This window comes from Oncorhynchus clarkii, chromosome 18 (genome assembly GCF_045791955.1).
Source record: "Oncorhynchus clarkii lewisi isolate Uvic-CL-2024 chromosome 18, UVic_Ocla_1.0, whole genome shotgun sequence".
Lineage (NCBI taxonomy): Eukaryota > Metazoa > Chordata > Actinopteri > Salmoniformes > Salmonidae > Oncorhynchus > Oncorhynchus clarkii.
Window position 1 is genome coordinate 20,160,624 of NC_092164.1, and position 72,089 is coordinate 20,232,712.

Genomic DNA, 72,089 nt, shown 5'->3' on the forward strand with positions numbered 1-72,089 from the left:
TGTGTCTCCTCCCACCTTGCTTCCCTTCATTGTTTTCTTGCATTTGTTTTCAACCTTCCGGTCGTGAGCTAGGTGCCCCTTTCAAAGCCCACGGTGAAGTCGGCTCAAAACAAGTCCCATAATTAGCACATAGAGTAATGAGAAGGATTCTGTGTTTTCACATGCAAAAGTGATTGCTTTTGATAAAACCGCTTTATCTGCCTTCCCAATGAAAACGAGTTTGAAAAGTCAAACATATATTTTATGGAAAATATATGTTTTCTGGACGAATCACCATACTGCCTTGTTGACAACAAGACCAAGGGGACAGATTACTGTTCCATTTGAGAAGAGCGTTCCTCCCTCACTGCTTTTTCTCATTCATGTCACGGGCCATAGACCACTGTCCCGTGGCTCAGCATAATTGAATCCGCCCATTGAGTAGGGTTCCGGTGTGCAATGACCAGTGATGGTAAGTATAACCAGAGATACTGGAATATAATGATCTCTCTGGTATAACTTCGCTAGCAACGATAGATACAATTATTTCTGGTTACATACATCTTTAGATAAAGCAAGGCAGGCTAGCTAACTTTTTAGCTAACGTTAGTGTAGCTAGACAAGTAGCTATCTAGCTACCTCATTAAAACTTAGTTAGGTCGTAGCTCATACAAGTTCATTGTGTGTTGTCTAGGTGCTGCTGGTTATGTAACGTTATAATACCAGAGAGGCAGGTTAGCTAGCTAGCTACAGGCTAACATTGCCTACAAATCGGATTTGCAAGGTAGTTCGTAGCTTATATAAGTGTAATGCAAGGACCGACACCGGAGTTGAGAAGCAGGTATGGGGAGTCAACATTTAATCAGGAATAGACAGGTAACAGAACAGGAACAGCGTCAGCCCACGGGTAAACAAAGACAAACTACATTAATTCTGAAGCAGGTAACAGAGCGAGGAACCAGACATATATAGGGAAGGTAATAACAGAGGCGATAGAGTCCACGTGAGTTGCGCTAATGCGCGTGACGGGGGAAAGGCAGATGTGCGCAATGATGGTGCCAGGAGTGCGCAATGCTGGGGAGCCTGGCGCCCTAGAGCACCGGGGGGGGGGGGGGGCCATAGACCACTGTCCCGTGGCTCAGCATAATTTAATCCGCCCATTGAGTAGGGTTCCGGTGTGCAATGACCAGTGGGGGGGGGGGGGGGGGGGGGGGTTGCAGGAGCAGGCATGACAGTACCCCCCCCTCTAGGGGCACCACTCGGCGTCCCAAATGGGCAAGCCTCACAGTCTGGCCGTGGCCGAGTAAACTCCAGACGAACTGGCAGAGGCATGAGAGCCTGACGATCTGGCTCAGGCGTGAATGCCTGTCGATTCCGCTGCTGGGAGCCAGATGAGCCGTTGGAGACGTTGCAGCCTGTCGAGCCGGCTGGGTGTAAAAACCTGACGATCCGGCGTGGAATGGGCGCATTCCGAGCCAACCGGGGAAAGAACCTCTTGAGTCAGCTAGGGCATGACAACCCGACAAGCTGGCTTAGGCACCCCCGGGTTCCATCGGCCTCCGGACTCAACGTCACCACCAACCAGAACGTCAGCACTCCCCGATGCTTCGTATGGTGGCTTCAGCAATCTGTAATAGTTCGTAGCTTATATAAGTGTAATGCAAGGACCGACACCGGAGATGAGAATCAGGTACAGGGAGTCAACATTTAATCAGAAACAGACAGGTAACAGAACAGGAACAGCGTCAGCCCACGGGTAAACAAAGACAAACAACAATAATACTGAAGCAGAGAACAGAGCGGGAAACCAGACAGATATAGGGAAGGTAATGACAGAGGCAATAGATTCCAGGTGAGTCCAATAATCACTGACGCACATGACGGGGGAAAGACACGTGGGCATAATGATGGTGACAGGAGTGCAAAATGCTGGGGAGCCTGGCGAACTCGAGCGCCAGGGGGGAAGAGCGGGAGCAGGCGTGACATGTAATCTGTATTGTCTAGGGAAAAACAAAATAATGGATACTGGTATGGTGGTAGCTAACTCATGTCTGAGTCTAACTAGTACAGTGAACTAGGAGCAACAAACCGTAATGGTTTCACCAGCCTGATTCTAATCAAATCGGGTGTTCCAGTCAGTCTACATCTTCAAAGCATAGAAATAGGGTTTCTACTAGTTACCACAGACACAAAGTCAAAAATTGTCTATATTGTAAAAGTTCATGAAAACAAAAATGTGCTTTTTGGTTTTCATTTTAGGGTTATGCATACGGTTAGCAGTGTGGTTAAAGGTCAAGTTTAGTGTTAAATTATATTCTAAGAAGAGAAATTGTAGAAATGGGCAGCCTGTATAACTTTGTGGATGTGGTAACTAGTGACAACCTAGAATTAGCTTGACCCAAGTTACGGCCCTGATGACACAGACGGCTTGATCAGCAACGGTAATGTATGTTATGTGAAATATTGTATAAAAGAATACCTGGTTTGATAACTAGTAGGTTAATTACAAGCAGAAGGTTAAAAGCCCTGGGGTGGCAGGGTAGCCTAGTGGTTAGAGCGTTGGACTAGTAACCGAAAGGTTGCAAGTTTAAATCCTCGAGCTGACAAGATACAAATCTGTCGTTCTGCCCCTGAACAGGCAGTTAACCCACTGTTCCTAGGCAGTCATTGAAAATAAGAATTTGTTCTTAACTGACATGCCTACTTAAATAAAGGTGTAAAAAGATACATGTGGTAGTCATTTTAGTTGTGAATTGCATTCTCAAAAAGCTTTGTCCTTTCTTTACAACAAAATGCAATTTACCACTTGTCTATAAATGGAACAGGAAGGACACTTGAATCAGACTGTTGACATTTAACCTGGTCAAAGTTGTTTGGTTGTAATTTGAGACACTTGTTACACCAAAAGTGAATGGTGGAGGATTGTGGGATGGTGGGGTCAATTGAAGGTGGACAAGAGCCATGGGACTTGGTTGTACCACCGTGGTTGCGGTCACTGATAAGGGTGGATAGCTGTGGATTACGGAGGAATGTGGGCCGAGGTCTGGTCACATTAAGGGAGAAGGAGCAGTTTATTACCCACATCACTTAACTTCCTGCCTAGCAACAAAGATGTAGTGTTCAGAGAAAAGGAGGACACTCAGCCTAAAGGGGGGTAAAAATACTTGTGCTGGTGGAAACATGTCTTTGACATATGCAGCTGTGAGACCCAGTGGGTGAATAAACTTGGTTTTGACCTTTAATAGTCGTCTATGAGTTTTACTCTGTTTATTTAGAATCTAACAGTTGGTGCTGCGAGCAGGGTTCACCATGATTTACAATCGAACTGGAGTGTCTGAATCAGTGGAGCAGGAGACGGCACAAAAAAAAAACAACACAATGTAGGCACAGTTCCTACACCTGTTACCACTCATTCCAACATCTTGGGGAGACGAGAATCCAAGACTGAACAATAACTGGATACTGACCTAGAAAGCCTAAGTTTATTCAGTATGCCCATCGTGTCACGACCGGTCTTAAATATGTGGTGTTAGCTAGGTTCCTTTAAGGATAGGTCCCGAGTAGAGGTGTTGTCACGTATACTCCCTCTCTGTCCTCTAGGTCATCAGGCTGCTGATTATCCCGCACACCTGTCAACATCATCTCGTGCACCTGCACCTCATGACACTCACCTGGACTCCATCACCTCCTTTATTATCTTCCCTATATCTGTCACTCCCCTTGATTCTTTCCTCAGGTGTTATTGACTCTGTTTTCATGTCAGTGCGTTGTTTGTGTTACGTGGTTTTTGGTTCGTTTATTTATTAAAACACTCACTCCCTGAACTTGCTTCCCGACTTTCAGCGCACTCGTTACAGGTGTTCCTCTGCGAGATCCATAGAAATACATGGTTTAGGGTAGGTTCCATAAGAATAGGTCCCGAGTGGAGCTAGTTATCTGCTAGATCCATGAGTGACACTAGGTTCCATGTAGGATAGGTCCTTAGTGGGGTTATTTCCCTGCCAGATCTGTAAGAGAGACGAAAGTCCCAGCCGCAGTATAGTGAGGCAGTAGTGTGTGTGTGTGGATTGATAAATTGTTATGTTTGTGTACTAGTATGCTAGGTTGTAGAGAATTCGTCCATGGAGAAGGACCAACAAAAGGGAATGTGGATATTTATAAAAGGATGCCTATAAGTTCTGGAGGAGAGCCACATTCTTGGTTAGAAAAGCAAGAAAATATTTGAAGGTTGTTTGAACGTGATTTGTGTGTATCAGCAGTAGCAGCAGTAGGAGCGGCTGGAAGACAACTGTGAATTATTTTGGTTATGTGTGTTGTCAACAGCAGTGATATTTGAAGTGTGTCACTGGTAGAAGACATTAGGTCTCCCGTATTCTCCAGTAATAAATTGGCAGATGATTTCGTTTTGGTTCTAATGCAAGGTATCAGGTCCAGTGACCAAATTATTAGGCACCTATACTGTAACTACTCTCTGGGAAGAGAGTATCACTACCTGAAAAATAGCAACAATTGGCGTGTATTAGAGCCGTGGGTGAAGAGAAACACCCTGGATACCATCGGGAGAGACGTTGGAATAATAACTATTTTTGGCGACCGACGGCCACGATTCTCCCTTTAAAGAGGGGTTAGAGGAAGTTTAATAAAGCCATAGAGGCTCTGAAAGAGGCGCACAAGCAATCTACCAATTCAGCTTGAAAATGTAATTTGTTTTGCAAACTGGATAAAATTGGTCAGCATTTCCCTGCTGACGAAATATTCCAGACAAATAAGAACTCAGAGATGCTGTTGTGGTGTAGCACAATGAAATCGCAAGCTCAAAATTCAAGCGTGTTGATGTCAACGTTTTATCAGCAGAAGGGCATAAACGATAAAGCTCAAATTAAAGATATGCAGGGTCATCTTGTCCAGGCGACTGACAAGTATGAGGCAACTAAGAAAAAATGTGAAATAACAGATTGGCGGGCTCATAAATTAGATCAACAGAACTGTGACCTTACGAGTGCCCTGGAAAATAATCCAAATAAAGTCCAACAACTTACGGCTGCCCTTCAGCAGCATCAGAACACCTGTGGAGGGGGTATATAGTCTCGCCACTTCCCCACCGTTTACCCTGGGATATCAAGTATCCCAGGCTAAACAGGTCATGTCTCCGCTATATCCTCTCTAATAGAGGAAAAATAGCATTATGAGTTGAGAGATGCAGTTGAGGGACGAGTCACCTGTCCAGACATAGTAGTCCCGGGCTGGATCATAGAGCCAAGGGATCCCGGAAACCATAGAGAGGTGTGCCGGGTTTGTATTCATGCAGTTGCGGTGACGTATTATCCTGGCAGAGACTCCCAGAGGGAGGGAACCCCATTCTGCCTGATGGCCAAACTATAACACAACTCCAAATTCCACACCAACACCAGCCGCTCGCTGAGTATTGGTGAAATGCGTAGCATGATGAAAGAAGAGCCTGACCCTGTTGAAGAGGGTTGAGGAGGTGATCCTTTTTCTGAGGAAACAGGGCAGAATTTTTCGATTCCATGCTGGTGTTTATGATAATGTTGTCAATTCCCTATTGCCGACAGCAATGTTGGTACAATTAGTCTGAAACTATCATACTCCTGCCTGGTCGTTCTCTCGTGCGGCATGTGACCCAGTAACTTCTCAGGAACAAATTGAAATATTTGTGACTGCTATTGGAAATGTTTTGTTCCACCCTGATGTTAACAAAATGTGTATATGCACTCAGGGTCAAAATGAGATGGTACGTGAGTAAGTTGATAGGATGGAAGATTCGTTGTGTACTAATTCGGCACTAGCAAATTATTTGAATGAAAATGCAGGAATTTGTACCTCTGTTTTGATGGCAGGGTTGAATCCCACTGTCAAAACTGCTATTGCAGGGGTGGTGCACCAGCACTCCACATGGGTAGTGATAGTTCAACCTCGCTGGAAATGATAGAGACACTGAGTGAGATTTAGGTATAATATGAAGAAGTATATTGCTGTTGTTGGTTTTGGGTTGTTGCAATTGTCTTTATTTCAATACAAATTTGACCAGATTTCGTAAGCTGTATGGTCTAACTCCCTGACCGGATCATTCTGCGTTGAGGTTCCCAGTATGATAAGGGAGTATAGGACAATTTGGAAAATGGTTTCAACAGTGTGTTGGTATACTCTTTGACATCTGTATTAAGAAAATTGTCGTACGGTAAATAGTTGTTTGGATTTTCTGAATCAGAAATTAATTCGAAACCCTCAAACCCTCAACTCAGCACATACCGACATTGTTAGTATGTACATTTACAGACATGGAGAATATAAAGACAGTATGCACTACTTATATTACCAGGATTCATTTTTCTCATCACGGCCCCCATAATATGTCCCTGTTTTACTGTTGCGAGTGGCATGTTAATGACAGATCGGTATCTCAATGTATTTTTTACCTAAATTACCATACATGTCCCAGTGTGTAGACCTCCACAATCAACCTGATACCCCAAATAAACAGTTTAGGGCAACCCTAAATCAATTTACGGGCACAGTTGACAACCCCCCTCCTTCCCGGCACTCATCTTCTGGTGTATCTTCATTTTCTTCTTCAGATAGTGTTACAGTTCATCTTCCCAACGGCACATATGTAACTCATTCCTGTCACAGTTGATAGCCCTTGATAATGTCCCAATTTAAATATCTGGGGAAATAATCAGATTTTCTCAAGCACACAAATCTCTCACCTGAGCTAGTTGCCACACCTATTCTGTACAGACCATTCTGTCCAGTCCATTTTCCCACCAGTGCACCAGCAGCATGAGATGAATTTGAACGTAATGCTTCTCCATGCACGTTCTCAGGACCCATGCAGCAATCCTGTCGCTCATACACAGGTTGCTGGCTCGAACACAGGTTTCCGTAGAAGTGGTGCAGTACAAGGCCATAATAAACACCGTTTATTCAGCCGGTTAAGGGGGTTGAAGCTCACACTGTTCTGGTCGCATTATTCCTTCCATGCATATAGATACCATCGGTAGTGACTTTTGCCATAACTTCGAGAGAGGACAAACCAAAACAACAGTTTAAGGATCCGCCCTTTTTTTTTTCAATTTTCGCCTAAAATGACATACCCAAATCTAACTGCCTGTAGCTCAGGAACTGAAGCAAGGATTTACATATTCTTGATACAATTTGAAAGGAAACACTTTGAAGTTTGGGGAAATGTGAAATGAATGTAGGACAATAACACATAAGATCTGGTAAAAGATAATACAATGAAAAAAACATAGGTTTTTGTTTTGTACAATCGTCTTTGAAATGGAAGAGAAGGGCCATAATGTATTATTCTAGCACAGGCACAATTTAGATTCTGGCCACTAGATGACAGCAGTGTATGTGCAAAGTTTTAGACTGATCCAATGAACCATTGCATTTCTGTTCAAAATGTTGTATCAAGGCTGCCCAAATGTGCCAAATTGGTTTGTTAATAACTTTTAAGTTCATAACTGTGCATGGTGTTCTTTCACTGTAATAGCTACTGAAAATTGGACAGTGCAGTTAGATTAACAAGAATTTAAGCTTTCTGCCATATCAGATATGTCTATGTCCTGGGTAATTTTCTTGTTACTTACAACCTCATGCTAATCGCATTAGCCTACGTTAGCTCAACCGTCCTGCGGGGGACCCACCGATCCTGTAGAGGTTAAAGTGATAGACTCAACGTGAAGAACTCAGGACTGTCATTCTAAATTTGGGTTGGATAATGTATCAAGTCTCTGGGGAATAATACAACTCTTCTGTGTATAGTGATATCAGGGATAGGTCATAGGAGAGGAAAGGACAGCTAACAGTGTACAATATAGAGATGTAGAGATAGAGATTTAACCATGAAGTTAAATTGAACATCACACATACCCAGATCATGGTGAGAGTAGCAGAGATAGTGTTGTCATTTCATACACTATTGTCAACTTTCAGTGAGGGGTTTGTCAAAGAAAATACAACTCTTCAAAGAATAGCCACAGATCCCTGTATACAGGAGGCCACGTCACCGGAAGGGAAGTAGTAGCATTACATCTCCTGCAAAGTGTGATTTAAGAAAAATGTGACTGAGTTTTGTGAGATTGGATACTTTTCCGACGCCACTAATCTCTCCCCCATTCCTAACCGCCAGCAGACACTGGACATACCTCCCAGAGGATTGGGACCAGTGACTGTAAAAGTGTCAGGAGGTGGCTGCTTATCAACCGTTGGGACCCAACGTTTACACTGTAACGAGGGTGTTCACAAAGGGGTGAAGCGATGTGCGATGTGTACCTAACCTGAGCACAGGGAAGTATTATTCACAGGTACCGACTTTAGCAGGACATAGGAGGTCATTGGAGGTGTTGGTGGCTATGGAACCAGGTATGAGTTGGGAGACGGGTAGGGAGTATCTGAGAGGTTCAGTCCTAGATCTATCAGTGAACCACAACGGCAATAGGAGAGCAGGAGATTCAATGCATTTTTCTTTCTCCCGGCAGTCGCTGTAGGGACAGTAACTGAAGGAGCAGTAGCAGTAGTGAAGGATGGTATAGTAACAGCATTGAGCTGGACTATGATGCAAATGAGGGGTATTGTGAAGTATGCGTCATGGGCAGTGTTAGTAGTAGCAGGGGTTACCTTGGTAGCATTGTTGGGATGTCATCTTCTGAGGGCATTGATGTTGAAATGTATATACAGTGCTGTCCTGATATCTGAAGTGAAATAGAAAGCTGAATTCAGCAACCAGGTTGGTTCCACCAGGGTAATCATAACCACCAGTGATAATGGGATCAGTGCTCTGTGTGTGTGTTTGTGTGTGACCGACCAGTATATTTGATGAGGGGCCATGAGCTCATCTACGCTGCCAAGCCCATCAATGGGGCGCTGGCAAAGACCTTACCTCCATCCTCACCTCTTGCCTGCTCACCAACGGTTGTTGATGAAGGAGACCAGAATTTGTTAGGTTTAGTCTGGCCCGTTCAAACTTCAACACAGTACAGTATATGTTTGTTTGTCAGATATCGCCTATCCTAACTGCCATTGGTAATAGACCAGTGACTATTTGTGTATGTGTTCACAGATTAATCTATGGAGCCAGCACTTGGAGACTTGCAAGATGATGTAATGACTGACAGACAGGCTTGATACTCATATCTCTGAATGGAGAGAGACCTGGCACTTAGCATAAACATTTTACTACACACAACTTTCACTTGGGTTGTCTTTTTTCATTATTCAAGTGAATGGTATCAGTCAATATTGGGAGGGAACTCCTGTTGTGTACGGGATACCACACATGACAGTATGACCACTCAGGCATGTTTTCCAAGGTAGTCCCATTACAACCAGACAAAATGAAGATAGGCATCAAATATCTGTATCAACTGGGAATGACAATGAAAGGTGAAAGGTGAACATCGTTATATTAGCAGAACAATGCTTCTATGATATTATGTAAAGGGTTGTTTATTGTACATGGATGGACCTGTTACTACATTTGAACGTTATCAACACTTGGTTTAGAATATCTACATGAATTCAGAAATTGCATTCTTCTCCGATTACTCTGTAGGCTACTGCTTTCTCTGGCATGTCACTATACATATTTAAAATGGCTTCCTAGAAACTGGGTAATCTTCACCCTGTTACAGATTCTTCTAATAAAGCATCCTGCCTCTTCTGAAAAGATGCTGACCTTCCAGTAAGTGCCCAATTTCATAAATTGAGAGTGATTTATATTTGGAAGACTGATTTGTGTTGGAGATGCTTTGCTAGAGATGAGTCATTTGTCTGTTTAGAATTGTACCGAATTACCTTGCAAATGTCTAGACCACTTTCCAACAATGGCAGCCACCTATATTATCTTTTAAACGTTGTCCCTGTACCATGTCGTCTCTCTGAGCATTGTGGCACCCATCCTAACATCGCCCCAAAACTTAATTTCCTGTAGCTCAATACGGCTTACGCTGGAGATCGACCTAACATCAAGGCTTTAGAGCTATGGCGGCCATAATGCCATGGCCCAAAGTGAAAGCTATTAACACAGATGAAGAATACATACATATCAACCCAAGTTAGTATGCCAGGGCTACTTTTTTCCCGTTCATGGCTTTCTATCCAGCAGACCAGTTGGAAGATTGGGATTTGATATGCTGCCACTTAAAAACTCATCTTCGCCAGTTTACGGGAAAATGGGGGGGCGTTTTTTAAGCCATGGGAAGGCTCATGTAAATCATCCAGAAATTGACATTTTAAGGTTTCAAAGCTTTTCCCTCTGAGGGAAAGCCAAAGAGTAGAAATTAGTAGAGAAGAAAATATGGAACAGAGATGGGGGAATTCATTCATCTATGGTTATTTATTTTCATGTAGATTCCAAAAGGAGCAGCTCTCGGTCATCGATTCTTTTGAAGTCCAAAGCTAAAAGTATGACAGTTAAATGGATCCTATTTGAGCTGTTACCTCAGATTCTCGTCAGCTTCACAGTTTTCCCTTTCTCTTTCTCTGCATTTCCATGGCAAGTCTCGCCAACAAATCAAATGGAGTTGGCGTACTCCGGCGGGCCTGTTGTCCAACTCGCGTGCAGCGACGCCAAGTTCCACGACTCGACAGAAAGCAGTTGGCAGCGAACGCCCCGAGCGCACACCAAACCAATTAGCATGGCCACCAGGAGTCATTTGGAAAATTTCAGTCTATGGACATTCTCAAGTCTAATGAGGGGTATTTATGTCAAGGGTCAGCAACTGACACTTCATTTAAAGTTTCTGAATGCAGAGTAGAATATAAAGTACTAAGGAAGACAACAAAGGAATGTAAGTGGAGTCATGTCCAGGCATGTCCAAACACTTAGAGGAAAAAGCTGTCTGCCCTGATTGTCACAGAAGAATAACCTCATCACACACTCCCCATTGTTCAAGCATGGAGGGATGTGTGATGTTTGATACACACGGCAGCCCTTTGAAATGCTCCTGGACAGCTAGTTGACATGAACGGTACATTTTACAGAATAACCGATAACACCTGCTGTTAACTTGGCAGTGGGGGATCTCGGGGTCTTCCATTACTAATTTGCATTAGTCCAGTTTTATGGGCATTATTGATAGACCACATGCCTGTATTCTGGGAACACATGCGAGGTGAAAATCTATATTTATTGAGTGGACCGTTAATGTCCTTACAGGCCCAGTTGACTTTACAATACACTTTACATACTGTATGGGACTCTAAAGCAGTAGTCAAAGGTAAGGAAGTAAAGGAGAATTTAATCTATATATGCATATATATATATATATATATATATATATATATATTATTTTGATCAAAGAACATGTGGCAATTAAAGTTACTCGATTAACAGTGCATTTGGAAAGTATTCAGACCCCTTCCCTTCTCCACATTTGGTTACATTTCAGCCATATTCTAAAATTGATTAAATTACTTTTTTTTCTGAATCAATCTACACAATACCCTATAATGACAAAGTGAATACCTTATTTACATTCTGACATTTTGTTATGAGACTCAAAATTGAGCTCAGTTGCATCCTGTTTCCATTGATCATCCTTGAGATGTTTCTACAACTAGATTGGAGTCTTCCTGTGCTAAATCCAATTGATTGGACATGATTTGGAAAGGCACACACCTGTCTATATAAGGTCCCACAGTTGTCAGTGTGTGTCAGAGCAAAACCCAAGCCATGAGGTCAAAGGAATTGTCCGTAGAGCTGCAAGACAGGATTGTGGCGAGGCACAGATTTGGAGAAGGGTACCAACAAATGTCTGCAGCATTGAAGGTCCCCAAGATAACAGTGGCTTCCATCATTCTTACATGGAAGAAGTTTGGAACCACCAAGACTTGAGGGGAGAAGGGCCTTTATCAGGGAGGTGACCAAGAACCCAATGGTCACTCTGACAGACCTCCACAATTCCTCTGTGGAGATGAGAAAACCTTCTAGAAGGACAACCGTCTCTGCAGCACTATGGATATGGATATGGTGGAGTGGCCAGATGGAAGCCACGCCTCAGTAAAAGGCACATAACAGCCTGCTTGGAGTTTAAACCAAGATTGAACTCTTTGTGTCACGTCTGGAGGAAACCAGGAACCATCCCTACGGTGAAGCATGGTGGTGGCAGCATCATGCTGTGGGGACGTTTTTCAGCGGCAGGGACTGGGAAACTATTTAGGATCAAGGGAATGATGAACGGAGCTAAGTACAGAGACATCCTTGATGAAAACCTTATCTAGAGTGCTCAGGACCTCAGACCGGGGCGAAGGATCCTACACAACAACGACCCTAAGCACACAGCCAAGGCACCGCAAGAGTGGCTTCGGGACAAGACTCTGAATGTCCTTGAGTGGGCCAGCCAGAGCCCGGACTTGAACCCAATCAAAATCTCTGGAGAGACCTGAAAATAGCTGTGCAGCGACGCTCCCCATCCAACCTGACATAGCTTAAAAGAATCTGCAGAGAATAATGGGAGAAACTCCGCAAATACAGGTGTTCCAAGCATGTAGCGTCATACCCAAGAAGACTTGAGTCCGTAATCGCTGCCAAAGGAGCTTCAACAAAGCACCGAGTAAAGGCTCTGAACGTAATATTTCAGATATTTCAAAAATGTCTAAAAACCTGTTTTTGCTTTGTCATTATGGGGTATTGTGTGTATATTGATGAGGGGGAAAAAATAATTTAATCAATTTTAGAATAAGGCTGTAACGTAACAAAATGTGGAAAAAGCCAAGGGGTCTGAATACTTTCTGAATGCAATTTACAGGCTTCTAGAGGACTTCTAGAGGCAATGATATACTTTTGATGTATTATAGGCATGATATTATGAGAAGCTTGAGACCCCCTGTTACCGACGTCAGTCAATACTTGAGGTCTTCCACTTCATTTGAAGCTGCCGTCATAACTTGAGTCCCCGAATGTCAAGGAAAATCGGGTGCATGTATGTTCACTCTATTTACAGGTCTCTGTTGATTTTGTTGATTCGTTTTTTTGTTGTCATTCCCAAGGTGTGGTCGAAATTGATCCACCTCTTATCCAGACAGGTAGAGTGAGGGATAGAGAGGGAGAGAGTGATGGGGAGAGAGTGAGAAAAGGAGAAGGGAGAGAGAGATGGAGAGAGCGATTGAGTTCGAGAGAGAAAACGAAAGAGCGAGAGGCCTGCCTGTCATAAACACACCTGTCAGCCAGCTCTCCTCCGTCAGTCAGACGTGATGACAACCCCTTCCTGTCCCTGACTCAGTCATGTATTGGGCCAGATACTGTCACCCTACGCTGCACATCAACGGGTACCCTGCATGAAGAAACACACATCAGACCAAAGATGGAGCCATCATTTTGTGAAACGTCGTAAATCTATTTTAGACTGAAACACCCAGGGCTTTGACTTGACGCCAGGGCTGAAATAAAAATACATGGATAACCTGGGCTGTAAATTTCTCTCTTTCCAACACAAGTTGAAATACGTTCACTACAGTATTAGCATAATATATAATTATCAAACATGCACCATTAACCCGAGACAAATCAAGCTGTTAGAGGTCAGTGTGTATAATGTAACATATTGTCTTTGGTTGAGCATGTAACCTCAACGTCCACCGACACACACCAACAAACTGCTGGATAAGCATTCCATCTTATTTCCCTCCAACCAAACCAGGCAAATACTACTGACCCATGCAAATCCTGTGCTTGGATAGAACTGCCTTTTTTGTCTTCTGGTTGGAGGCCGGTGCCTTTTATGAAAACAATTGATTTATTCATTAACCTCTGCTGTATCCTCTAAAAGGGGAAACATCAGAGAGGGGGGGGGGGGGGGGGGTGTGAGGACAGGATATGATAGAAATGTTTCTGACCTTTCATTTGACCCAATTTAGGATGATTAATTTGCTGCTGTGTTTTAGCCCGGGGTTAGATGCGAACAGAAGAGAAACTTTTATAATTGCTTTTCCGGGACAGTGGGGAGAAGGGGCATAGAAAACTTGATGTCGTGCGCTCCCATCAAGTTCAAACAAACATAACTTCTTTAAGTCAAATCGCACCGCCGTGTTAGAATACTCCTGCAATTTAGGGAGATACGTTTTGGTGATGGGGACATTTCAAAGGAGCGGGGGGTGGGATGAGTTGGTGTGGGTGGACAACAATAGTCCCAATTAAAGGGCATGTATCCCATTCCCCATCTCAGCATTTTTTTGCGTTCTCCTTCTCCTCTCCTCGCTCTGCAATCCACCCCCCCCCTCCCCTCTTCATTTGCATTTTAATTCCTGTGCTTGGGCTCGTTGCTGGAGCTAATCCTCTGTTACCCTAAATGAGGCCTGTGTTCTGAGCAGCCAGAGTCTTCCAAAGCTTCTCTCAAAGCCGTGTTCCTGTCAGAGACATTCTCACCAGCGCTGTTTTACTTTGATGTTTACTCATCAGCCGCGCCGCTTCTGAGACTCTCTCCCTCATCATATGCCTCTGTGACAACCCAGACCCATTAATTCAAAAGTCCTCACACCTTGTTGGTGTAGGGAAAATGATTATGCTTTTTCGGGGGGGGAAAAAGGTTGACAAATATTCACCGGCAGCCACGCAGACAGTGGTCTCACCTAACGGTAAAGAGTTTTGATGCAAAGAGGATTAGGCCTATCTCATTACTATCTGACAAGAGAGCTTTATTGAATGTGTAATCGCATATTTGTTTGGAAACCTCTCGACACAAGTGCTGACAAGCTATAGCCAAGCGGAGAACAATTCCATTCTTGGCGAGCACACCCTGATTCCACTGTGATAGTGATGAACTGAGAAAGGTGGGGAAGGGAAAGGAGAGAGAGAGTGTGTGTGTATGTGTGTGTGTGTGTGTGTGTGTGTGTGTTGTCGAGGCGTGAGAGGGTGGGCAGATGGAGGGTCGGGGAGAATCTGAAACAAAAATCTGTTTCATTAAAGCCTCACAATCTGGGAAGTGTCCTCCCCAGGTACCAAACTATGCATTTTTGGGATACCAACTTTAAAAAAAACAAGAATAAAAAATGAACACATCTGAACAAACATCCATGATGGGGGGCAACACAACAGCTGAGCAGCTAGCTGCACTGCTTCTCTGCTTATCTGTGGTTCCCTTGGCTAGGTACCAGAGGGAGGGGGAATAGAGGTCTCTTGTTGTTGGCTGAAATAGAGTCTGAGTCAGTTTGGAAGCATCAACAGACACACACACACACACTGGGCCCCTAGCTCATTTTGAGCGAGAGTTTCTCACTCATCATTATTAACACTGCTTTGTGAAGAGGCTGTGGCGATGCCTCATTTGCCCACCCTCTTGTAACCCTATTTAACTCACCACCCACCAGCACTTGCAACACATACATCCTTCTCCTCTCCTCTCCACACACACTCCATAGGCATGAACATACACTGTGTATTGAACAGGCAGTAGGTGGAACACGTCAGTGATTGTGGAGCGGCCCATTTAACATTCCCCTCACCCTCACTCTCAAGACCAACCGCTTCAGGGACATCACAATGTGAGATGTGTGTTAACATTCTACAGGCAACTCTACAGAGAGAGAGAGAGAGAGGGAGAGGGAGAGAGGGAGAGAGACAGAAGGAGAACGAGAGAGAGAGAGAGAGAGACAGAAGGAGAACGAGAGAGAGAGAGAGAGAGAGACAGAAGGAGAACGAGAGAGAGAGAGAGAGAGAGAGACAGAAGGAGAACGAGAGAGAGAGAGACAGAAGGAGAACGAGAGAGAGAGAGACAGAAGGAGAAAGAGAGAGAGAGAGAGAGAGAAGGAGAACGAGAGAGAGAGAGACAGAAGGAGAACGAGAGAGAGAGAGACAGAAGGAGAACGAGAGAGAGAGAGAGAGAGAGAGAGAGAGAGAGAGAGAGAAGGAGAAAGAGAAAGAGAGAGAGACAGAAGGAGAAAGAGAGAAAGAGAGAGACAGAAGGAGAAGGAGAGAGATACAGAAGGAGAACGAGATGGAGAGAGAGAGAAGGAGAAAGAGAGAGAGACAAGGAGAAAGAGAGAGAAAGAGAGAGAAAGAGAGAGAAGGAGAAAGGCAGAGAGAGAGACAGAAGGAGAAAGAGAGAGAGACAGAAGGAGAAAGAGAGAGAGAGAGAGAGAGAGAGAAGGAGAAAGAGAGGGAGGGGGAGGGAGAAGGAGGGGGAGGGAGAAGATCTGGTAGAGAAGGTGAGAGAGAGTAGAGAAAGAAAGAGAGCAAGATAAAGGTGGAATTTGTGATTTGTGAGTGAAAGAGAGAGAGAAGAGAGAGAGAGAGAGAGAGCACGCTGACACAACATGCTTTTCCTAAACACGGCTACGCTTTAGAAAACAAACAACGCTCCTCTTACAGAGGTCATCTTCCTTGTGTTACTGTATGCAAAGCTATACACCTTTGTAGGTCTGAGGTAGCTTTTCCTGTAGCTCTCTTGCTCGCTTTCCCTCTCATTGCCTCTCTCCTTTTTCTTTTACTCACTCTTTGTCTGTATCTGTTTTCTCCCTCTCTCTTTACCCCCGCCCTCTCTCTCTGTTTCTCTCTCCCTCTCTCTCTTCACCCCCCTCTCTATTTATCCCCCACCCTCTCTCTGAGTCACCTCACCAGCCTCCCATTGAAACGCAGATTGAGCTCAATACGGTTGGTCGATAATGGGGCGAACACGTAGGTGCCGCGCTTTAAATAACAGTTAATTACTCGGCACTAGAGATGAAAGCCCTCGTTTGTGATGTCTCCTTGTTGGGAATAATGAAACCCGCCTCACCACAAAAGGAGGGAGGGGGGAGGGGAGGTGTGGTGTGGATAACTCAAAGACAGCCACTAGCAAGGGTGGAATCAATGCATAGAAACAGAGAAATAGCCCAAAATTAAAGAGAAACGTTGGAAAATAAGTGTGAATTGTAAGGACAGTATATCTTGTTTATCTGAGAACATGACACAGGGTTTGTTCATAGAAAGGCTCTGGTCTAAAAGTATTCTACTAGCTGGCCATAAATAATGGATGTGCATTCATTATGGCTATCGCCTCGTTCTCTCTTCCTCGTTGCATAGCCTAAACAGACACATAATGTCTCCATTCGCTGATATCTGTTTGACTGATGTGTGATCTCACCAGTGGGGAGAGGGCTGGAAGAAGGTGGGAGGGGGATGCTGTCAGACTGCCGGGTCGAAAGTCTTCAGCTCAAAACTTGTGGACTCAGTCGATGGACTAAAATGAATGGACTCTCTCTTCCCTGAATCCATTACTATTGGACTCAGGGAAAATATAATGTACGGTCATTATTCAATACCCAAAGGTTGAATTATTTTGGGGGTAAAATAATCTATGCATGCCTGCTCTCATTCTGTTTTTCACAAACTCAAACCCGAACCTCACTCCCTCCAACACACACCCCACACCCACCCACCCACATCCTCACACTGGATGGCCTGTCCCATTGCTTCCCAAGCAGGCCTATTACTAATAATATACTAAATAATGTTACCAAGCCTATTAGTACCCATCAGTTAACTGTCTGGGGGTTCTCTGGTGTAAAGGGCTGCAGGAGAGGACCTTAAACTCCTTCAGCTGGTCACCAACAGGCAAGCAACACAATAATATCACATACAACGTGCCTGTGTTTGCACGTGATAACAAAGAGACATTTGAAAGGTCAAAGTCCCTAGCAAAGGAGAGAGAGAGAGAGAGAGAGAGAGAGACACTGAGGCGTAAACATGTCCACAGAGCCACCTATTTTTCACCTACCAACCAACAGACCGCCCTGCAGTCTGAACTAATCCTTCACTCCGGTGTTGTTTGTTTTGTATTTTAGTCATTTAGCAGACGCTCTTTTCCAGAGCAACTACATTTTCATAGAGGCATGAATTACAGGGGAGAGAGCACCGCACGCCAATTCTGTCGTCTGTAGAGAACGGGGGAGGCAGGAAAAGGGGGAGAGTTGTGTTTTGTGAGAGAAGAAGTGATTTGGGAGGTCCTGTTGTGCAGGGAAGATGGAGGGATAGATGGAGGGGTGCTCCACTAGATGGCACTCTTGGGGTGGCACATTTTCTCCCGTTGTCAATCTATCCTCCTCTATCTCCATTTCTCTCCCTTCCCCTCTGTTTCTCTTTCTCTCTCAGGCACATTTTGTACATGAGTCCCGGTGCCTTTCTACAGCAGGGGAATCTAAAATTGCGTTTCCTGAATCGATGGCAAGGTGCTAGAAAAATGCAATGTTTTCCTGAGCACACAGTGCCTGTTTGTTTAATTCCTACATCCCTCTCCGGCGCTCTCGTTCGTTCTGTTTTGTCTCCTCTGCTCTCTCCCCCACCTTGATAGAGACGACCTCAAAGGTTTTGATATAGGCACACCGGAATAAATGTCTGTGGTAGTTAGTGAGTTCCACAGATAAACAAGTACAAGAGAGACTTACTACAAAAGGTTGTTTGTTGTTGCCCAAAGGTTGTGCCAGTTTGGGTGGTTGTTACTTTATCAACGAAATACGTGACATAATTAGGATCTCCTCCGTTGCCAAGGAAGAGTAATCACTCATCCAACTTTTTAGACAAAGCTTCTCATCCTAGATATGCTTTTGTGGATTTGCAAAATCTTTGATGATAACTAGATTCCATGCACACATCTGCAAGCTGGCGACAAGGCAATTCCATGTCAACGTAATTACGCCTCGACACCAATTTTTCACTTTAAAATGTATGCCAAACGAAAACCATTGATTTCAAAGTGTAACAAACCAATCAACTCTATGCACAAGGACGACTTTGAACAATAACACAATTACCGGATCAACTGTGCAGATGCAGTTTGGTAACAGAATCATGGTCAAATTTCTCGTTTTTTTTTATGTGACCACATAAATAAATAAATAAATAACGGCTCCAAATTCAAATTCAAATATGTCTGCAGAAAGAATAGGGTTATCTGCTATGACACCTTTTATTTGAAAACATTTATTTTGGTTATTAAGTAACTGAAGTAGGTGAAATGGATTTAAATCTGGAATTACAGTAAGGGAATTACATCATGGGTCTCTGATCTGTACTTTACAAAAATACATAGTGGTGGATATGAATATATATATATATATATATAATTTTCTTCATGGTGGTGTATCCTGAATAGTTACTCAAAGTTGGAAATATGCGATATCCTTCTTTTGCATATTTGGGTGTCAGTGGCGGTCGGTGCCTTTGAAGATAAGGGAGGGTGATTTTTTAAATTTTTATAAACATGACCTTATTTCTATTACAGCATATTAGATGACTGTCATTCATATTCCATTCACCCAGCTCAATGTAACATTAATAGGTTTAGGCTACCTAGCCTATGAATGAAAGTTTATAACGTAGCAGGTCGAGACAAGAAATCAAGGTGACAGACAGTGACACATTCAATACCGCCTTGCACACTCTTGCCTGCACCTAGCAGATCTAGGGTGTAATCATTAGTCCAACAGTTGCACATGAGAGTTTCTATTGGACAAATTCAAGTATGTTTATCCCTGTTTTTGTTCTGTTTGCTAACATTTAAGAAACTCTTTTAAACAGAATTGGTGGAATGATCACACACAAACAGTTCACTTTCATAGCAGCCACATAAAAACAGCATGATCGTTGTGTATATAATTCCTTCTCGCAACTATCTACACGCTCTCCTCCTCTCACCCTTTCCCTTCGCTTGTGGACTTCAGTGCACAACACATCAGCTCTCTGTGACCAGGCGAAAAAACCTTTCCAAGCCAAATCTTCATATCAGTACCGCTAACCACTACACGCCGCCTACATCGTTGTCACATCATAGTCAACTAGAACTACTAGGACTAACATGTTAGTAAACCCACTACAATCATGCAGTACAGTGTACAGACAGAAAACACTTTCACAGTTACACAGGTGGGCCGGTGGCAATAAATGAATACAACCAAAATCTTACTTTGACTTGGAAGAGTTCCAGTGTTGGATAGCTACAGCCAGCTAGCTAACATAGCATCCCTCTCTGTTTGAGCTGGGTGTTTGAGTAGGCTAAACTAGCTAGCTGCATTTTGCTAGCTAAGTGAAATAAATAAAACATACATCCACATATAGCTGGCTCTCTCTTGCTTCTCCTTAATTTTGGAAGAAATTAATTTGTTCAAAACTGTTCAACTATTCTTTCTCTCTGTTTGAGTCAACTACTCACCACAAGTTATGCACTGCACTCCTAGCGAGCTGTAGCATATGCTTTCAGTACTAGACTCATTCTCTGATCCTTTGATTGGGTGGACAACATGCCAGTTCATGCTGCAAGAGCTCTGATAGGTTGGAGTATGTCTTCATAATTATTGTGTAAGTCTATGGAAGGGGGTGAGAACCATGAGCCTCCTAGGTTTTGTATTGAAGTCAACGGACCCAGAGGAGGACAGAAGATAGCTGTCCTCTGACTACACCATGGTGCTTCTCTACAGAATGCTGCTGAGGCTGCTGTAGACCTTCATTGCAAAACAGTGTGTATTAATCAATTTTTAGTGACGTAAATATACAGTATTTAATATAGCTATTTTGATTTTATTAAATTCACTGAGGAGGATGGTCCTCCCCTTCCTCCTCTGAGGAGCCTCCACTGTTGGTGTCACGCCCTGACCATAGTTTGCTTTGTATGTTTATAGGTTTTGTTTGGTCATGGTGTGATCTGAGTGGGCATTCTATGTTGTATGTCTAGTTTGTCTGTTTCTGTGTTTGGCCTGATATGGTTCTCAATCAGAGGCAGGTGTTAGTCGTTGTCTCTGATTGGGAGCCATATTTAGGTAGCCTGTTTTGTCATTGTGGGTTGTGGGTGATTGTCTATGTGTAGTGTTTGTGTCAGCACTATTGTTTATTAGCGTCACGGTTGTCATTTTGTTGTTTTTGTAGTATTCAGTTTCTTTCAATTAAAACGACGAACACTTACCACGCTGCGTATTGGTCCTCAGATCCTTCTCGCTTCTCCTCGTCAGATGAGGAGGACGAAGACAGCCGTGACAGTTGGGTGTTATTCTACACAATGGCTTTAATTCTAATGAGCTCTTCCTACAAACAAGACCACATTTGGTTGGTCCGGACCAGCCCAAATCTAAACCAATCATAGACGTCTATGTTTCACAGGTTTGGACATCACAGCACAGTAGGGTAAAATTCAGACCACTACAGTAAAGTAGATATGTTCAGTATAGTAGATTACAAAACAATACCTTCTACTGTACTCTAATCTAGTGTGCTCTACTCTACTGTGCGGTCCAAACTTGTGAAACATAGTCATCTATGATTTGTTCAAATATGATCCGGCCAGGGCGGACTGACCAAATTTGAACTACTTTCCAACATTCATGGATGTCTGGTGTCAGTTGATGGTCAGTGGGTGAGGATGCTTGTTACAGTAAATGGAAAGAGGATAGGTGTCATGGTAGGTGTCAGTAAGAGATGGGAGAGGTGACAGTAACTAGAGAGAGAGGGAGAGCGGTAGAAAGAGCGAGAGGGAGAGTGAGAGGTTGTCCAGACTGTTTTCAGTCTTGCATTGACCACCAGACAACAGAAAGAAAACAGTTATGAGCTGAACATAACAGTATGCCAGTGGAAGGGAGGACTGTAGCAGGTGACCCAACTGTGGTTTGGAACTACTGTGAAATACCATTGCAGCCAATTCAATAGCAGAATTAGGTTGCTGATTTTCAATTATTACCGATTTGGTAACAGAGTTACGAGTTTGTAGTCACTTCATAATTCAGAAACACAATCGATATCAGTAAAAACACTAACTAATTGTCAGGTCTACCTTTTACTTGTTACTTCTGTGAACTTTCGTCCTCCTCTGTCCTCATGAAGGAGAGAAATAAGAAAATATCTTAAAGATATGTGGGTTTTTGTTAATGGAATTACAAGACACTGGGCAATATTTCGTAAACTTACAGGAGGCAAATAATGTATCCAAAACTACATTTAAGTGTTGATATTAGTTGGCGCGGATCTTTACTTCAACGTTATTGTGTTTTGATGTATATCGAATACCTTTTTGGGACTTTCTGGTAGATGTTTTCTTAGACCCCTTGACCATAAATCCTAGTTGAAAAAGAGCGCAACCTTGTGATGGTCTCATATAGAGGTGCCGGTTTATATTTAGGTGCAACTGTCCCAGCGTCCTGGTAAGAGGACGGAAATGACCAGTAGGAGAAAGGGATACAATTCACACTTTACAGTTAACGTTCAATGCCTCCTTACATCTTCGCTTACACGGGGGAAATGTCACACTTTTTCACACTGATTCCTCACACTCAATCTACCTGCTTTGAGTCCACCTAAAGACACCGTAGGAGACAGGGATACTCTTCCAGGGTCAGAGAGAGCGTTAACTAGAGAGGGTCTTAAACACTAGCCTTTGTCTAGTCCACATTTTTTTGGTTTAAACATGTAAATAAATAAAACATTGACTCTTTGCTTTGAACGTCACATGTTGGTGCTCATGGGTCCTTTTATATGGAAATGCCCAACACCAAAACCAGTATCTATCTCTTTATATGCAGCTGTGAAAGACAAAGAAACAACACCATTTTTAAGAAAATCCATCTCCCATTGTGAGGGCTCTCTCACAATACCATTGACCACGAGATACATATGTGTTGCACACTATGACATCGTTCTCATCATTCCCTTCTAATGATTTCTCTTCCAGGACCTCGTTTCTTTTGGTTTGTGATTGCATGCAGTGCTTTCCTCGTTCAACACAATCACCTGCAATCAGTTCACAGGCAAATCATCATGTGCCCATCACCATCAGTCTAAACTAGTCACAGGTGCTGAAGAAGGGGATGACTGACATCTGAGCTTGATCCTACAATAAATTAGATTTTATTCATTGGAAATGGTTCCTTAAGTAGAAATGTGTGATTCATCTTATGAGTGTCACATATATTATAACTTGAATGAAAAGGAGACTGTCTCTGTTCTGTCTTTCACTTCAGTTGTATCGGTCTGTGGTAAAGAACTCCAATGTAAAACTTGCTTACCCTCTGGTCATTGAATAACTAAATCACCCTTCTGTTGCTTTAACACATTGTAACCGTACTCAACTGACCATCCCAGTACCAAGAGAGACCGGGGTTCAATGCAAGACGAGATAGCACAACACACTAAACAGCCGACAATTGGCCTTTTAAAGGCATTTTCGACTTTCACAGAGATCAGACTCATTGTAAACGCTGTGCATGTCGGTAAAAGTGTAAATAACCTTTGAAAGTCTGTTATAGTGCGCTGCCCCATAACACGCCTTGTTTTGAATCTTTGCTTTAATCTAGACACAGTCTGGCATCTAACCTTACAGTTGAGGTTCAATGCCACCTTACATCTTCACTTACAACGGAAGAAATGTCACACTTTTTCACACGGATTCCTCACACTCAATCTACCTGCTTTGAGTCTACCAAAAGACATGTTCCCTATTGGAGTTTATTTGTCGCAAAAAAGGTCTCCCAAATGTTGCCTCCCAATTACAGCATTCATAGTGTCAGAAATGGAACAGAAAAACATATCACTGTCCTTTGAGGTTGTTTGTCTTCTGTAATTCTGAGCTAACCGTGGTCCAAGTTGGAATTACCATCACAGAGGACTCAGACGTTAATTAGAGAATGCAAATTGCGTGTTTCTGGTCCAAGGCTGACAAGGAAGGCCCCGTACACAGACTCCTTTGTACTCTGTCCTTTTCCCTCTCCTTTGTAGTGCATGAAGCAGAACAGGACAGCACTGTGTATGCGGTAAACACACACACACACACACACCACTTTAGGAATAAGGTCAACACCAACTAGGGTTGTTTAGTTTCCCTTTCAAACTCTTGACAGTTGGGGAGGAAGTGTAAACTTCCAAAAAGTTCATAAACATAGAAAAGAACACAGACAGAGAGAAAGAACCCCCCACCGAGACACACACAGAAACTCGACTCCCAGCCACAGACTCAAGTGGATGGTTGAGGGCAAATTATGCTTACTTATGCATAAATTATTCAGAACACAATACAGTGTACCAGATAGCATCGGGGGAGGGGGGGGATCCTCCCAGCTCCTACTTGCCTCGTCGCACCACATCCTGTGACTGTGCATTTACACCATGTCAACATCACAGTGGATGCACACTCCAACGCACCCATTAACGGGTGTGCCATGCTACTGGAATGAAACATGGACAGGGGACAGAAAGTAGTTCCACTTTTCTTTTTTGGCACTGGGTGGCGAGGCAGGTGTCAGGCAGCGGCGGCACTCTACCGTTCAAGGTGTCCCATGGGAGCTGTCAGAGTCAGACCTCTTTGTGCCCTGATGCACGCATTAACACCCGGCAACACTTCCCTGTGGCACACGGCAAAGAGAAATGTTAGTTTTGCACTACGCATTACTGTCACTGGTGTAATAACTTTCAGCAGGTGTGCCACACTCTATATCCTCCCCCATTTAAGATGGCTTTCAAGCATACACTTTGTCCAGGCAGTCGCTGCTTGCGATGTCAACCAGAGAGAAAAAAGTGAAGAACGAGAGAAATACTTGGCAAACTAGAGGGAGTCTATTACAATTTCTCTCTTTTTTTTTTTTGTTGCACGGATTTGGAAATTTACTCAGAGCTTCAGGCTTCATATATTTCGTTTGGAACATGGTGAAATATTGCTGAGTTCTACGGAGTGCATCAGGCCGTCCTTTTTTGCTGTGCATACAATTTTGGAGATGTCGGAGCAAACTTGCAGACTCTTTGGAGAAATACTTTCATTATGATTGTATAATGAGTAAAAATACATTTCCCGACCTAGTCTCTCTGTTCAAAGTATGACATCAATCAAACAAACACACACACACATTTGGTGCACACATGCAAGAGCATGCACACACACAGTATTAATTCAGTAATGAAAGAAAACAAATTACCCCATCAATTTTGACAAGTTAATATTTTCTGGTTTTCAGCCTTATGCCCTCTAGCCTACAGTGCCACGTATTCATTTCTCTCTTCCAGAAATGTTTCCCTTTCAAAACTGCTCTGCAAAGCCCAGACAACAACTCAAGCACCATAAGCACCATTGTTTCAACCCGTTGAACAAGCCTAACCGCAACGTCTCTCAGCACGTGAAATGACCTGAAGCATACTACGAATGACAGCAGGCATATTTAATAGTCTGTGGAGACAACATCCTGGGACTTTATGACCCATGGCCCCTCAACATCTCTCGATGCCTCTCAGCCGCCCAGCAGTGGTGCATTGTGGGGCTCTTGGGGGGAAGCGGGAAGGGGTTAATGACTCTCGTCTCTCTGGTTTGGCGAAGTCGACGCAGGCCCAGCCCGCTGCTTATTAATCTTCATTCTCACTATGTCTTTAATCCTCCCCTGCTTAATTATAAATCTGCCCGACTGTCGTGGGCGACTCGCAAACCCAAGAGCCTCGCTTAATATTTCATGCAGCGTCCTCTTGGCGATGCAGGCAACCAACAATTAGCCCTCCTACAGGGACCCGTCCAGGCTAGATAGCCTCTCTCTCCGTGTGTGTTAAGACTGGAGCCATTTACCCAAAGAGAGATGGTTGTTGTAGTTGTATTCCTCCATCTCTCATAGTATCAAAGCAGAGGAGCTATAGGAGTTAAACATTGCTTAGGTTTGATGTTTTATGCTTCAGTCTCACATCTCAGATTTATGGCCGCAGCATTAACCAAATCGTCCTTTGTTCTCGACCACTGCTGCAAGAAAAAAATAGAAACTGATCTGAAGCCATGGTTGTTGTTTAGATTAGAAATTAATTTTCACTCCAAAAAGGGCAATTAAATACTTCTGGCAACCCAGCCGTAATGGATTATTTTTGGTTCCGCTTCCACGGTCATCATGAACTGCCCCTCTGATTCCAGGTTTTAGTGGAAATACCTACATTTTCATCAACAAGCTCTTGCAGTCTCACGTCAGAATCAGACGTTCATCCAGGTTTCTCAAACATCAAATTTAACCCTCCTGTTGTGTTAGTTTCATGTTTATTAATTCTGTGTTCCCGGGTCCAAAATCACCGTCCCCATTATAGCTGATTATAAATCCATAATAATCCATATATTATATTACCTAAAGTTGTGTTAGATGTTTTTTTTATCAACTTATAGTTCTTGTGATCATTACAAGTTTGACCTGAGCTCATACAACTCGTTTTTGAGTAAAAAAAAGCATAATGTATGGATTATTTTGACTATAACAAATACTCAGATGAAACATATTGTGCTATTTATCACAGACTACTTTACTGTCAGTTTCCTGGCCTCTCTCCACCTCACCAGTGTCATTATCAAAGATGATGATCAAGAGCTTCACATATAGTATGTCGTTTTGCCATTGTGCTGGCACAAAATTACAGTAATTGTGAGTGAGGCCTCAAAAAATCTTTATATACCAGAGCTGCGAGAAAAGTTCTATATATTATTGAAAGAATGTTGCGATTGTTTGTGAGAACGCCAACAGGTGTGGTTTCCGTGTGGGAAAGAGTCCTGTGGGGGTTGCCATGGAAGCCAAAGAAGGGGAGTGTGAAGTGTGTGCTCAAACACGTGCATTTTTTAAAATTTGATTTAATTAAGCAAGTCGGTAAATAAGAACCATTTCTTATTTACAATGACAGTCTAGGAACAGTGGGTTAACTGCCTTGTTCAGGAACAGAACAACATATTTTTTCCTTGTCAGCTCAGGGATTCAATCTAGCATCCTTTCGGATACTGGTCCAGCGCTCTAACCACTAGGCTACCTGCCACCCCATGTAGGGAGGGGTCTGGGAGAGGAAGTGTGTCCATCTGATGAATGGGCATGTGCCTGAACTCAATTTTATACACTAATAGTAGTCTCACCCATTCATTTCTAATGACTGGTCATTTTTGTCCAGGACATCGCAGGTGTACAAAAGTTTTTTTTTTTATAAACACACCAAATGTATTGAAAATTATAAAAATGTATTTTGTGTGTTCAGATGCCCTGTGTGGACAAAGTCATGGAACCTTGTGACAATCAGATTAAATTAACTACATTTTTCAGAGAGAAAACTTGTAAAACGGTCCAATTCGACTAGAACACAACAGGAGGGTTAAAGTTGTTCCAAAGGTTAAGATTAGCATGAACTTTTAATGGTTAAGAGTTAAGGTTTGGGATAGTAAAATAAAAATCTATGGATTTGAACATGCAATCTCTATCACCAGAGGTAGATACATACAATATTGCACCATCCCAATCCACTATCCCTGTTCACAACACCCTATCAAAACCGAAACCTATTCGAAGGTAACAGCTCTCACTGTTGCCCTTAGTGGCCGTTTCCACGTCATCTCCTGACGTCCTCAGACATGGATGAACGTTGAATACTGACTTGTATCACAAGTAACCTGACTGATTTGTATGCACATCTAATTCATCGAATTCAACCCATTCACAGCAGCATCTGGTGGTTTAATCAAACACACAGAGAGGGAGTGAGGGAGTGTGAGAGAGGTGGATGGATGGATTGAGAGGAGGGAAGAGTCCTAAACTTCCAAAGGTGTCTTCAAGTGCACCATTCAAATAAGTAAACACTGTTAAAGGAGAGAAATAAAGAGAACAACCATATCATGCATCCTCCATATGTGCTTAGTAAGCAGAGGTAATCCTCATATGCTCTATGCAAACATACAATATGGGCTGAACGAGAAGGAAGGGAAGCGCTACTAAGGTACACAATAGTACATTTTGGTAGACAGAAGGTGCTCTTTGGTAAAATATGGGCAATTCCACGGTCACTGTCACGCCTGCTCCCGCCCTTCATTACGCACACCTGTCACCATCATTACGCGCAGCTGCGCAATTTTGGACTCACCTGGACTCCATTACTTTGTTGATTACACCCTCCATATCAGTCTGCTCCTCACAGCATTGATGTCGTTATTTTTCCCCTGTGCAGACGCTGTTCCTGTTCTGTTTCATGTCTGTTGTCTATTAAATGTTCACTCCCTGTACCTGCTTCTCGTCTCCAGCGTCGATCCTCACAGTCACAGAATAAAGATGAGACAGAGTTTTTACTTTAAAAGTATGACACACAAAAAACATTGATTTTCTGTTTGGCATATACATGGCGAGAATCTTGATGACATACTCCTCGCCTCCTTCTCAAAACCTATTGGATGAGAAAGCCAAAGGTCCCTCCCCTCTGACCTATAGTGTACTCTACTTGTTCTTTAATGTACTGCACTGTGTTTTACTGTTCTGTACCATATTGTACTGTTTAGTCCATACTTGTGAAACAGATATCTATGATTGGTTCAGATTTTGGCTTACCAAATTTCAACTACTTTCCAATGTCCGTGGAAGTCCTGGGTCGGCTGGTGCTCAGTGGGTGAGGATGCTGATTACAGTAAATGGGAAGAGAGGGTGCTCATAGGTAGTTGTCAGTGAGTGCTGGGAGAGGTAACATTAACTGGAGAGAGCAAGATGAGAGACAGGGAGAAAGAGAGGGAGGGGTTGTCCAGACTGTTTTCACACTGTTGCTTTGACCACCGTTATGACCTGAACATAACAGTATGCAAGTGGAAGGGAAAGACAATAGCAGGTGGCCTAACTGTGGATTGTGACTACTAGGAACTCCCATTTTAGCCAGTTCAATTGCAGTCATCCTATTACTGATTTGGTATCAGAATAATGCTTTTTAATGACTTCATAAATCAGAAACCAAATTGTGATCAGTAGAAACACTAACTTCTGTGAACTTTCAATATCCTTCCTCCTCATGAGGGAACGACATGTGAAAATGTCTTATGTGGGTCATTATCCTCCCTCCTCATGAGGGAGAGAAATTAGAAAATATCTTATGTGGATTTTTGCTAACAGAATGACAAGACGCATGTCAATATTTCTTAAACTTACAGGAGACAAAATAATTTATGCTAAAACTAACTATTAATGTTGTTATTTGTTGACAGGGGTCTTTACTTGCGTTTTAATGTACTATATATCACAAAGTATGTGGACACCCCTTAAAATTTGGCTATTTCAGCCACAGGTGTATAAAATTGAGCACACGGCCATGTGATCTCCATAGACAAACATTGGCAGTAGAATTGACCGCACTGAAGAGCTCAGTGACTTTCAACGTGGCACCGTCATAGGATGTCACCTTTCCAACAAGTCAGTTCTTCAAATTTCTACCCTGCTAGTGTTGCCCCAGTCAGCTGTTACTGTGGAGTGGAAACATCTAAGAGCAACAACAGCTCAGCTGCGAAGTGGTAGGCCACAAAAGCTCACAGATTGGTCCGCCGAGTGCTGTGGTGCGTAAAAATCATCTGTCCTTGGTTGCAACACTCACAATCAAGTTCCAAAGTGCTTCTGGAAGCAACGTCAGCACAGTAACTGTTCGTCGGGAGCTTCATGAAATGGGTTTCCATGGCCGAGCATCCGCACTCAAGACTAAGATCACCATGTGCAATGCCAAGCGTCGGCTGGAGTGGTGTAAAGCTCGCTGCCATTGGACTCTGGAGCAATGGAAACACGTTCTCTGGAGTGATGAATCACGCTTCACCATCTGGCAGTCCAACGGATGAATCTGGGTGTGGCGAATGCCAGGAAAACTCTAACTGCCCGAATGCGTAGTGCCAAGTGTAAAGTTTGGTGGAGGAGGAATGATGGTCTGGGGCTGTTTTTCATAGTTCAGGACATGCCCCTTAGTTCCAGTGAAGGGAAATCTTAATGATACAGAAGACAATGACGTTCTACACAATTCTGTGCTTCCAACTTTGTGGAAACAGTTTGGGGCAGTCCTTTCCCGTTTGAGCATGACAATGCCCCCATGCACAAAGCGAGGTTCATACAGAAACGGTTAGTCGAGATTGGTGTGGAAGAACTTGACTGGCCAGCACAAAGTCCGCTCCCTGACATCATGCTACACATCGGGCCAACTTCCTGCTTACAGATCCTAACAACAAAACTGCTCAGACCGCCTCTATAGACCCTTGACAATTTGCGACCTTGCTTGAAGCATGTTTTGTTCAGGTACAACATAACAAAGATGATCCAGGAACATGTTCTACTTGTTGAAATCAGGAAGCTCATATGCCCATTTTGAGGAGAGCCTCACCGAATATGATATCATTTAGCTGATTCTACCTGTGAGGGGTTTATATCAAAACTTCACAGGGAAGCTAGTATTGGGCTCATCACATATACGGCTGAAATCTTTCAAACCCCCCATGAGGAATGATACTAGGCCTATAACGACAGGTCTGCAGTACTTTATGACACGGCTTTGACCTCTCACCTCTGAGAGTGGCTGGTGGCTACTCCATAGACACACTGTTGATGACCTCGGTGTAATCTTGCCGACCAGTACAGTAGAGCAATGCCCAAGGGGACATTCAGGGGACAGGCCACCCCGGTCTACACTGGGACTGACCGGGTCAAGTCAGACTTGATAAGCCAGTCTTATGCATGTGGATCTGACCCACTAGGTCATACCTACAGCCCCTGGTACGGCACTGGGGGATTGGGTTGGGTCAGATTTTGCAGTATGCTGTGTTAATATGGTTCTGTGGTATGCATATCTCTGAAAAGGATGTATATGTTCCACCCATCCTTCATGTGCATGCCACTATCAAACTATATTCCCAACAATGAAAACAATGGGTTTTGGTCAGTCCCAAGGCTACTCTGTACAGTTTGCAGGTTTGGTTTGCATGTCCAATTGATTTGATATCCACATACCTGTCAGTCAAGTCACACACTGTATATCAATCTTTAATTAGCAATTTTGCATACCACTTGTGCATTATTTGAATACTCAGTGAACCAGTCTTTCAGCTTAGTTTGTCATTGTCCACCTTCTTAGGTACCAAACCAACCAAGACGCTAAAGTATTGTCTTGACTGATTCATTGATATGATTCTGAGTGCCGAGAGAGGAAAACACAAGGTTAGTTTGGCACGGCAGGGTTTTGAGAAGGAATTTGCCAATTAAAGGGAGCTTTTTTTCGTTGACTAGTTATATACAATACTTAATGAAATAGGCACTTCATTCATATTTCTCATACAAACACTATAGTCATCATTAATTTATCTATACTGTACAGAAGTATAAACACAACATGTAACGTGTTGGTCCCATGTCTCATGAGCTGAAATAAAATATCCTAGAAATGTTTGTGTACAAATTTGTTTACATTCCTGTTAGTGAGATAATCCATCCACCCGAGAGTTGTGGCATATGAAGAAGCTGATTAAACAGCATGATCATTAAACAGGTGCATCTTGTGCTGGGGACAATAAAAGGCCACTCTAAAAGGTGCAGTTTTGTCACACAACACAATGCCAAAGATGTCTAAGGTTTTGAGGGAGCGTACAATTGGCATGCTGACTGCAGAAATGTACAGCAGAGCTGTTGCCAGAGAATTTAATGTTCATTTCTCTACCATAAGCCGCCTCTAACATCATTTTAGAGAATTTGCCACTACGTCCAACCGGCCTCACAACTGCAGACCACGCTTAACCACGCTTTCATATTACCTTCACATCCGGCTATCAACTGCACCGGGAAGATGGCAGAAGTGTATGGTGTAGTGTGGGTGAGCGGTTTGCTGATGTGAACAGAGTTCCCCATGGTGGCGGTGGGGATATGGTATGGGCAGGCATAAGCTACAGATAATGAACACATTTGCATTTTAACGATGGCAATTTGAATGCACAGTAATACCGTGACGATATCCTGAGGCCAATTGTCATGCCATTCTTCCGCCGCCAAGACCTCATGTTTCAGCATGATCAAATCAAATTGTATTAGTCACATGTGCCGAATACAACAGTGAAATACTTAATTACGAGCCCCTAAACAACAATGCAGTTAAAAAAAAATATGGATAAGAATAAGAAATATAAGTAACATGTAATTAAAGAGCAGCAGCAAAAAACAATAGTGAGACTATATACAGGGGGGTACCGATACAGAGTCAATGTGCTGGGGCACCTGTTAGTTGAGGTAGTATGTACATGTAGGTAGAGTTATTAAAGTGACTATGCATACATGATCACAACGGAGAGTAGCGGCGGTGTAAAAGAGGGGCGGGGTCTTATGGCTTGGGTGTAGAAGCTGTTTAGAAGCCTCTTGGACCTAGACTTGGCGCTCCGGTACTGTTTGCAGTGCGGTAGCATAGAGAACAGTCTATGACTGGGGTGGCTGGAGTTTTTGACAATTTTTAGGCCCTTCCTCTGACACCGCCTGGTATAGAGGTCCTGGATGGCAGGAAGCATTGCCACAGTGATGTACTGGGCCGTTTGCACAACCATCTGTAGTGCCTTGCGGTCAGAGGCACAGCAGTTGCCATACCAGGCAGTATGCAACCAGTCAGGATTCTCTCGATGGTGCAGCTGGAGAACCTTTTGAGGATCTGAGGACCCATGCCAAATCTTTTTTTCTCCTGAGGGGGAATAGGTTTTTGTCATGCCCTCTTCACAACTGTCTTGGTGTGCTTGGACCATGTTAGTTTGTTGGTGATGTGGACACCAAGGAACTTGAAGCTCTCAACCTGCTCCACTGCAGCCCCATCGATGAGAATGGGGACGTGCTCGGTCCTCTTTATCCTGTCGTCCACAATCATCTCCTTTGTCTTGATCACATCAAGGGAGAGGTTGTTGTCCTGGCACCACATGGCCAGGTCTCTGACCTCCTCCCTATAGGCTGTCTCGTTGTTGTCGGTGATCAGGCCTACCACTGTTGTGTCATCGGTAAACGTCCATGATAATGCACAGATAATGATAATGATAATGCCCATGTCGTAAGGATCTGTAAGGATCATACCTTTGTGACCAACAGATGCATATCTGTAATTCCCAGTCATGTAAATTTGATAGACTCATTTATTTCAATTGACTAATTTCCTTCTATGAACTGTAAATCGGCAAAATATTTTTAATTGTTGAATATTGTGTTTATATTTACGTTCAGTGTAGAACAGTTCCAGCATGGGTAGAAATCAAAGGAGGTTGGTGGCACCTTAATTGAGGATGACGGGCTCGTGGTCATGACTCGAGCGGAATCAGGGGAATGGTAACAAATACATCAAACACATGGTTTGTTGTCATTCCATTGGCTTCGTTCCAGACAGTATTAGCCACCCTCCCCTCAGCAGCCTCCACTGGTAGAAATTCAACAATTACAAATAAACACTGAGTTTACAAAACATTAGGAACACCTGCTCTTCCATGACAAAGACCGACCAGGTATACAATGTAGGTGAATGCTATGATCTCTTATCGATTTCACTTGTTACATCCACTTAAAAATCGGTATAGATGAAGGGTAGGAGAACCGTTGAAGAAGGATTCAGAGGGGGAATGGGCAAGACAAAAGGTTTAAGTGCCTTTGAACAGGTGTGATAGTAGGTACCAGGTGCACCGGTTTGAGTGTGTCAAGAACTGCAATGCTGCTGGGTTTTTCATGCACAACAGTTTCCCATATCAAGAATGGTCCACCACCCAAAGGACATCCAGCCGACATGTCACAACTGTGGGAAGCATTGGAGTCAGCATGTGGAATGCTTTCAACACCTTGAATTTGTTCTGAGGGCAAATTGTTTTGTACACTCAGTGTAAATAAAGTATATCAACATTTTTTTGTTTTCCATATTCTAAGAAGATGGCACGAAAAACAATGGTTGTTGCCGGACTGAAAAACAATGTGCCTTTAACAAAAGACACTGAAGTTATGACTTTACCATATAGTCTCAACACCTGCAGTTTACACTCTTAATACCAGCAGCAGAACAAGCAGCCATTTCTCAACACAGTAGTGGCACATTATATTTGTTAAAAAACACTTTTCATATCTGTATTCCAACCAGTGAGTCTGCAAAAAAGCTGTTGTAGTAATGTTAACATTCTGTCCACCTATGACAACTCCCGGAGTGATTTCTTTCAAAATCATTTTCAATTATTTTCATTTCCCAATGACAGTTGAAATGTACCACAGTGATGAATATTTTAGAGGGAGAATGGTCAAACCCAGACACTGAGATGTTATTTAAATACGTCAAACCCCAAGTCCATCCGTTAATACACATTTCCACTCATGGAGATTCAGGAGAAAGTTTCTCAGAATAACTAAAACGTTTGGCTGTGTGCCACTCAAGAACGACCGGAATATGAAACACTTTTTTTTTTAAATCAACGTCGATATATTTAACCTATAAAAGTGTTTAATCTGGTCATTTAGGTCCTGCTGTTTAGAGCAGCAAATATTAAGCTACTGTCAGACGCTGTTATTCCTAGTTATAATACTATATCAAAGTGTTATTCATTTATCATGTAATTATTGGCAACACCTTTGACGGCGCTTATCACAAATGCCTGTAAAAGCGACAGTTAATTTCACTGTCCTGTCCTGCTGATTTATCTTCCATTGTGTGTTCCTCTGTCTGATGTATAAATAAGTAAGCGAACACAGCATTTGAGCTGTTGGAAATGTCACGATCTGGACGTGAACGGTTCACGTCGACCTTGAATGTTCGTAATTCTACCATATTTTAATTACTGCTATTCTATTTAAAAGTGCTCTTCAGATATTAGGCCGAAAGTGAGCGGTGGGTTGTCATGGAAACGTTTCATTAACGTGTTTAAACAAGTGTTATATTACTTCTACGACAACGGCATAAAGACATCACGACTGCACTTCCAAGTCAAGCATCACTCTCGGTTATCATCAACATTTTTACCTCTTGCATCAGCCGGGCAAGTAGGGATGCAGTATCCCTAGAAAGTGCAGGCACATTCTGTTTACTGCTCTCTTCAATTATTGATTTTTTTTATTTTTTATACTGCTGTGATAGGCCACCCTGGGCGAACAGCAGGACATCACATAAAAACTTAATCAGGACTCTGACCTAGCAAGAATCCCCCACAGTCCCACTGTCCCCCATAAAATCTTCAACCAGATCGACCCATCCCTCAGGACCGGAGTCTAGTTGCTAATGCCCAAACAAAAGTGTAAGGAAGTCTGTGCGGTTACTCAGCGAGACACTTATAAGGACTAATTAATACTAAACTGGGGAAATCATTTAAGACAGCACCAATTATAATGTGTCGGTATCACACCAGCCCAGCCTCGCAATGATCTCAATTATAGGGGACATGTTGTGGCAATGTCACTGCTGAGGGAGGGAGATAAAAACAATAATGAAAATGTCTTTGCCTGTTTTTTTGTTGTTGTACGTAGACAAGAAGAAAACAGTCCAAACTTAAATAAATGGGATAAAAAGTACTGCCGGTTGTAGTCAACACATGGCCTAAACAAAATTGAGAAAATGTAATCTGAGGACTTGGAAGTCAACTGGAAAAAAAAAACTTCACTCAGTGAGTTTTGTTCCCACCTGTTTTGGTGGTTTAAAGGGAGACGCATACAGTATCTACAAGTTAGATTTGCAATCCAAACCTGCAGTCCTGTTCTAGGCTCTCGTACGCTTTTGATTTCCAGCTTGAGAGGAAAGCACAGTCATGCTACAATAACAGAACATGCACAGGCTTCACTTACAGGAACAGAGAGTGATACAGCACTCACTTTCGTACTTTATTCAACGATGCAACATGTCAGAATCCACGGTTCACAAGTGCATGTAAAAAAATAAAATAATAATAATGCAGAGTTTAAATCAAAACATTTAGAAGATTGTTTGATTGAGGCTTAGTCAGATTCGTGACAAGATTCGTTTTCACATTTGGGACGGGAATCTTTTTTTTAGTCTCCCTCCCTCCTGGAGCGAACTCCAAATCAAACATAGCACTTAGGGGCATGCCCGACTTAGACATGAACCATCATTAATGATTAAAGCCTCATCCCCTATTCTGACCAGGGTACCAATCTTTGCACTGTGTAATGGGAGCCCTGAGTGGAAAGGGAGAGGAAAGCGTGGCATTTGCATCAGGCAATCTCACACACGCCTCTCTGTTTAAAGGGAGGGATATTATGGTCTGTTTAACCGGGGATATTACCTGTTTACCCAGCTGCTAGGGGAAACTGGCATTTTTGTTTGAGGTAAGACAAATATTCCCAGCGGCTGGAAGGATAAGGGAGTGGGGGAGCATTTTGGTTCTTATAATTCCATGGCATAATCCACTGGGAGAGACGGGGTCACGACCCTGGAAGCAGAGGTGGAAATTGCACTGAGGACCAGACTGCAGGACCTGAAGAATGGGGATGCACTGGAATTGGAACTTAAGGAATACAGCTGCAGCTCTGAGTTAGGGCGGTGTCTATGGGCTGCATGCACGCTGAATTCTGATAATGTTTGTTGTCTTCCTGGCAAGTACAATGCATTGCTGCTTCACTGTCTACAGGAGACATAGTTAAATCATACTAGTTTTCCATTTAACTGTACACAATGAGTATATTAGTGCTTAAGTCTACCTCTTCATTTTAAAGCTCAAGAGTTGCGTTGGGAAGGTTGAGTTTGGTTTCAAGTACAAACAGTTGATGTACAGTTTAAAGAGTGCGTGCTACGCAGCAAAGGAGACAGACAGAAAAAAAGGTTGAAGAGCTCACTGTCGCATTTGTCCTCAACTTGCTCTCACTCTTTAATGCAAGTAACCGTTGACAACGAAGCTCTTGGTAACTGCACATCAGACCAATCTTAAGGAAGAAGTAGACTGAGGTAAACAATGCACCAACAATTCATTGGAGCTTGCAAGAAAGGCTATTCACTGTACTTGCGCAGACGACATTAAAGCTTAAAACTTGAAACTAATCGGGAGTAGAAGACGAGAATACAGGAGTCACTGCAACAGAGCCGGGTTTCCACTCCTGTGTCATTCCACTAATATGACAGAAACTAAATCTGATCTTATGTAGCAAAGACATTTCCTCATCTGAAGGGCTTTGCTGTGTGGGCCTTTATCAAGATACATTGCAAATTTGTTCCTCGGATATTGCCTCTTGTCTGCAGAGAGTCCGTTCTAAATTTAGTGCAAGGTGTCCCTGCCCATCCAATATTAATGCTTGCAGACAAACACCAAATTAGGGGGGGAAGGAGAGGGAGAAGGTAGTCACATCCTACATTACAAGGGTATTAACCTCAGGCTGATTCATATACCCTTTGACTAAGGCCAGTGCCTCTGATACTAATGCTTCCGCCAGACAGATTTGTCATAATGTGGATCCCTGGGATTCAGGGCCACGTACATCAAACGATGTTCAGTGAAAGTCAGAGAAATAATAAAGTACCTGAAACCTGTTTTTTTTCTAATGGATGTCATCTTTTCTGTCTCTCTCCATCTCTCCCTCTTTAGGAACAATATATCAGAGACCTCCAGAGCTGTTCTGCTAGTTGCCACAGCAACCGGCCTCATCACCCCCCCACCCCCCCACACACACACCCCTCTCCTATCCTTCCTCCAATAACCCCAGTCGCTGGTTCTTTACAAGTGGCTACTTGTCTCTTGCTGTGGAACCGTGGTGAGGTGAGCTTGTGTTAAAAGGGAGGGTCGACCGCATGATAAAAGACACCTAAATCTGCCCTGGGAAAAATATGACGCCATTAACACAAAAGGCTGGTCACTTAAGAATGAGGGATGGGTAGAGGACAGGCACAGTCCGCAGTGAAAGGATAGAAACCTTATGTAGAGAAGGAGTAAGGGATGAAGGGCAGATAATAGATAGCATACAGAGAGGGGAAAGGATCATATATTATAGATCTAGTGTATGAGTGATGGAGATTAGACTTAGACTAACCGGGTCAAGTCAGACTTGCATAAGCAAGACGTATGCATGTGGAGCTGACTCACTAGGTCACACCCACAGCCCCTGGAACGACACTGGAAGACTGGGGGATTGGGTTGGGTCCGATGTTGTAGTGTGCTGTGTTAATACGGTTCTGTTGTATGGATGTCTTTGAAAAGGATGTACTGTACATGTTCCACCCATCCTTCATGTGCATGCCACTATCAAACTATTTTCCAATAGATCTATAGATCTAGTGTTTGAGTGATGGAGATAGAGACTCAGAGGTATAGGGAAACTGTAAATAGGCAGGATATAAATAGTCAGGAAATAAATATCCACATGATTAGTTGTTAGTTTTTCAGGGGCCAAGAGTTTTCTGAAACCTCAGTTTGAGCTCATGGTGCATTGCTTGATTTCTGACGCCACCGCACAGGTTCCATTTTCCTCGCACACAACCTTGGCTGGGGGTGGATTCTGCGTTATTTCACTCTGAGACAAGGGCAGGGTAGCCTTTCTGACTGCTGTAAAATTGATATACAGTCATTATTTAACTTAATTGTGTTTGGGTGTAGAGGAGAGATGCTGCCTCTACCAAGTAGAGCCTACCAGTGACAATCCATCTAGCCCTCTAACGTACCACCCTTCTCTCACATACTTAATAACATGGACGTCTGCCGGCTAAGGGAGAAATGGATGCGGATTTGGATGCGAATTTGTCTCCCTCACTGGGACACACGTCATTAAGAGTCATTTGCTGGAGCATGTAAACAAGGAAATGAGTTATGGTCTCTGTGTAAGGGCTAGCCCGGACCTGTAGGAACCGTTGACCCTGCCGATATGGCGAGGTATTTCAATGAATACATTATTCTGAGTGAGTTCTACAGAACACAGACACGTGGAACCTTGGGCAACAAGTGGACCAACTAAAATGGCCTCCTGAATGAACATTGTTTTCGATTCAGATGATGAGAATGCATTGTAATCCTACGGAGCACATCCCTAATGAGCCCTAATCCATTATTCAGGTCACTAACCAATTTTTTGAGGGGATAGAAGAGCACAAGGGAAAGCTGTCAAGTATCCGCTTGTCAAATCGTAAAAGGAAAACCGCCATAAAGGCAAACCTTTCCGCCACCACTCGACTCCCGTCGCAACCTGGGATGAAACCATCAAGCAGATGTCACCGCGAGTTCTGATATCATCATAAAAAAGTAACTGCCGTATTTCCCCATACAATGAGGGACATTTCCAGGACGTGGGAGTGGAGGACTGGGGGTGGAGGTGAATCAGACTGTGTCATTACACCCACTGATGTGTTTTGGCCCACATCATGATAGGAATGTGATATGAGCGCAGGACCTTGCGCACAGGAATTGGGTCTCATATGATGGATGTCTGGATGAAAGCCCTCTTCACACCGAAGATATATCTGTTCGCCGCAGAAAAGAGGGTTGCTGGGCTAGTAGCATGCTCGAGTGGAATGGGGAGACCTTTATTATACGATACAAATGATAAGACTGCCAAGAGTTTGAATAAAGCAACAGTTGGGGAATATAGAACCGGGAGAAAGCAAACACAAAATAGCAGATAAGGGTGGTTATGGAAGGGAGCTTGAATCCTTGATATTTCAAGCAGTAGTTGTTTGACGCATAAGTGTCGGGAGACTTTATTTCAACACAGGTGAAGTGAACTGTAAAGTAAAACAAGAAACAAGGATATCGCCCCATTAAATCTGATAGACCGCTTACAAAGTGCACAAATCACACCGTAGAACTCTGGAGTACTTCTGAGAGGCTCACTAGTGGACAATAGAAAGCATGCTCTTAAAGAGGGGCATAATTTACTTCTACATCACTCCCTGTTTCTGCTTCTCTTTTCATGTATTTTCTCAGCTAGAACCTCACTGCAAGTGGGCGGAATTAGTGCATTTAAAAGGGTAGCATAGATGGGTCTTTGCTGTACGCTCTAAACGGTTCTGAGAAAAGGGAGAAGGCGAGGGAAAATACACAAGTTGCCCACACGCCTGCATGAATCGGTGGATAGCGGCCAAAGCCAGGACATTATCTTTCCAAAGCAGTGGGCCTTTTGATGTAGCCCTGACGGTGGACCACGCTGGAGCCTGAGCCCTCTCAGTGGGAACAGTGGATCTGGATGCTGTCCCTTTGTGGATCAGGTTTCCGGACATGGGAAAAGGTGGGTGGGTGGAAGGAATGGATGCCGTCGGTCGTTGGTTGTTTTTCGGAACTAGGTGGTACATGTTCAATTCTTTTTATGCAGTGCCTTCAGAAAGTATCGACACATTTCACATTGTTGTTGTGCCACAGCTTCAATTCAAAATGGATGAAATAGATTTTTTTACTCACCCATTTACACACAAAACTCCATAATGACAAAGTGAAAACATCGACATTTTTGCAGATGAAATACAGAAATATCTCATTTAAATAGGTATGTGGACCCCACACCCCTTTATGATACTCCAAATTGAGCTCAGGTGCACCCCATTTCCTTTGATCATCCTTAAGATGTTATTACAACTTCACTGGAGTCCACCTGTGGCCAATTAAATTGTTTGGACATGATTTAGAAAGAAACACACCTGTCCATATAAGGTTCCACAGTTAAAAGTGCAAGAATCTATACCATGAAGTCCAATGAACTGTCCGTAGATCTCAGAGATTGAGAATTGTGATGAGGCATATATCAGGGGAAGGGTATAAAACAATTTCTAGAGTGTTGAAAGTTTCCAAGAGCACAGTGGTCTACATATGCCATACTCTACACATTTATACGGAGACTTGATTACACACAGGTGGATTGTATTTATCATCATTAGTCATTTAGGTCAACATTGGATAATTCAGAGATCCTCACTGAACTTCTGGAGAGAGTTTGCTGCACTAAAAGTAAAGGGGCTGAATAATTTTGCACGCCCAATTTTTCAGTTTTTGATTTGTTAAAAAGGTTTGAAATATCCAATAAATGTTGTTCCACTTCATGATTGGGTCCCACTTGTTGTTGATTCTTCACAAAAAAATACAGTTTTATATCTTTATGTTTGAAGCCTGAAATGTGGCAAAAGGTCGCAAAGTTCAAGGGGGCCGAATACTTTCGCAAGGCACTGTATTTGGCTCAATTGATTGTTGCCTCTATCCTTACCAGTCTCCCAGTCCCTGTCACTGAAAAGCATTTCCATAGCATGATGCTGCAACCACCATGCTTGATGTTAGACGGGTGATGAGCTGTGCCTGTTTTTTTCCAGACAATGCGCTTTGCATTCAGGACAAATAGTTACATTTTTGTCTCATCAGACCACAGCATCGTTTTCACATGCCTTTTTGTAAACTCCAGCCATGTTGTCATGTGCCTTTTTCTCAGGAGTGGCTTCCGTCTGGCCACTCCCACAAATCCCAGATTGGTGAAGTGTTGTAGAGACTATTGTCCTTTGGCAGGTTTTCCCCATCTCAGCCAAGGAACGCTGTGGAATAAGTCAAGGGATATAAATACATTCTGAAGGCACTGTGTATACTGTATACTGAACAAAAATATAAACCCAACATTTAAAGTGTTGGTCCCATGTTTCATGAGCTGAAATGAAAGATCCCTGAAATTTGCCATACACACAAAGTTTATTTCTCTTTACATCCCTGTTAGTGAGCATTTCTCCTTTGCCAAGATAATCTATCCAAATGACAGGTGTGGCATATCAAGAAGCTGATTAAAAAGCATGATTATTACACAGCTGCCCCTTCTGCTGGGGACAATAAAAGGGCACTTTAAAATGTACAGTTTTGACACACAACACAACACCACAGATGTCAGAATTTTTTTAGGGAGCACGCAACTGGCTTGCTGACTGCAGGAATGTCCGCCAGAGCTGTTGCCAGATAATTGAATGCTCATTTATGTTCTATAAGCCACCTCCAACGTAATTTTAAAGAATGTGGCAGTAAGTCCGATTGGCCACATAACCGCAGACCACTTGTATCCACGCTGGCCCAGGACCTCCACATTGTGCTTCTTTACTGGCGGGATCTTCTGCGACCAGCCAACCGGACAGCTGATGAAACTGTGGGTTTGCACAACTGAATAATTTCTGCACAAACTGTCAGAAACCATCTCAGGAAAGCTCATCCGTGTGCTTGCCCCCCCCCCCCAGAGTCTTTACCTAACTGCAGTTTGGCGTCGAAACCGACTTCAGTGGGCAAATGCTCACCTTCGATGACCACTGACACGCTGGAGAAGTGTGCTCTTCACGGATGAATTGTACTGGGTAGATGGCAGACAGGCCATAATCAACAGCCTGACCAGCCTGACCAACTCTGCGAGGGAGATTTGTCGGGCTGCATGAGTCAAATTGTTGTCACACCAGATACTGACTGGTTTTCTGATCCACACCCCTACCTGTTTTGTAAAGTATCTGTGATCTGTATTCCCAGTCATGAAATCCATAGATTGGGGCCTAAATGAATTGATTTCAATTGATTGATTTCCTTATATGAACTGTAACTCAGTAAAATTGTTGCATTTCTATTTTTGTTCAGTGTATATTCTTTGATTGTAGACAGTGACAGATAATTCTAACTCAGCACTTCTGGTTTATGGATCAAAGCCTCGTGTTCACTTCATTATGACAGTTACAAAAGTCACAGAAAGTGCACAATACAGTACACTTAAAAAATTCACACGATTGAACTATGTTCAAACAACTCCTGACTCCTGATCCTACACCACATGTCGGCACATACTTTCTATTTTACACTCTTCTACGTGTTTGCTGAGATTATTTTACTCCCACAACGGATACAGGTATGACCTGGAGAAATGAGAGTTGATCTGCAATCTTAGCAAATATGGGGAGCATCTTCTTGGAGCACTCCTGTGCCCTTCCCTGTCCACCCCGCTCAGGCTGGTCCACTTATGCAGTCACTTAGCTGTTATTACATCCCCTGTGCCCTCTTTGTGACTATGTAAAAGTTCCTCTTTGTGCCTCATTGTAAAGCGCTGACTCAGGTGACCCCTCTCCCAGTGTCCTCTTGTTAACTATTTTACAGCATGAATGGTGATTACCCATACCACATTACGTGCAAGCAAGTAGCATTGTGGGAGCTCCATCCCCTGCAGGATTCCCCATGGATCAATAAGAATCCTGATTTAAAAACCATTGATAACTCAGTTGGGCTAATTAGCACACATAAACACAAATATGCTGATTTTACAAACAGGAAGCAGAAGAGCTGTATTTTTACACTATGGAAACCAAATAAAACTATAACTTCTCTATCATTTAATGTAAATATTAAGTACCTCTAGACTTGGGGTAATTGGGATGAGCAAGTGTGGAACTCAGTGGCTGAAAAATAACTCAATTGGCATACTTGAGTAAAATTAAAATTAAATGCTAGACATCAAATTCCTTATATTAAGCAAACAAGATGGCACAATTCATTTAACAGACAGAGGGACACACTCCAACATTCAGACGTCATTTACAAACAAAATATTAGTGTAGTGAGTACGCCAGGGATGACTATGCGTTATTATTGGTAGTTGCGTTAATTGGACCAAAATTCTGTCCTGCCTGAGCATTCGAAATGTAACAAGTCATTTTTGGTGTCACTGAAAATTTATGGGGGTTAAAAGTGCATATTTTCTGTTAGGAATGTAGTGAAGTTAAAATTGTCAAAAATATAAAACTCAGGCGTCCAAGGTGGCGCAGTGGTCTAGGGCACTGCATCGCAGCGCTAGCTGTGCCACCAGAGACTCTGGGTTTATGCCCAGGCTCTGTCGCAGCCGGCCACGACTGGGAGGTCTGTGAGGCGAAGCACAATTGGCCTTGCGGCGTCCGGATTAGAGAGGGTTTGGTCGGTAGGGATATCCTTGTCTCATTGCGCACCAGCGACTCCTGTGGCGGGCCGGGCGCAGTGCACGCTAACCAAGGTCGCACAGTGTTTCCTCCGACACATTGGTGCAGCTGGCTTCCGAATTATATGCGCGCTGGGTTAAGAAGCAGTGCGGCTTGGTTGGGTTGTGTTTCGGAGGACGCATGACTTTCAACCTTCGTCTCTCCCGAGCCTGTGCGGGAGTTGTAGCGATGAGACAAGATAGTAACTACTAATAATTTTGGAAACTACAAAATTGGGGAGAAAAAGGGGCTAAAATGTAAAAATATATATATGTGTATAAAACTCAGCAAAAAAAGAAACGTCCCTTTTTCAGGAAACTGTCTTTCAAATATAATTTGTTATAATCCACAGATCTTCATTATAAAGAGTTTAAACACTGTTTCTGATGCTTGTTCAGTGAACCATAAACAATTATTAATGAACATGCATCTGTGGACCGGTCGTTAAGACACTTTCTTACAGAAAGTGGGGGAGGGGGAGGGCTAGGGCCATTCCCCCCAGAAATGTCTGGGAACTTGCAGGTGCCATGCTGGAAGAGTGGGGCAATATCTCACAACAACAACTGGCAAATCGGGTGCAGTCCATGAGGAGGAGATGCAGTGCAGTACTTAATGCAGCTGGTGGTCACACCAGATACTGACTGTTACTCTTGATTTTGACCCCCCCTTTGTTCAGGGACACGTTATTCCATTTCTGTTAGTCACATGTCTGTGGAACTTGGTCAGTTTATGTCTCAGTTGTTGAATCTTGTTATGTTCATACAAATATTTACACATTTAAGTTTGCTGAAAATAAACGCAGTTGACAGTGAGAGGATGTTTCTTTTTTTTGTTTGAGTTTAAATAGTAAGATACAGATACCCCAGGAAACTACTTAAGTAGTATTTTCATTATTTTTACACCACTCGTGGTACTGTAGTTCCTTAGCAAGCATCAAAGAAGCTGGTAATGAATCCATAATAGATCACATTCCTGCCTTAAGCCCAGGCAGACCCAGACACACCCCAGTCAAGACGGGAGATGAAAACGCCATGAACAGGTGACTGATACATGACCAGATTTTGATAATGACCACATCTTAGTGACAAATGACAGATAACAACATCTGCAATGTGAATTGATCTCCTACCACAGACATTCCCGAAAACATGACCACAAATCAAGCCAGATCAAAGGAGCCGGTGTAATAAGAAAAAATAGATTATGATGAGCTACTACTTACCCATCAGGGATTCACGCTTTCTGAAAAATGGAGAGAAGAGAATGGAACCGATGGCTTGAAGTACACCATTGGGATCTTGTCACATCAGAAAATACCCTTCTTTGATCAGTTGCCACCAAGAATGTCCTAACGGATGTACAGTAGCTAGATGTGAGAGCCTTGGCCCTTAACAGTTCTAAACGTTGGATTTTACACAGTATATAGTATTTACAATAATAAGTATGTCATACAAGGTTCAACTACTGTTCCAATGTTTCTGTTGAAATCATATACTCAAAATGTTAAAGATTTGAACAATTCGTAGAGACTGAGGTTGTGTGCCGAAGTCAGGAGAAATGATATGAATATACAATAACCTCTTTATCAAAGCCCCTAAGCAAGTGTCAAAAAATGAACAATAGTTGCACAAACCTACATTTGTACACATTTTAAGATGAACAACCTAATTCTTTTAACTTTTTTAACAGCAATGGAATATTCACTTACACAGGGAAGCATTCTGCTGATGCTGAGAGCCAACACAAATGAATTAGTATGGTACTTGCTGTGTGCATTGTGCCCTGCGGATGACCGTTTAATCAGCACTGCATTTTAGGCTCTTAATCGAATAAAATTACATTTGACAATTTACGCCAATGCAGACTTCCATTTAATACTTGATTTAATAGAATTCACGACCCCCCTTTGTTCCAGTCTGCATCCCAAATGGCACCCTATTCCCTTTGTAGTGCGCCACTTTTGACCAGGGCCCATATGCTGTGATCAAAAGTAGTGGACTATTTAGGGAATAGGGAGCCATTTTCGATTAACTCCAGGAAGTCTATAAGCTGTAAATAAAGACATGTTCAAGGAATGGGATGTGAGATGTGCAATGCATAAGCAAAGTGTCCATGCCTTCAAGGTGATTCCTCACGTACTGCACACGGGTGAATGACACAAACTAAATCATTCCCGCAGAGACCCACCAAAATAAGAGAGGAGGCACAGGAGGATTTCCCATTTTGAATCACACGCCTTAGGGAGAGATATTTTAACCATCTACCTATCTCCCCTGATGCAAACATTTTTCAATTTTCAAAGTATCTCTTTGGTAATTCACTCTACTGCATTATTCTTTATTCAAGGTTGAAACGTGATTTCTAAGAAACTAATAGATGGATCCAGAGGCTCAAGCAGAATGAGAACATGATTAGCAATTACAGGTTACTACTGGGTACTCATCTGATTTTGTAATGAAATAAAGTTACTGGAACTGTCAAGAAAAGCAGTGGTGTTAAAAAAACAATGTACGCAATCAGGAATAAAATGAAACCATCTTTCAGAGGTAATCATATTTTCAAATACTTTGACTTATTCTCTCTAGACATACCATCTACCTACCTCTCGTTACCTATTATGAGTTTTCTACTACTGTTAAATGTGCTCGCACGTACATACACAGACCAACTTAAAATGCAGGTGTCAGGAGTTTTTAGGCATATAATCATTGAATACCTTTCCAGTCGACATTCTAATAAACATACTGCATTCTTATTTTGGTATGACACCGGAGCAATCGATAAATAACTATATTTGTTTAGTGCAATGCATATTTATTCATACATTGACCGATTCTCATCATCAAGCATTACAGCCTTTAATAGGCAGGAATGTGTCAAAGACTACATGTCAAAGACTACATGAAATCAAATATGGTGATGCAGTCATTTCACATACAGTGCCTTGCGAAAGTATTCGGCCCCCTTGAACTTTGCGAACTTTTTGCCACATTTCAGGCTTCAAACATAAAGATATAAAACTGTATTTTTTTGTGAAGAATCAACAACAAGTGGGACACAATCATGAAGTGGAACGACATTTATTGGATATTTCAAACTTTTTTAACAAATCAAAAACTGAAAAATTGGGCGTGCAAAATTATTCAGCGCCTTTACTTTCAGTGCAGCAAACTCTCTCCAGAAGTTCAGTGAGGATCTCTGAATGATCCAATGTTGACCTAAATGACTAATGATGATAAATACAATCCACCTGTGTGTAATCAAGTCTCCGTATAAATGCACCTGCACTGTGATAGTCTCAGAGGTCCGTTAAAAGCGCAGAGAGCATCATGAAGAACAAGGAACACACCAGGCAGGTCCGAGATACTGTTGTGAAGAAGTTTAAAGCCGGATTTGGATACAAAAAGATTTCCCAAGCTTTAAACATCCCAAGGAGCACTGTGCAAGCGATAATATTGACATGGAAGGAGTATCAGACCACTGCAAATCTACCAAGACCTGGCCGTCCCTCTAAACTTTCAGCTCATACAAGGAGAAGACTGATCAGAGATGCAGCCAAGAGGCCCATGATCACTCTGGATGAACTGCAGAGATCTACAGCTGAGGTGGGAGACTCTGTCCATAGGACAACAATCAGTCGTATATTGCACAAATCTGGCCTTTATGGAAGAGTGGCAAGAAGAAAGCCATTTCTTAAATATATCCATAAAAAGTGTTGTTTAAAGTTTGCCACAAGCCACCTGGGAGACACAATGCAAAACGTTATGTTTGGCGTAAAAGCAACACAGCTGAACACACCATCCCCACTGTCAAACATGGTGGTGGCAGCATCATGGTTTGGGCCTGCTTTTCTTCAGCAGGGACAGGGAAGATGGTTAAAATTGATGGGAAGATGGATGGAGCCAAATACAGGACCATTCTGGAAGAAAACCTGATGGAGTCTGCAAAAGACCTGAGACTGGGACGGAGATTTGTCTTCCAACAAGACAATGATCCAAAACATAAAGCAAAATCTACAATGGAATGGTTCAATAATAAACATATCCAGGTGTTAGAATGGCCAAGTCAAAGTCCAGACCTGAATCCAATCGAGAATCTGTGGAAAGAACTGAAAACTGCTGTTCACAAATGCTCTCCATCCAACCTCACTGAGCTCGAGCTGTTTTGCAAGGATGAATGGGAAAAAATGTCAGTCTCTCGATGTGCAAAACTGATAGAGACATACCCCAAGCGACTTACAGCTGTAATCGCAGCAAAAGGTGGCGCTACAAAGTATTAACTTAAGGGGGCTGAATAATTTTGCACGCCCAATTTTTCAGTTTTTGATTTGTTAAAAAAGTTTGAAAAATCCAATAAATGTCGTTCCACTTCATGATTGTGTCCCACTTGTTGTTGATTCTTCACAAAAAAATACAGTTTTATATCTTTATGTTTGAAGCCTGAAATGTGGCAAAAGGTCGCAAAGTTCAAGGGGGCCGAATACTTTCGCAAGGCACTGTATGTCACTAAATATTGATCGTACTTCAAACGGGAAAGAAAAGGGACCTTGGAATCTTCCACAACAAAAGGCAGGGAAGAAAATGAGCAAAGTCTGCAATCTTTAAAGGAAAAATTGACCCAAAACCCCAAATTCCTTTCATTTAAAGTGTTAAATAATACTTATTTGTGAGAACAAAATGTTTTGTGAACAAATTTTTAATTTGGCTTTATAGTAAGGTTGGTAGCAACATGAAAAATCATTGCATAAATCTGTTTTACCGCTCAAGTCGACTACAAAATCTTGAATGCAATGCTCTCTCTATGGGCTGGCTAGCTAGCTAACTACATAGGTAGGTAAATAAAATGCAAGCAAGCAAGCGAAGCTACACACAATAAAACCAAAGACGCTAAGTCACTGGCTTACTGGTGCTCTTCCATGCCGTCCCTAGGAGGGGTGCGTCACTTGAAGATATCCCTCTAGTGGTGTGGGGGCTGTGCTTTGGCAAAGTGGGTGGGGTTATATCCTGCCTGTTTGGCCCTGTTTGGGGGAATCGTCAGATGGGGCCACAGTGTCTCCTGACCCCTTCTGTCTCAGCCTCCAGTATTTATGCTGCAATAGTTTGTGTCGGGGGGCTAGGGTCAGTCTATTATATCTGGAGTATTTCTCCTGTCTTATCCTGTGTCCTGTGTGAATTTAAGTATGCTCTCTCTAATTCTCTCTCTTTCGCTCTTTCTTTCTCTCCTTTCTCTCTCTCGGAGGACCTGAGCCCTAGGACCATGCCTCAAGAATACCTGGCATGATGACTCCTTGCTGTCCCCAGTCCACCTGGCCGTGCTGCTGCTCCAGTTTCAACTGTTTGCCAGCGGCTATGGAACCCTGACCTGTTCACCGGACGTGCTACCTGTCCCAGACCTGCTGTTTTCAACTCTCTAGAGACAACAGGAGAGGTAGAGATACTCTGAATGATCGGCTATGAAAAGCCAACTGACATTTACTCCTGAGGTGCTGACTTGCTGCACTCTCGACAACAACTGTGATTGTTATTATTTGACCCTGCTTGTCATCTATGAACATTTGAACATCTTGGTCATGTTCTGTTATAATCTCCACCCGGCACAGCCAGAAGACGACTGGCCACCCCTCATAGCCTTGTTCCTCTCTAGGTTTCTTCCAAGGTTCCGGCCTTTCTAGGGAGTTTTTCCTAGCCACCGTGCTTCTACACCTGCATTGCTTGCTGTTCTGGGTTTTAGGCTGGGTTTCTGTACAGCACTTTTAGATATCAGCTGATGTAAGAAGGGCTTTATAAATACATTTGATTTGATTTGATTTAAAGCATGTCAGTTGGCGGTAAAATTGCCTAAATTAACTTCACTACAATCTCACCAAGTTCAACCTTCAGATCGATGTGCCTCACAGAGTGGAGCCTGGCAACGGCAGATATGCTTTTGAGGAGATGCTAACCCTAACCCATGCTATGTCGATGGACCACACAGTGCATTCTGAGCAAATCTGGGAGAGTTCCCCTTCAAGGAGTGAATGGGAGTCTATTGGGCGCAAGCTCAAAAACCTAACATTGACATACATTTTGTGAACAAGTAGTACAACATTACAAATCTTTTCAGAGATGTGAGATAATTACTTTTTGGAAATAATTACTTTCTTTGGGCTCCCGAGTGGTGCAGTGGTCTAAGGCACTACATCTCAGTGCCAGAGGTGTCACTACAGACCCTGGTTTGATCCTGGGCTGTGTCACAACCGGCCATGATTGGGAGTCCCATAGGGCAGTGCCATCAGGTTTAGGGTTTGGCCGGGGTAGGCCTTCATTCTCAATGAGAATTTGGACTGAATGTTTCCTCATCAATCTACACACAATACCCCATAATGGCAAAAACAGGTTGACATTTTTTCAAAAAAATTAAAAAACAGAAATATAACATTTACTGTACATAAGTATTCAGAGCCTTTACTCATCCTCCAGATGTGATGCTTGGCATTCAGGACAAAGAGTTAATTATTGGTTTCTTCAGACAATAGAATCTTGTTTCTCTTGATCTGAGAGTCTTTAGGTGCCTTTTGGCAAACTTCAAGTGGGCTTGAGCTCTTGAGCTCTTTCAGAGTGACCATCGGGTTCTTGGTCACCTCCCTGTATCGGGTATCAAGGTAAGATCCAGATGTAAACCGTGTCAAAGTAACAATGTTTATTACAGCAACAGGGGCAAAGGTACTGGACGGCAGGCAGACTGAGGGTTTGGTCAGGCAGAGGTCGGCAATCCAGAGGTGGGGCAAAGATACAGGATGGCAGGTTCAGGATCAGGGGCAGGCAGAGTGGTAAGGACTGTGGGTACTGGGTCAGGACAGGCAAGGATCAAAAACCAGGAGGATGAGAAAAGAGAGACTGGGGAAAAGCAGGAGCTGACACAAAAACGCTGGTTGGCTTGACAAACAATACAAACTGGCAATAGACAAACAGAGAAAACAGGTATAAAAACAAAGGATGATGGGGAAGATGGGCAACACCTGCAGGGGGGTGCAGACAATCACAAAGACAGGTGAAACAGATCAGGGTGTGACACCCTGACCAAAGCCCTTCTCCCCCGATTGCTCAGTTTGGCCGGGCAGCCAGCTCTAGGAAGAGTCTTGGTGGTTCCAAACTTCTTCCATTTAAGAATGATGGAAGCCACTGTGTTCTTGGGGACCATCGATGCTGCAGAAATGTTTTGGTACCCCTTTCCAGATCTGTGCCTCGACATTTGATCTCATGGCTTGGTTTTTGCTCTGACATGCACTGTCAATTGTGGGACCTTATAGAGAGGTGTGTGCCTTTCCAAATCATATCCAATCCGTTTAATTTACCACAGCTGGATTCCAATCAAGTTGTAGAAACAAGGATGATCAATGGAAACAGGGTGCACCTGAGCTCAATTTTGAGTCTCATAGCAAAGGGTCTGAATACTTATGTAAGTAGGGTATTTCTGTTAAATCCATTTAAGAATAAGGCTGTAAAGTAACAAAATGTTGAAAAAGTCAAGGTGTCTGAATACTTTCCGAATGCGTGAGGATTAGTTTAGCATCCAAGTGACGCAGCATGACAACGTGAAGAAGTGAACGCGATTGTTCGACAGTCTGCTGGGTGGGGCATTATATATTTCCTTCATTCATTGGATTCCTATCTAATTTCTAAATATCTCTGACAACGACACCATGCAACCCTCGATTAAAGAGGCAGGAAAAAAATGACATCTTCGAGATGGAATATCACAAAAAGAATGGCTAATTCTTATACACATGTATGATAGACCTTTTCACCATCTATTAACTTTCAGTGTAGTGACACAGTGCCACGTCATACCGGCAGGATTTCTGCCTGCTTGAACGCCAATAACTCCGATACACATGATACACCGCCGTTGGTGGAAGAAGGTGAGGACCAAGGTGCAGCGTGGTACCTGTACATCTTTAATTATGAATTGACCACTGAATGAAAAAACAACAAAAGAGAATGACTGAAACAGCAAACAACTACCCACAAACACAGGTGGGAACAGGCTACCTAAGTATGGTTCTCAATCAGAGACAACGATTGACAGCTGCCTCTGATTGGGAATCATACCAGGTCAAACACATAGAAATACAACACACAGAACAAAACATAGAAATTAAAAACATAGATTGCCCACCCCAACACATGCCCTGACCAAACCAAAATAGAAACATAAAAAAGGAACTAAGGTCAGGACGTGACACACCCAGGGAATTGATAGAACATCACTCAGAGATACACATTAAATGGGTGAACTTTTCCTTTAAGACAAGGCATCGTTACAAGCCTACCAACCTGTGGAGTTGAAATTGTAATTCAGTTTTGGGTACACGTGTATTCAATCCAGATGTGAGACTGCGTAGTAGTATATCATGTTTTTGTTCCAGAATTGTGGTATTGGTGCCACTGAGATCAATTACATTTCTGGCACTTACTTCAAAGTGAGCCATGCTTCCTGTGACTAAATTGACAGATTGGAGAATCAGAAGAGCTTAATAAATCCTTTTTTTCATATGTATGATTATAAGACTGGCATGACACATCCACACCTGGGGGAGCAAAACTGAGAAGCAACTGATATTTGACTTGGAGTAACACATTTCGTATGCAAAGAAAAATAAATTACAGAAAATCACAGGAGCAAAATCCCTACCTGTCTAGGCCCGGTGCATTTATTGCAATTTTCTTGGCAGGATAATCAAAAGCCAACAAGTCACCATGAAGAAAGAGGGGGGCAGGAGGCAATATTACAGAGTGAAATCGCATGCCTGCCACCTGGCCCCGTTTGTGACATTTAAAAACTCGAACATTTACACATATACCCGCAAACACACACCTGTCGACTTTCATATATGTTATGTTTCATTGAGTGTCACTGTTATGAACTGGGTTGTCAACAGTTCTCACCAAGCTCAACCCAAAATATTAGTTTGAGGTTTGTTAACTTAATCCAATTACTGAACACTTGCCCAATTGAACTTGCCCAGATGCCCATTTTTTTTTTCAGAACTTTAAGATGATTCAACGAGAGTGAAATCTTGAACATTAGGCAGCATGCTGCTTAAAGATATATTTGGAGATTTTGATGATGAGGCCCTTTATCTACATCCCAGGAGACAGATGAACTTGTGGATACCATTTTTATGTCTGAGTCCAGTATGAAGGAAGTTAGAGTGAGTTTTGCGAACCAGTGCTAACTATTGGTATAGAAGAGGCTCCATCTTATTCCCTTCTCTTCTCCAGTTCTTCATCATCACCCTATATCTTTAATCAATATCCGTCATGTCCTGCCAATGGCTGTAACCAATACCCTCAAGCACTTTGTCCATTCAGGAAACCACCACCTTAAGGGCATTATGGAGGAGAATCACTGAATAACACCTCCAGCACCTCCTTGCCCATTTTCCTCCTTCCGATAAGTAATGTGCAATAACTCTGTGACCACTCTCACCTGACAGGCCCTCTGCATAGAAATGAAGGTAGATTTGTGGGCTGTCAAACACGCTGCTCTCCCCCCATCACTTCTGTTATGACGAATCACGCGCGAGCCAGAGGTTCATGTGACCTTTTCCGATGCTCACGAGCAGCGGTAGTGACAGCCCACCACCGCAGTGACAAGGCCCATGTCATATCTTATTGAATGGCTTCACGTTGACATTTGGTAGGGTAACCTCATCCCTCCTCTGATGGAATGATTGGTATTTGTGACTGACGCTCCACATTTTGACCATGTGAATACGATTGATGTCATTTCGATCTGTTCTTGGGGCTGGAGATCACAGATAATGAAGGCTTCTGTATGGTTCTTACAGGCCAATGTTCTCTAGGCCTTCCAGGAATGGAGAGCTTTAAGTTAAAATTGTTATGCAAGTGAAAAGCGTATGCGGCAGAACAGATTGCAATATTTCTCCGAAATATATTTATCTGAAAACGAGTTGGTGTGATATGCATCACATAGTATGAAACTAGAATAATCTTATCTAATAATTGGTTTCCATTGTATTTCCTTTTTCATGTTCCTTTATGTGACCCATCTCTAAAGGGATCAAGGATGATGTCCTCAAACAGTAATCATCCACAAGGCAGTAAGACACCCTTGAACTATTTCCCTACCAAACAACCTATTGAGGTATTCACTGGACCCCAAGTACCAACCCATGTTGGTAGTGGGGGTAAATAAACTACCAAATTTTTTTTTTTTTTACATCTGCACACTTGTCAATCTGGTTTAACGTGAGTTGAATCCCATTTTGCACTCTTTTGCTATGGCTCTAGCTCTTTTGCTATGGCTCTAGCTCTTTTTCTATGGCTTTAGCTCTTTTGCTATGGCTCTAGCTCTTTTGCTATGGCTTTAGCTCTTTTGCTATGGCTCTAGCTCTTTTGCTATGGCTTTAGCTCTTTTTCTATGGCTCTAGCTCTTTTGCTATGGCTTTAGCTCTTTTGCTATGGCTTTAGCTCTTTTGCTATGGCTTTAGCTCTTTTGCTATGGCTCTAGCTCTTTTGCTATGGCTCTAGCTCTTTTGCTATGGCTTTAGCTCTTTTGCTATGGCTCTAGCTCTTTTGCTATGGCTTTAGCTCTTTTGCTATGGCTCTAGCTCTTTTGCTATGGCTTTAGCTCTTTTGCTATGGCTCTAGCTCTTTTGCTATGGCTTTAGCTCTTTTGCTATGGCTTTAGCTCTTTTGCTATGGCTTTAGCTCTTTTGCTATGGCTCTAGCAAGAGGGCAATATTTTATTGACGTAGTAGTGTTTCACCTACCTAGAGCTTTGGCTTTCACCTGTAATTGTTTATTTATGCCAGAGAAGAAAAAAAATCCCTTTCAACACACATTATCTAGTACACAACACAAATATAAAAAAACCTATGCAAATATGATAATAACAAGAAAGAATTGTGAATGAATATTACTTTTCATACTGCATAAAATCTGTTTTAGAAACGTCTAACCAAAATGTTTCACCTTCTTTATTACTTTACCAAACATATCATGACATTAGTCATTCGTAATACATCTAATGTTTGACTTCCACACAAAATTACTTCTTTGCTTATTTTAGGTTTAAGGAAGTGTGTAGGTCGCATTCTTTATCGTAGAGCTATGAAAGTTATGTAATTAGATCGGCCTGTTCGAGACAAATTCAGCGATTGCTTTGTTATGTCTGTATCGTGAAGCAGTCGAGATGGATAAACGTTTTTCTAAGGACCGCCCCTTTCATGTAATGTTGCAGTGAAGTGATATAATGGATATAATGATGCAGCCGACCACCAGAGGGAGGCAAATACAAGTTTTATTCGACAGGACGTTTCCATGGTCCTAGGAAGGTCTGGATCAATGTTCTCTCTAAACTGAGAGTTGCCCGAGACTGCAGCGCAGAAGTATTAGCCCACAGGGAGCAGCATGAGATGGAACTTCACTCAACTTTCTAGAGCAGTGGTCACCAAGCGGTCGATTGCGATCGACTGGTGGATCTCCAAGGCATTCCTAGTCGATTGCCAAACATTTTTGCAGAAAAAACGAACGATAAAGCCTTGTGACCATTTTTTTTATCAGTCTCGGGCAGTTGGCGGTATGTGCACCTGATTCAGCTGTCTGTGTGGGCGAAATTTGGCAATTTTGAACCATTTAATGTGTCTGAAGGAACAAACTCCGCCTTCCCGGCGGGCCCAGAGAGCACAACAAGTGCACTATAGGCCTACCGCTGGCCAATCGGATGGCTCAGATGACCGTGTCTGCAGAAATGTAACAGACAAAAGAAAACTACAGCAAAGTTGATAAAGTGAGATTTCAAGACGTTGTCCAGACTTTCAGCTCCCTCCAAAGATTTTATATTGGGTTCAGGTCTGGAGACTGGCTAGGCCACTCCAGGACCTTGAGATGCTTCTTATGGAGCCACTCCTTAGTTGCCCTGGCTGTGTGTTTCGGGTCGTTGTCATGCTGGAAGACCCAGCCACGACCCATCTTCAATGCTCTTACTGAGGGAAGGAGGTTGTTGGCCAAGATCTCGCGATACATGGCCCCATCCATCCTCCCCTCAATACGGTGCAGTCGTCCTGTCCCCTTTGCAGAAAAGCATCCCCAAAGAATGATGTTTCCACCTCCATGCTTCACGGTTGGGATGGTGTTCTTGGGGTTGTACTCATCCTTCTTCTTCTTCCAAACACGGCGAGTGGAGTTTAGACCAAAAAGCTCTATTTTTGTCTCATCAGACCACATGACCTTCTCCCATTCATCCTCTGGATCATCCAGATGGTCATTGGCAAACTTCAGACGGGCCTGGACATGCGCTAGCTTGAGCAGGGGGACCTTGCGTGCGCTGCAGGATTTTAATCCATGACGGCGTAGTATGTTACTAATGGTTTTCTTTGAGACTGTGGTCCCAGCTCTCTTCAGGTCATTGACCAGGTCCTACCGTGTAGTTCTGGGTTGATCCCTCACCTTCCTCATGATCATTGATGCCCCACAAGGTGAGATCTTGCATAATTGCGCCAACAGTTGTTGCCTTCTCACCAAACTGCTTGCCTATTGTCCTGTAGCCCATCCCAGCCTTGTGCAGGTCTACAATTTAGCCCGGATGTCCTTACACAGCTCTCTGGTCTTGGCCATTGTGGAGAGGTTGGAGTCTGTTTGATTGAGTGTGTGGACTGGTGTCTTTTATACAGGTAACGAGTACAAACAGGTGCAATTAATACAGGTAATGAGTGGAGAACAGGAGGGATTCTTAAAGAAAAACTAACAGGTCTGTGAGAGCCGGAATTCTTACTGGTTGGTAGGTGATCAAATACTTATGTCATGCAATAAAATGCAAATTAATTACTTAAAAATCATACAATGTGATTTTCTGGATTTTTGTTTTAGATTCCATCTCTCACAGTTGAAGTGTACCTATGATAGAAATTACAGACCTCTACATGCTTTGTAAGTAGGAAAACCTGCAAAATCGGCAGTGTATCAAATACTTGTTCTCCCCACTGTAAGTAGCCAATAAGCAGAGGGTAGCATAATTTGTCTGATTTTCTGTGATAATGGTATGGGAATAAAAAACACATTTTATTTTGTAAAGTGGTTTCTTGCATCAAACAACAAAACTAAATGTTCAGTCACCTTCTCTGAAGGACAAGTGGATAAACAGGTTAATGTCAAGCCATGCCAGTTTTTTTTTATCAAAGTCTCATGGAATATCGGCCTACATTGAACACCACACATTGGCTGCTACAGTAGGCTGAATGATGGAACAGATATTTCCAGGTAGGCCTACATTTTGATCCAACAGCCACAGTAGTCTACATGGCCACTGTTAAAGCTGTAACTTAAAGTGAATACAACCTCAGTGTTCACCGTAAACGCGTACTGGAATTGCACAGAATTTTCAGAACGTTCAAGTTTGCGCTCAGCAGACCTGAAATTTGCTCAGTTAGGGAACATTGAACATTGGTCTTGATGGTTGTCTTCTGACTTGTAAAGTCAACATATAAATTTTTTAAAGTACTTCTAGTGCCAAATGTCAGGAACTGTCAGCTTAAGACCTCTTTGGGATAGGCGGGACGCAAATGTCTCAACTGGCCAATTGCCAGGGAAAATGCAGAGCGCCAGATTCAAATAAAATACAATAAAATTCAAACTTTCATTAAATCACACATGTAAGATACTCAATTAAAGCTACACTCGTTGGTGAATCCAGCCAACATGTCAGATTTTAAAAATGCTTTTTGGCGAAAGCATAATGAGCTATTATCTGACGATAGCACCAGCAGTAAACAAAGGGGTTAGCATATTTCAACCCTGCAGGCGCTACACAAAATGTTGAAATAAAATATAAAACATGCATTACCTTTGATGAGCTTCTTTTGTTGGCACTCCAATATGTCCCATAAACATCACAATTGGTCCTTTTGTTTGATTAATTCCGTCCATATATATCCAAAATGTCCATTTATAAAGCGCGTATGATCCAGAAAAAAACAGCTTACAAAAAACGCAACGTCACTACAAAATATTTCAAAAGTTGCCTATAAACTTTGCCAAAATATTTCAAACTCGTTTTGAAATACAACTGTAGGTATTTTTAAACGTTAATAATCGATCAAATTGTAGACAGGTCTTTCTGTGTTCAATACAGGAATGAAAACAAACCAGCGATACTTTTCACGTCTTGCACAACTCTCAACAGTGTACCCAGTTCCTAGTTGGCCTACTTCTTCATTGCACAAAGGAATAACCTTAACCAAATTCCAAAGATTGGTGACATCCAGTGGAAGCGGTAGGAACTGAAAACAGGTTCATAAGAAATATCCCTTGGCAATAACATTTCAGGGAACAGAGAGAGGCAAAAAAATATATAATTCTGAACAGTTAGTCCTCTGGGTTTTGCCTGCTACATAAGTTCTGTTATACTCACATACATGATTCAAACAGTCTTAGAAACTTCAGAGTGTTTTCTATCCAAATCTATGAATAATATGCATATCCTATATTCTTGACATGAGTAGCAGGAAGTTGAAATTGGGCACGCTATTTATCCAAAAGTGAAAATTCTGCCCCCTAGCCCCAACAGGATTTATTAAGAGGTTTTAAGTTATTCCCACAGGCTTGGCGATGGTATATCATTTTGTTCCAGACAGACACTATAACACAGATGAGAAAATCTCTCAATACAATAACACCATGAAAACAGACAGAGACGGCCTTCAGAGTAAAAAAGGAATTACAGAAGATAGGTTTTGTTATATATTGTTTACACCTGAAGCTCCTTGAAGTTCAGAGTTACAAAACATTCTGAATTGAAAGGGGATCACTGAAAGGAAACAAAGTTTTACAGAGTACTTCACTTCTGGCCTGCAGCCTCTGGCTAGCAGTTATCCACAATAACACAATAGCTTTTCACTAATCTTATTTTATGTTGTTTATTTCTCTTTCCTTTATATGTCAGGAGTACACACATTTATTTATTGACATTTGAAACTCAATATACTGTATTGGGTATGCAACAACGAGACATCAGAGGTCTTACAGTAGATCAACAACATCAAGAGCATGTCAGCTTTGACCATTACAAAAATGCAATTTCATGACGTTTCACCATGTTTATCCGGAGCCATATTTAAATAAATGGATCTGTGCTTATCTTAACACAATTGCTAAGTACTTTTTGACAGAATACAACTTGCATCTTAACCTTTACACCACTTCAGATTAGCATTTACCTTAGCTAAAGTTTGTACTCCACCTCAAGTGCATAAATAAGTGTGCCGAATGAACTATGCCTGGCTGTCAATCAACGTCGATAGCTAATCAGCAAACACTGTAGTACACTGGGGTCGACCAAGTGTAGCCGAACCAGAGAACTGGCTGTGACCCTCAGGCCATTTTGCTATAACCCAGTCAGACCCCCTTTTTATGGGCTTGTTATGTGCATGCTACTCTTGTTTTTTTGCATGCCAAATAAATCATTAATGTGTAAGAAAGATTCAAGAGAATCACTAAATAACACTAGTCAGGATAACTTCAACTCGAAGAGCTTGTGAGTTGCATGTGAATAAGGTATGATACATAATGAGTGCTCTCCCAAATGTTAAACCCTTTCCCACCTGGGTCCGTGTCTGAACCCTTCCTGCCCACCTGGGTCCGTGTCTGAACCCTTGCTGCCCACCTGGGTCCATGTCTAGCCAAAAGGTTGAGTCCCTAGGTGAAAAGCGCTCCATACAAGGGAGGCACTGAATCAAGTTGACAGGGTAATGCTTGAGGTGCCCATGAAAAAAATATGAGTCATGATTCCCAATTATGTTTTAATTTAAACAGGAAATGACCGCCTGCTTAGAAGCCTCGGCGACGGCAGCCATGAAGACGACCCATTGGCAGCCTGAGATAACACAACATCTGTCAATAACACCAGGCTAAAAGAGTATCGCTACGTGTGACATTGAAGCACTCACTCCCTCAGCCCACTCTCCTCTCCAGCCCGCTTCAATAACATTTTAACAAATCACAAGCCATCGCCAGATAAATTCATTACATGTAGACCACTGAGAGCAATACGTTTTTTATGTTGTTAAAAAATAGAAAAATCGATGGGAAAGCGTTTAGATTTTCTTCAATTAGACTGACTGTAAGAGCCAGCAACGTGATTGCTAGAGTGGGAGAGATGGAAAAAGGCTAAAGAAAATACTAGGATTTCTTCAGCAATTTGTTTCTTGGCTGTATTTTTCAAATCGCTCAATACAATCTCCTAAAACTTTTCATTTATCAATCGGTTTTAAGTTACAGAACAAGAAAGCCAAGCCAGGGCAAAATCCTTCATTCATTAATGAAAGACATCCATTACTGTCGCAGAGCAATAGAGTTAATATAAATAAATGAATTATCAAACCCACTTAACCAGGGTTTATTATGAGAGAGCAAGGCATAATTGTGTTTCTGATCAGCTCAGATGAATTCAGATGCAGGAGTCTCCAGTTATTTAGTCCCCACCCCTTCTCATTTATAAGCTAGTGCTAGGAACAGGGGGATATATCACTGGGCTAATTACCATGGTTTGGTATAATGACATTAAATATGAAAGGAGATATACTAAACTTTGGTAAATTATTTCATTGCTGACACTGTGCAGCAAGTCTCATCTTTACCATCTCCCATCAATATGTTAACAAGAAGACAGAATTATTGGCAAAAATACTGAGAGTCTTCCTAAATCGGACATGATTGGGGCTCAGCGGTCTAAGGGACTGCATCTTAGTGCTAGCGGCGTCACTACAGACCTTGATTTGATTCCAGGCTGTATCACAACTGGCCGTGATTGGGAGTCCCATAGAGCTGCACACAATTGGCCCAGTGTTGTTAGGTTTTGGCCGGTGTAGGCTGTTATTGTAAATAAGAATTTGTTCTTAACTGACTAGCCTAGTTAAAAACGTGTTTGTCGATTGTAAACTTCTGACCCATTTATTGAAAGTTACTGTTTAACCCTCACACTCAAATATTTAAGGTAGTACTTTTTCTCTTCATCACACTGTCAGTACTATGTATTAATGGACAATTTATATATAAATCACTTTTATGACATTAATATTTGGTCTTCCATTCAAATGAGCAGAGAACATTTGGGGAATTGACTGCACTATTTTGTTTTGGAATACAATCAACAGGACACTGGAACGTACATCCCATTTAGGGAATATCACCATTATGAATCAAGAGAAAACAATAAGCTTTGTGAGGAGGCCCATTTGTGCCAGAATGTCTTTTCAATCATCATTGACGACCCAGAAGTGAAATTCCCAAGGCGGGAACTCTGCATCGTCTGACAGCTTCCAGATATTATATTTGCCATTCAGCATAAGTCCAGGACACGAGGAGGAGTGGGATGAGGAGGTGATGCCAGACCGGGGTGTTTTTTTTTGATAATGGAAAGCATCATGGTTGTATGGAGGCATACGTTACGGAGCGCACGCCTGCAACATTCCACATTCCACGAATAGAAGCCTCTTAGGAGTGTTTTACACCACTACGGCTCCCTAGCTCCATCTGGTAGAAACCAGGCTTTTAATGTGGATTAAATATTCATCCCGTTGTTCCACCAGAGCGTGTAACAACGTGGAATTTGCAAGCGGGGACCGTGCGACACCTAACGCAATGTGAGGCTGTGGTGTTCCCCTTTATTTATTGATGTGATCCGGAACGCTTACACACTGAGACAGGCCAGCCTGAGGTACCCTCCTCTGTGTCAAAAAGCCATTGGTAAACAAGCTACTGATGGAGGGTGATCGCCCAGTGACTGGGAAAGAGATGAATAGGGAGAAATACATACAAATCAGTAATGTGTTTGTGAATGCGTATAGGGAACCGATGCATCTTTACGGTCTAAATTAGCCTTGAAGGTATTGAGCATCAGTTAAGCACCACAAACTACCCTCCTCAGTCCTGCACCTGTTTCTGTTCTACGACCTGCATGTGTACACGCATCGGTTCCGTGTGATGTTAGTGCACAATGGAAATATTGACTTTGTATGACTCACTGTGTATGACAGAGGTCCTGTAGACTGTAGCCTATTTTTACCAGCAAGATTTCAGGAGGGTGAATCAGGCCAGGATATAATCCATCAAATCTGTGTCGAGCAAATACAGAGAATATCTGACACATATTACGCTAGCAATTTAGAGCGTTAGGCCAGTAACCGATAGGTCGCTGGTTTGAATCCCTGAGCCAAGGCACTTAACACTAATTGCTCAGGCAAATCGCTCTGGATAAGAGCATCTGTTAAATGACTTTTTTTTTTTTTTGATTTAAAAAACACGCTCAAGGTGATCCTTTTGTGTTCTTTCAGGAGGAGAGACAAGGGCCATTCTTCAGTGTGTCATGTTCTACTCGAAGCTGTTGTCCAATCAAAAGTGTACAAACCCAGGTGTGCCTGTTTTAAAGGAATGCAAATTTTAAAGGAATGAACAAAGTGAACAGGGGGATGATAATAGTACAGCCAGATTACCAGCTGTCCTCTGTCATTGTTATTGTCAAGGAAATAAGGAGAGGCTTGGCAACAAACACTGCAATCAGTGGCATCACAATATTTGCGACAGGAGCCATTTTATGACTGCGTTTGTGCCAAGACTGTTAACTATGGGCAATGTACTGTAGGCTTATTTTTCCCACTCAGAAGTGTTGTGAGATGAATGCCAACCACATTTAAAATTAGATTATTATACACTCTTATTAAGATGACAATCTGACCTTGTAATGCAAATGTTTGCAGGCATTTTAGAGCTAAAGAACCATCTAGAAGCATCTTGTCTCGATAAGCCTGCAACCAGAATTCTGCGTGTTTTATAGTATGTTGTGCGCAAGGGGACATTCTATTCATAGTAGGCCCTCATACAGTACTCTGCCCCAGAAAGCTTCTCTCCACCACATGTCCCTAGACACTGGAGCTTCTCTGACTGCAGTAAACAGACACTGTGAGAGAGCAAAGGGTTAACGATGCAGTAAACAAGCAGTGCTGGTACATCTGAGCAGGTCACAGGGGGCGGAGAGCTATCTGCCCAGCTAGAGGCTAGCTTAGCCACACACCCGCCTAACACTGCTTTCTGACTCTCCCAGAGGGACCAGTGAAGAAACAAGTCTAAGGAGGGGAGAGGTGCAGAGAAGAAGAGAAACAGAGATGCTATGTATCGATAAGAGGCGCTATTTATAATTCACAAGGTCAAATGGTACCCGGTAAAATAAATGGGTTCAAGCTAACACATCTACAGTACAGTTATTGACTACTGATGCACTACTGTGAGTGACTTGCAGGTTGGCATTTATTGTCATGAATCTTGCCCTGGAGGCAGCTCTGCAGGGTGGTCACTTGCTGGCACAGCCACAAAGTAATAAAATCAGATTTTAAACCTAACCTTAACCCTAACCACACTGCTAACCCTAATGCCTAACCCTAACCTTAAATTAAGACCAAAAAGCAAATGTTTGTTTCCATACATTTTTACAATAATAGTCAAATTTGACTTTGCAGCTGACCCGTCTAGCAGAAATCGCTCAAGGCAAGATTCATGGCAATAAATGTCAGCCGGCAGTGGAAAACTCCGAAGCCACATGCCATTGTGCATTCAAAACAATATGTCTGCTATTGCACAATGGTTGCATCAAAGAGGGGGGAGATGTTTGCTCAGTCGAAATCCCTACAATACCATTGCCTAACATCTTTCCAGCCTCTGCTGCTTCGGTCCTTCAGCTGTTGATCAAAGTTGAGTGGATTGGTGAGAGCATAGCACAGAAGTTTAATGCTGTAGCTTGTTTCCATGAACCTTCTTTCATCCATACAGGAAAGAAGGAAGGAAGTGAAGGAGTGAAATATGTATTCGTATTTATATGGCGCAAACACTGTTTTCATTTGAATTAGCTCCAGGGAAAAACAATATAAACCCCTGCACAATAGTGACTTTCTGCAAAGAACTGTCTGAGACCTATTGTGGTCTGCAAGTAGACTCTCAGTCGAATTGCCTCTCAAAGGCGTTTTTTTGGTAAGAATTTTAATTACAGAGCAAGTTCAGAAGTATGGAACGAAGCACCATTGAATGTGCTGCTAAGGAGATTGAGAAATTAATTAACCATGTGTGAAATGATATACAAACGTGTTTTATCAAAAGCGACACAGCCATTATCAGAGTAACTACTGTATGAACGAGGCAGAGAGTGAAGAATGGCTGATTTCTGAAGTAGCTGCTGTGTTTCAGATAAGCCTGAAAAAACATAGAAAAAAACATAGAAAATGCACTATTAATTGAGTTCATTGATTTTCACCTCTCCTCAAACAAGTTGATTAGAGTATCTTCAAGAAATTCCATTGAAATTGCCAATTTTAGAAGTTCATCATCCACACACGCAGCTACAGTCAAGCACACACGCACGTTGCACACAGCTGACATTGCATCCTATAATATATTATTGGGATGTGAGGATTCAAACACTCCAAGAACATTTCAAATGATTTATAATGGGCTTCTCAATTAGCAAACTCAGTTCGGTCCCCAAGCTTCATCCAAGCACATGCCACTCGTCATTATAACATAGCATAAATAAATCACCTTCTCTTTCTTCTCCAACCAGACGTTCGAGAACAACTGCCTTTGCTCTTTAATTGCACTCAGAGTGTTGCTATTTTGGCTGCATGCAATCCACTGTGGTTCCCTGGCTCAAATACAGCAGCCTTTAAGACACCAGAAGCAGATGATGTAACAGGTCATTAATTAAAACATTTGCCATTATTCGTTTTATAATGACTCTGGTTAGAGCGTATCAGCGGGTTTGAGTAATTCCCGTTCGCTCCCTGGATGTTGACTGGTATATGGAGACCCAGTTCATATCACAGTTATCTGCAGCGATGTTGACTGGTATATGGAGAGCAGATCCCTAGCTTGGACAGTCACACAACCACAGCTGATACTCACATGTAGAGTCATGCTCAGTACCAGACCTGGGTTCAAAAAGTAATTGAAAGCTATCTAAAATGACATGAGCTGTGCATAAATTAGCTTGGCTAGTGCAATGGGAGCCAATGGACTGGTCCCAAAAGTGCAAACCCTGCCCATATTGCACTCGAAGCAGGGTCAATAAAATGTTATTAAATTAAATGATTAAATCACATTGATGAGCTGACGGGGTTACTGCTTCACGGTAAAATATACCCTCAGCATGGGCAGCAAAGACCCCGCTCGAGCTCTCCGCTCAACAGTCGACTATCGATTGTACTTCTCTACACAAAGCCCCGCACCACAATTAATTACGAATTGCAGTGTAAAGCTTCAATAATAAGGAGGCATCTCCTCTATTCTCTTGTAGCAGGTAGAAAGACAAAGCCTAGGAAGCCTACATGTCTTCTAGGTACCCGAGGTGAATTTTTCTAGGTACCTGAGGTGAGTTGCCTTAATTGAACAGTAGAGGAGCTCAGCGGTGCGCCTAGCTATCCCAGCATAGCACCTCCCCCCAGGCCCCCTCACTATTCCTCTCCCAGCAGGAGTGTCTGGACCCAGAATCACCCAGAGAGCCTGCACAGGAGGGGGGTGGATGGTGGATTGATTGAAGAGACTCAGGGAGGTGAGGGGCTGATGATTTCTGGAGAGGAATGCTAGCAGTAGGCTAGTGGTCATGCTGTGGTTCACCTCAGCCCAGTCACGAGTTAGGAGTTTATTCTGGTGGACTTAGGCTCAAATCAAATCAAATCAAATTTTATTTGTCACATACACATGGTTAGCAGATGTTAATGCGAGTGTAGCGAAATGCTTGTGCTTCTAGTTCCGACAATGCAGTAATAACAAGTAATCTAACTAACAATTCCAAAACTACTGTCTTGTACACAGTGTAAGGGGATAAAGAATATGTACATAAGGATATATGAATGAGTGATGGTACAGAGCAGCATAGGCAAGATACAGTAGATGGTATCGAGTACAGTATGTACAAATGAGATGAGTATGTAAACAAAGTGGCATAGTATAAAGTGGCTAGTGATACATGTATTACATAAGGATACCGTCGATGATATAGAGTACAGTATATACGTATGCATATGAGATGAATAATGTAAGGTAAGTAACATTTATATAAGGTAGCATTGTTTAAAGTGGCTAGTGATATATTTACATCATTTCCCATCAATTCCCATTATTAAAGTGGCTGGAGTTGAGTCAGTGTCAGTGTGTTGGCAGCAGCCACTCAGTGTTAGTGGTGGCTGTTTAACAGTCTGATGGCCTTGAGATAGAAGCTGTTTTTCAGTCTCTCGGTCCCAGCTTTGATGCACCTGTACTGACCTCGCCTTCTGGATGATAGCGGGGTGAACAGGCAGTGGCTCGGGTGGTTGATGTCCTTGATGATCTTTATGGCCTTCCTGTGACATCGGGTGGTGTAGGTGTCCTGGAGGGCAGGTAGTTTGCCCCCGGTGATGCGTTGTGCAGACCTCACTACCCTCTGGAGAGCCTTACGGTTGAGGGCGGTGCAGTTGCCATACCAGGCGGTGATACAGCCCGCCAGGATGCTCTCGATTGTGCATCTGTAGAAGTTTGTGAGTGCTTTTGGTGACAAGCCAAATTTCTTCAGCATCCTGAGGTTGAAGAGGCGCTGCTGCGCCTTCTTCACGATGCTGTCTGTGTGAGTGGACCAATTCAGTTTGTCTGTGATGTGTATGCCGAGGAACTTAAAACTTGCTACCCTCTCCACTACTGTTCCATCGATGTGGATAGGGGGGTGTTCCCTCTGCTGTTTCCTGAAGTCCACAATCATCTCCTTAGTTTTGTTGACGTTGAGTGTGAGGTTATTTTCCTGACACCACACTCCGAGGGCCCTCACCTCCTCCCTGTAGGCCGTCTCGTCGTTGTTGGTAATCAAGCCTACCACTGTTGTGTCGTCCGCAAACTTGATGATTGAGTTGGAGGCGTGCGTGGCCACGCAGTCGTGGGTGAACAGGGAGTACAGGAGAGGGCTCAGAACGCACCCTTGTGGGGCCCCAGTGTTGAGGATCAGCGGGGAGGAGATGTTGTTGCCTACCCTCACCACCTGGGGGCGGCCCGTCAGGAAGTCCAGTACCCAGTTGCACAGGGCGGGGTCGAGACCCAGGGTCTCGAGCTTGATGACGAGCTTGGAGGGTACTATGGTGTTGAATGCCGAGCTGTAGTCGATGAACAGCATTCTCACATAGGTATTCCTCTTGTCCAGATGGGTTAGGGCAGTGTGCATTGTGGTTGAGATTGCATCGTCTGTGGACCTATTTGGGCGGTAAGCAAATTGGAGTGGGTCTAGGGTGTCAGGTAGGGTGGAGGTGATATGGTCCTTGACTAGTCTCTCAAAGCACTTCATGATGACGGAAGTGAGTGCTACGGGGCGGTAGTCGTTTAGCTCAGTTACCTTAGCTTTCTTGGGAACAGGAACAATGGTGGCCCTCTTGAAGCATGTGGGAACAGCAGACTGGTATAGGGATTGATTGAATATGTCCGTAAACACACCGGCCAGCTGGTCTGCGCATGCTCTGAGGGCGCGGCTGGGGATGCCGTCTGGGCCTGCAGCCTTGCGAGGGTTAACACGTTTAAATGTCTAAATGTCTAAATATGTTGGTGTTAGGGCTCTGCATTATTGTCATGCAGGAAATTGTAGGCTGCCTGAGAGGTGAGTAGCATTGAAATAGTAATGCAGACAAGCATATGAATCTGAATGTATTGTTAGAAAATATGCTAATAAAACGTGATACTACTGTTTCATCGTATTTTCCACACGTATGGTCCCCCATCGTCAGGCCATGCATATTTAGTATTTATTAGGATCTCCAGTAGCTACTATCAAGGCAGTAGCTACTCTTCCTGGGGTCCAAACAGGAATAAAGTAATACATCATGGTAAAACAACACATCATACAAGACATTGGCATTATACAAATTAACACTGCTCCAATATTACACTTTTACAATATCACATTTATAACACAATATTAGAGTGTGTGTGTGTGTGTGTCACATCACAGTAGGTGTTGTTCTGTGAGGTGTTGTTTTATGTTATTTTAAACCTGATTTTGCTGATATCTTGAGTTACCTGAGGTGGAAGAGTAACATGAAGACATGGCTCTATATAGTCCGGTGAGTTTCTTAGCCTCTGTTTGGGACAAATAGTGATGCAGTCAATTTCTCCTTTACTTTGAGCCAGGAGAGATAGACATGCATGTTCTTGATACTAGCCCTTCGTGTACATTTAAGGTCCAGCAGTGCTGCTCTGTTCTGGGCCAACAGTAATTTGCCTACGTCCTTCTTTGCAGCACTTGACCATATATCTGGGCAGTAGTCCAGGTGTGATGAAACTATGGCCTGTATGACTTGTGTAGTTGATTGTGATGTCAAGAAGAACGAGCAGCGCTTTATCACGGACAGACCTCTCCCCATCTTAGTAAAAACGCTGCATCAATACATTTTGACCATGTAAGTTTACAATGTAGGGTTACAGCAAGCAGTTTAGTCTCCCAAACTTGCTCAATTGCCACTTTATTCATTGCAAGATTAAGATTAAGTTTAGGGTTTAGTGTCTTATGTATTTAGGACTATTACTAGCCACCTATTTTATAACTGTCTGCAGCTCTTTGTTAAAGGCCCAGTGCAGTCAAAAACATGATTTGTCTGTGTTTTATATATATTTCGACACTACAAGGTTTGAATAATACTCTGAAAAGTGTGACAATTATGATAATGCCATTTTAATGTAAGAGCTGCTTTTTGTTTCCCCCTCCCACTCAGCAATTGCTCTTTGCTAAGAATCTATTTTTGTTTATTTTTGACGATTTTAATTTAAAACAATCATAGTAAGGTACTTAATTGTTACCCAGAAATGATTTGAAGAAATGAGTTGAGATAAAAAATGGCTGCACTGGACCTTTATGGGTTGCAGTGATTTAAATTCGCTGTGGCACCTGACGTGTATAACGTCGAGTCATCAGCGTTCACATGAAGGAAGAATGTTTCTTACTTTCATTGCACGTCACACATGACATGAATAGCTCAAATTTGCAACGCACATGAACAGTATTATCACAGCTTATTGACTGAAGCATCACTGCATTTCAAAATGAACCATTGTACTTAGCCGTATCAAAAGTTCTGATCATCCGCAAATGACCTCGCTTCTCACCATGGAATTCATCTCTATACAAAGAAATGTCATTGAGATGCACTTCACTCAAAGTTGATCCTTCCATCAAAGTGCATTTTCTATTTAATTTCGTTTTTTTTTTTACAACTCTGACCTTTTGAAGGAAACGGTGCTATGCAAACCAACCATCTTCATATATTGTTAGTGGGTGAATTAGCATTTGCTTTGCGGTATTATCTCACTTTGCGTTTACATAAACGTGCATTGTAGATGGAGCGCTCATGAATTATGTACAAGGCCTCTCCTTCGGCTGTGGCCCAGAACTCAAGATCAGCATATGCGAGATATTCACCCGTTTCACAACCTATTTAGCATTAATATGCATCCATCCTTCCTGGGCTAGCGATATAAACACTTTTCCAGCACACATCCCTTGATTCCCTGCTCTCTTCTCCACACGTCTAAAGTGCTGGAAAAAAACCCCAGCAGAATAACATCTGTGTTTATTTGTCATAACAAAAACAATGTCAGGGTAATGATCGGGGTAGAATAATGAATCATACGGTTCTTATTCATAACGTAACTGTCAATAGCCAAAGTACTGTTGAACGCTACTTGTTATCTGGGGATTGTTGAGATGGGATGCTGGCGTGATTTGATTTGACCTTTGTATAAGCCAATGGATTGTCTTGCCGTTAAATTGTTCACCACTATGGACTAGAGCCTTCTAACAATGCCGTAAGACTTGCATAACATAAGTTATCAAGCATCATATGATTGTCTACAATATGTAATGTTGCTGGCAGCAGTACGAGTCATGACAGTTGTTGTGACGAGATGACACAACAGCTTGGCTTTGTAATATAGGTATAAAAAGCAATCATACAAATGCCAGCAGATGTCAACAGTTATGTAAGATTAATATCAACAGTTATTAAGACACGTGACACTATTAGGGATATTGCCATGGACATTTTTTGAAGCCTATATCAAATATTACACTTAGTTTTCTCTGAGTTCTTAATATATTAAAGAGCAAGCGCAGTCATCGTTTCATGTCATTATGTAGTCATTTGCTGAGAAAAGTTGCAGAACAGAGTAAAAACTGCTTTCTCATTAAATGGACACTCTAAATACCCTGGTCAGCAACGACATTTCAAAGGAATTACTACGCCTCAAGTTACAACCGTGATTAAAAAACAAAAATAATCACTTTTCCTCTTAAAATGTATTTTCCATGGCTATATGAACACTTTTTGTCATGTGTGTTGATTTAGTTCATTGAATTCTAGTACCTATGGCAACATGGGGAAACTAGCAACTACAGTAGACAAGGGTTGATGGATGGCTGTGCTTCATAGTTATTTTGTGAGTTATGAATGTGCTCCACACTTTTATGCATTCATAGACTATAGACATGAGCATTTGCAATTTCTTAACATGTCTATATTGAAATTTGAGTTAGCAAACGTCAATCCTGAAATGGAGGAATAGATTAATAGTAATAAAATGACCCTGAGAGCATTCCCTGTTGTTTTAATGTTAGTTTTATTCATTGGCTGACTTTTTCAAAGTCATGAATGAATGCCCCTTGTACACATCCGCCCCCTCATATGATATTATAGTGTAGTGGCTAATCCTCAAAAAGGGCTTTAGTTTTTGAGATACCCCTACCCGAGGCAGAACAAGTCAAAACCATGTTTTTCACATCTCTAATGTCTCACACCCCCTAAACTTAAAAAGTGCAGAATATTGCCTGGGTGGAGGGAGGATGGGCCACGTAAACTTATGTAACCCGATATTGCACGCTCAGATATTGCTCAAATGTGGAATACAAGTAGTCAGTTGTCTGCCCTACATACACAAGCAAACAACATTAGGTTATCTTAATGCATCTTGGAAATAAAGACACAAAGATACAATAGGCGGAAATATCAACTAGGAATATTTCTGATGAATCTAAGCTTTACTTTTTGGTAGCTGATTAATAGACAACTTTCCAAGTCAAATCTGCTGTTCTTCAGTGGTGTATGGTTCTGTCTGACAAAAATACATACAGTTAATGTTGTGACTATTATAATTCAAAAGACTAAGGAAAACAAGTGGGCTCTGACAGTGAAAACGGTCATTTTATATGTTCAGCCTTGTGCAATTATGTTAGGAGAACCTCCCTAGATTTGATTCCAAATCCAATATGGCTGCCACATCACCTGTAAATGAGAGACATCTTCCAGATTTGAGAACTGTACTTATGACCTGTACTCCATCCTATTTTTGTGTAATTCAACAATATTGGGAATCCAATATGCCTGACATAATTACACTCAAACACCATTGTCTGAATACAGAAAAGGCAGCAGACTGCTTGGCATGGCAACTCAGAGGCTCCAACAAAAGGATATGGAACCCTGGACTCTGACACCCTCTTCCTGACTCTACAACTTGCCCCCAGTGTGCTATAACTTGTGCCTCCAGGATTGGGCTCTTAAGTTACCTCCTTATCATTTAGAAGTAAGCTTTGATTCATTGCTTGTCCAATACTGCTGCCTGAGCCCAACATGACCTTCCACTGGCTCACTGAATTTGTGATGCACATTGAAATGTTCCGGTGCATTCTTACTATGTTCGGGTTGAGCTGGCACATTTCTTTAAAAAAATAAAAATAATAATGTGCACCATCCTGGCGTTGCTGTATATGTTGACTTGGTGTCTTTATGGTGTATGGGGTGGATGCAACGACACAGGATGACAAGCGCATAAGGCAGGTAAGTGTTCACTACAATAAACCAACACAACCTGACACTCACTGACAAGAAATGCCACACACTTAGTGGGCCTTCACGTTATAGGAATTTGCCTATACAATGTCAATGCCATCCTGAATCTCCCATTCTGCCCTGGAGTAACTGTACATGTTGACTCAGGGACATTGTGGTATATGGAGAGGATGCAACCCCATTATGATGATAAGCTCATAAGGCAGGTGTTCATCAGATGGAACCAACATGCCTCTCCAATGTCAATGCCACCCTGAATCTCACAGAACTGTCCTAATCCACCATCCGTCCCCCCTCTGACAGTTAAAAGACACAGATACAACATGGAACTGGACTGCCACTTCAGGAGGCCATTGAACAACCAACATGCTATCTGGAAAGTGGTGGAATGCATTGTCCTAATATATGTACCTATTTTGCCACCACCGATGGCTGGCCAGCCCATGTGTCACCTGAACTGGATTCACATTTAAATAATGAGGTCAGGGAATGAGGTCATGCTGGGGTGACTCATGCATTGGCCTGGGAAACTGTTTGGTAATCCCAACATCCCTATAAGAACATATGCCATCTATGGCAAACAAGAGGCACCTGAGGATGGCCAAACATAAATAAAATCAA